Genomic DNA, 60,948 nt, shown 5'->3' with positions numbered 1-60,948 from the left:
GAACAAAATCAACTTGTTAATATTGAAGGATAGAGGATAAATAAAGCTACTAGTTCTCTGTTTGCCATTGAGATTGGAAATTGTTTTTCACCTCAAATCATGATTTCATGCCAAAAGCAATGATAAACAATATGTTTTTCAAACCAAACCAGTTATAACTTTTGGCTTTTGTAAAAGTACTTTTTAGTTGAAATTACTTTATTATCATTATTAAAGAAGTTCAACATACCTTTTACATTACAACATCATGATTAAAATAGACATTTTATTTTTTCAAAAAGTAATTTTTTTACAATAATGATAAACATTGTCAAACTTTCCAAAAATACTTTTTAAATGTAGTTTTCAACATCAATGATAAAACTGGCTCAAAGGCACTTACTTTTGGGGACGAGAAAATGCTTGAGGATTGGATATACTATTATGAAAAACTTGAACAAAGTGAATATCTAGGGGCATGGCTAGATTTGTTAATGGGGTAGGCTATTTGTCTAGGCTTGTCCAAAATTGGAAGGGTTTGGATAAAAATATTAGAACTCATTACAATATAAATTGGGCTCAAATATTCAAAGTCTGGGCCCAACCCATTTTTAAGTTTATAATATATTATATTATTTTATTTTATATATTATGTAATTTAAACATATGAAAAAATAAATCTATAGTAAATATATAATACTGCTCTAATATAAACATTAAAATAATGTTAAGATGATTATATAAAAAATTTAATAAATAAAAAGTATTAAAACATTAAATGTTAAATTAATATAATATAAATATTTTTAAAAAATTAAAAAATAATATGGGCGGGCTCAAAATGAGCTTGGGTTAGTCTTTTGCAAATATAGATGAGCTTGGACAAAATTTTAAGTCCTATATTTCGAGTCGGGCTTGGGCAAGCATAAAATATATTAATATCATGCTTAAGCACAGCCTGAACTTGACCCAACCCTACCCCTAAGCACCTCTAGGCACGACTAGAGAAAATTTACAAATACAAATAATAAAGTCTTTATAATAAAAAAGGGTAAATTACACCAACAGTCACTCCACTTTGGAGTAGCTGACAAAACAGTCACTTAGGTTTTATTTCAGTCACTCAACTTTAGAAAAATAGCAAAACAATCCTATTAATCATTTTTCGTTATAGACGTAACGGAAAAGTGACATGACATTTAACGGAGGGTTAGCTTCCATTTAAACAGCCCCATAGCCCAAAGAAAAAAAAAGGAGAGGAGAAGAAGAAGAAGAAGAAGAAGAAGAAGAAGAAGAAGAAATTGACATACCCTAGCTACGACCGTTTTATTCCTCCAATGTGGAGCCACCACTTAGTTCGTTGCTATCTATTGAATCTCTGTCCATTTTTTTTCTCTTCTTCTCCTCTCTTTTTTTTTTTCTCTTAATTCTAGTTGCCATCGTTCATGGCATTCTCTAGCCAACCGTCATCACCAAATGGCTCCTCTTTGCCTCTTCTCATATTTCATTTCAGATTTCCCAATAGGCCTTCAAAATCCCAAGATTAAAGCCTTAAAGCTTCGAACAAGGCTTTAACAGATCTTCTCCGTCCACCATCTAATCACTACTATATTCCGGCCACAGCTTTTCTTCGATCAACCATGACTCTTGACCACTCGGATTATTGAACTGGTGCCTTGAGTTCTCCAACCCACAAAACTCGAAATGGGTGTGAGTTTCTTCTCTTTTGAATTTTTTTTAGTTTTTTTTTTATTTCTCTCTTTTGATACAAGCTAATTTGGGACTCTTGTTCTTTTTTTGCTGATTTGATTTTGGATGCTTGCTATTTGGTATTTTTGTTTTTGTTGATTTTGTTGTTTTGTCGTCGATTTTGATTTGAAGCTTCATAACATCGCCACAAGCAGGAGCTCTGACCAAACTGGTGCTAATGAATGGGTTGCGATGGGATCTCCCTTGACGTTAGCCTAAGCAATCGTTTTGATGCCAACCTCAACTTTTCGTCGTCGATTTTCAATTTTCACTACCATGGAAAAAAATCAAGCTTCATGGTTGCTAAGAGCTTTTCCATGTTCCGTCTACCAAAATTTTTTTTCATTCTGAGCCCTAGTTTTAGGTAAATTTTGGGTTAATTCCATGTCAATCTACCACGTCAGCTAATTAGGTTAATTGGGTTTCCAACGTGGTAAGTTAACTAGGGCTGTGCATAATTCGGTTAACCCGATTTTTTTTGGTTAACCGACCGAGTTCAGTTAATCGGTCGGTTAACCGAAAAAATTCGGTCGGGAGTCGGTTAATTTTTTTTGATTTTTTCGGTTAACGGTTAAACCGGTTCGAAATCGGCCGGTTAACCGAAAAAAATCGGGTAAACCGAATTTTGCAGGGTAGGGCCTAAACTAGGTCAAATTAAACCCGGCCCAATTTTTTCTCAAGCTCAACACCGAATTTCTTGGGTAATTTTCGGGTAATTCGGTTAATTCAGTTAATTCGGTTAATCGGGTAATTCGGGTAATTCGGGTAATTTTTAACCAAAAATAAAAAACACATAATTTTCGGTTAATTCGGTTAACCGACCATATTTACCGAAAAAATTTCGATTCGGTTAATTTTTTTTTTAAATTCGGTTCGGTTAACGGTTAAAAATTTTGAAAGGTCGGTTGATTCGGTTATAGTAATTTCGGGTCGGTTAACCGGTCGGTTAACCGAATGAACACCCCTAAAGTTAACTGGCCACATCAGCGGTCCCGTTAAGACAGTAACGGAAAATGTTAATAAGTGATTGATTTGTCACTTTTTGATAATGTTAGTGACTATTTTATTATTTTTCTGAAGTTGAGTGACTGAAATGAAACTTAGGTAACTGTTTTGTCTGCTACCCCAAAGTTGAGTGGCTGTTAGTGTAATTTACCCTAAAAAAAATTAACAATCATACTATAAGATTAAACTGATTGAATTAACAAACCTAAATGATCAAATTGGTCTTTTAATTAACTCTTTATTGTAGTTCCAACAACCTTTTATTGTAGTAAGCGTTACCACTTACCAATGTAATTAATCACGCCACTTTTTGTGGATAAAATATATATATTTAAAATATTTTTATTATATAAAAAAACATATACAATTATGAGGTTTATTGAGCTTTAACTTGGTTGGTATCGATATTGTTATCAATAAAGGAGGACGTGGATTCAAACGCGCTTAAGCACGTTTTATCCTCAAGACTTTAATAATTATGAACCGTAAAACAGATTTATGAAAAAAATTAATTATGAACCATTAAACAAACATGAAGGATATAAAAAAAAAGGTACAAATAAAAAAGATAAAATTTATTTTAATGAACCGATTTATTTTCATTTAATATATGAATACATATAAATATATTAGAAAAAATTTCAAAACTTTTAGGACCAAGGCATTGACCTTTTAGAGAATTCACCTCTTTGATAATAATTTTTGGTAATCATAATATAAGTAATACTAGTTTTGTTATCCAGGCGATGTGCACGGTGCACGAATTTATTGTATGTATTAAGTTATATATATATTATGAGATTAAAACCTAATAATTTTTAATTTAAGAAAAATGATAGTTTGAATGTAATTTATTCAAATTTGTTAACTCAAACTTGGTGATATATAATATATTGACAAATGAGGTCCAACATCTGTAAATTGTGAGCTAACAAAATGAAATTAAAGAAGATAGTGGGGAAATAAATACCAGGAAAAAGGAAATGATAATTACCCAAGTAAGGAACAATAATTGCATCTTATAGCTCTATAATGCCATTGTTAATAGAAACCTAGATTGAATTGTTATTAAAAACCTGAACTACATTCATCCATCGAATGTTACATTGATGGACTCAATTGAAATTTAATAAATATATCATTAAGCAAAAAATCAATTTAATCGATAGAAAAACCTTAATAAAAAATCAAATTGATATATGATGCTTATAGCGAACATTTAGTTTCATGATTTTGCATGAAAATTTATGTATCAACTAAAATATTTTAAATTCGATAGATTTTATCTAACTTCACCAACAAAATAAAATTTAATAAATGCTATAAATCCTTGTAATCCTTAAACTTTATTAAATTTAAATTTATATTATCGTTATTGTTTTTAATTACTAAAACCAAAACAAAAACTATCCCATAAAATTTAACGAAAAAATATTAATGCTTTTAAAATCTAACGGATAGAGCAAGCCTACAAAGATTAAATTTCAACATGAAATAAAATTCTAGACATTTAAGATCTCATTTGAGGAATTTAACGGATCCAAACAACCGAAAAATCCTCATCCATTTGATCATCAATCCGATTCCTCAACCTTAATAGAATAGCAATTGGAATATTACCTGTATTATTCTAACAGAATGAACATCAGTTAAATTTCTTTTAAACTTTTTCTGCATATTCGGATGGTCATATCTATTTATGTATCTAATGACTAACAAATACAAATATCAACCTTAAATACTTCAAAAAGAAAGCCAGACTACATACTGCAATTTATACTTGGGAGGATCCTTTCCTTCCTATTCCCCACCCACCTAGCATAGGACAATGAGGACCATTCAAACACCTAACAAGTTACACCACGCTACGCGTTGCCTTCTCTCATCCGTACAAACTGGATGAAAAATAAAAATTTTAAAAAAATTGGAGCAAAACTTTTTGTATTAGAAACCAAAAGGTGACTTCCTTCTGCTACCACCTTCTCCATACTGCTCGTTCCATTTCCTCAGCTCATTCATGCTTGCAGCATCATAAGCAACGGATGGACCCACCTGTTTTTTTTTTACATAAACACAATATCATCACATTAACTCGATTGAGAATCATATTCAATGTTACTCTGATTGTGTGTGTGTTAAATACAGATATGTTAGCAGCATGAGGATATTCAAGGTTACTCTGATTGGTTTCATACTCTTAAAACAAGAGTAGTCTTACCTTGGCTTTTGATTGAATAAAGTCATCCAAATTAAGAGGCCTTAGTACACCAGCTGCATCATTTTTGCCACCCTAGATAGTCAAGTGGAAAACGTTAACACCATATTTAAACTGTATACTTGTCTTTCTACGCTGTTCGTTTTTCGAATGTGTGGAATGTCAGAATCTAAATGTTCCAACAGATTACTTAGGATCTCTCCTTAAACATAGTGCAGAATACTTCCTTGCAAAATGGTATAAAAGATGCAGGAAGAATATGCAGAAGGTGCATAAGAATTGAAGTGAAAGATCATACTATTAGCTAGAAATGCGATCATATCGATACATCATTTAAGTGTACAAGAAAGTACCTTGTTTTCTTCTTCTAGAAGTTCTTGCACAGGCCTGTACGCTGCAGCTATACAGAGGTTCTGCACAGAAAATTATGGAGAAATATAAGCTGTGGACAATTCAACACTTCAACTAGCGTGTACTGAAATCAGTACTTCACCTTCAAATCACTGCCAGAATACCCCTCAGTTGCATTTGCAAGTTCTTCAAATGAAAAATTACAGCCTATATTCTCTTGTGCAAGAAATATTTTCAGTATCTTCATGCGGTTTCCAGCATCTGGTAAGTCAACATATATCCTAAATGGCCACCCAGAAAATTCATAAGCAATACTGGTTACTACCATAACTGTTACCAAATACGTACAAGGAACTTGCTTGCAGAACCTCATGAGTGTCAGATTTACCTTCTTGGTAAGCGACGAATAACAGCATCATCAAGATCAAAGGGCCTATTTGTGGCACCAAGGATGAGGATTCTTTGGCTATCTTTTGACCTTAATCCATCCCAAGCTGCCATGAACTCGTTTCTCATTCTCCTAGTTGCCTCATGCTCAAAACCACCACCACGAGCACCCAGCAAACTATCAACCTATGATATAAAATTCAATTCCCGAAATTTAATCCCAAGCATCAAGAAAAATTACTCAAAATCCAATATATATGATATAATTGAAAACAACCCCCTTGGGAGCACTAACTGGTATTCATGAGTGTATTACATCCAGAAAGAGGTAATTTGTTCATGTGAACTTGCATAGTATTACATATTGCAAGAAATCAAATGAAACCAGTTTTCACCTAAAATTTTAGACGGGGCTCATGAAGCAAGCCTCTTTCACTTATGTCGTGTGTATTTCCTTCATTTCTTTTCTTTTTTTCTGAGGTTTACCTTATAGGATAGAGGACCTCATAGGAATTGTTGCATTTCTGAAAAGAGAGAACACTTTCCTCTCTTTAGAAAAGAGAACTTGCATATTATAGAAAGATAATCTTCACTTAAGATTTGGCTCATTCAATCCTCAAGTCTTTCCGGAAATGGTGTAATGATAAAAAAATGTTCAGCAGCTCAATGGAAAACAGTTTTCCCCCCACCCAAATAAGAACTCACCTCGTCAACAAAAATAATGACTGGCGCCAGCTTGCTAGCAAAAGAGAAAAGGGCCTTGGTGAGCTTTTCAGCGTCTCCAAACCACTGTGAAGCAGATAAAAGTAGTATCAGAATTGTAAGTGTTTTCAGGGTGAAAAGGAAACAAGAACTCAACAGTACATCAGCAAGAATTTTCTTCTTTTTCTATCTTTACAGTCCTCAATTTTCCATCCCTTTTATTCTTTTTGGCCATTATGCATAATATAGTTTGTCAATTCGCATGCCACCATAGGTAGTATCATTATTCCAAACACCAGCCCATCTTCAGTTGCTGCTAAACTTTCAATCTAACATAAACTTATTTCGACATCAAAAATGAAAGAAAGAAAATGATACCTAATAAGAAATACAGTACAAACAAAACAGAGACACCTAGACAAGACAGTGCTAATGCCTTTGCAAACAAAATTGCACCGCCCATGATGGAAAACAAGAAATCTGCCGAGATGGTAAGTAGATAAATACTCTAGTAATTACATCAGTTAGTTAATTCAGGCCGAGGTCGGATTTTCCTCGATCATAAAATTTTTATCGACGGAGAAATGGAAATACCATAAAAAGAGGTGAGTGCTAGGCAACAAATACAGGGTCTGCCAAATGAAACAAGTACTATAATCTCAGTGAATCCACATTAATTTTTGCATACCTTCGATGTAAGAGCTGAACCAGTTATGCTGATAAAGTTGGCTCCCGCTTCTGTTGCCAGTGCCTTAGCAAGAAGGGTTTTCCCGGTTCCAGGAGGACCAAAAAGTAATATTCCTTTGCAAGGCTGAAAAGAGGTTCACACAGTTACATACAGAAATCTTACCCAATTTCCATTAGCATCCACAGAAATATAAGGTCAAATACCCGCAATAGATTTCCATGAGAGAAAAGTTCAGGTCTTCGCATTGGAAGAATGACAAGTTCATTCAATGCTTTCTTCACATCTTCAAGAGCACCAATATCATCAAATTTGACACCAATTTCACCAGGTGCTACCACGGCTGAAACAAAGTTGCTTTCATACTCGTCCTTTGCAAGGTTCTGCAAGATTTACATCAAGTAAACTCAGTATTGATGTCACATTCAAGTTTCGATTCTTTTATAATAATGGGAACGCAATTCATGCCTTCAGGTTTTGTGCAGGTTTCCGAGATAATGTTTCTTCCTCTTTCAATCTCATAACTGCAATTTCAAGGCTTCACATGAAATGAAGAAAAAGTAAAAAACAAGTGGTGGAATCCTTGATATTGTTATGCATATATAGGGCATACATATGGTCATTAACATGCATGCAAATACTTATCACCTTAGGGAGGCATACCTTTCACGAGGCAGACATAATCTTTCGCCTTTTATGGAAGGAAGCGTGCAAGATGATAAGTAATGATTTTTAGCCCAACCAACAACCTTTTCAGCTTCTGCCAACACAATTAAGAGGTAGCTTAGTACCAAATTATTTTACGATACAAGAACAATTAATCAATCTCATTCCCTGTAGACAGCAAAAGTGGTATTCCCAGAGATCCAAGTTAATAGAACCAGCATATTGAAAAGTTTTCAGCTACTAAACTTAACATGGTCATAACTAGTATGGTTGATGGCACTTCTTATTGTAATCACAAGCGAAAGATTGGCAATACCACTGACATCACGTGATTCACCTCTAAAAAGAGTTAAAATGAAATTGATTTTGCTTTAGTGGTCAAATTAACTCATTCCTATTTCACCAAGATTATGTCAATTCTTGACAAGTAACTTTGACATACAGGAAGACTATTTTATTCAAGTAAAAATTGCTGAAATTACACGTATGTGAATCCTTACTCCGTTTAGTCAGTATCACACCATCAATATTTGTTTGTAATAGGTCCAAACATGACAGCTCATTCTCTTCAAGAACCTGCAAGACAATTGTTTCAGCAATAAAATTTCCATAACAAACAAATGTTACAATGATATTAACAGTAGGCCTCAGTTGCATTTGCACTCCACTACTTAAACCACATTCTATCCCTTTAAACATAAAAATTGAACACAAAAGCTGTGAAATAATCAAATCGAAATTTACTGCATACCTTATGTAATTCATTTAGATTGCTTCTTGATATCACGATTCTCCGATCCTCATCAAGTTGTTTATTAAATATTCTAAGGAGATCTTCCTCCTGGGAAGAGTAGAAAAAGATTAAAAGAGAGAGACAGAAACATTTGGACAATTAAGACTAGTCTTAAACCTCCTATTTTCCCTAGGAGTTACCTTAGGAGGATGAATACACAAAACATTAGTAAAGAGCTTATATATTTCATCATCAGTAGATCTCTTGGTTGCTTTAAGACCCTCAGTAAGACGCTTCAAAGGGAGAGGCTGCAAAATAGAACTCATATTAATATTGCACAGATAGAGTACGCTTGCATATAAACATATTGAAAAGCCATAACAACAAAAGCACTTTAGAAACCATGAACATTAAAAAAAACAAATAAAAGAACCTCATTTGTTATATTTAAGAAACAGGAAAAAAATGATAATACACCCATTCAAAGAACATATATTAGATGACGACCTAGAGATTCTCGGCTCTCTAATCCCAACTCCATCCCCACCTTGTATGCATTGAGCACTTAAATCACCAAGACAGATTGCTTCAAAGACTCAAAAGTCTGGAAGAATATATATACACACATATATGTGATAGTACTTGAATTACAAAGACATTAATGGTGTTGCAAGGCATCAAAGTTCATCAAGTTGCTGAATTAATTGATTGAGATTTGATTAGATAGATGGAGAACAATCATAACCAGGAACCAACAAGATGGAAAAGCATACCAGTTTTGCAAGGCGACCAAAATTTGGCAGTATCATCGTCTGTTGAGGATGGCAGTGATTGATAATAGACAGAAAAAGGGAAAATGTCAATGCTAAAAATTAACAAAAAGTTATAAATAAATACATGCTACAAATTATCATCTGGAGTGTGATTTTATGAGTGCAAGGATTTATTAATCGTTAAAATACATATTATTGAAAGCTTCAGATGTCAGCTATCAATGCTTACAAATTTCTCTTTCTCCTTTGACCCTGTTTCAACTCTGTTCTGCCCGCAAATCAAAACAACAGGACCTGATAATTTGTCAAACATTTCATGCACCTTGCTGACAAATTCTTTGTGTTTTGACTTGGGAACCGCCCTAGACAACCACTGTGAAGAATCTTGAAAATATACAATAAGAGGTTGCTTGGAATTCAAAACCTGAAAAGAAGGCAAAAGCAAGAATCAAGGACCAAAGAAGCCCAGGTTAAACTCAATTAACACGTCAAGAAACAGCTTTACATGTTGACTAACCAAAGGTAGAATTCATTAAATGCTTCTGGGACTTCAAATTGGACTTCGATTTTAAATTTTTATATTTCAAATGACTTAAAATTCATGAATTTTTCCTTTGTTTGGATGAATTCAGGATTAAAAATTCAAGACTTACCTTGAGAAGAGAGACAACATTGATTGATTTGTGATACTTTCAGAAGTAATATGAAATCCTAATTTCAACTTCTTACCGTAGTCAATAAAATATGAATAATACCAAGGGCCCCTAAGGAGACAACAAGGCATTGAACTACCACAAGCAGCCAGAAGGCAGTGGATTTTTCAGCTATCACACATCAGCTTTTACTTGCTGGAGGTATTGATACAACCTCTAAAAACTAAGATCAATGGAATTTAGAGAGAGAGTTTGAAGCACTGATGTTATGGTAATCTCTCATTTTTATTTGAATAACTCCCGTTATTAAATTCTATCGGATGCTATTGGAAGTTGGCAGAAGAACATAAAACTTCCATCTGAAAATTCTATCAGAAAATCTTACCTCACATAAAGCTTCCATGGCAATATAGCAGTCCTCTGCCTGAGTATCATGATCATGCTCAACATCCTTAACTGCAAACAAGTTGTCAGTTTGTTTAAATTTACCTCACTGACAAATAAATTCTCACATAATATAGTACAAGTGTGTGCACAAAAAAGCATAGATCAGTGCAAACCAAATAAATTTTCACATAATATAATATCTAACAAATGTAACAGAATATACTAACATCTAGAAGGCAAAAAAGATTACATGTAATGAAAACATAAGATGGTGTTCAGACAATCTAAAGCCTAGGAAGAAGAAAATAGTCCCATTCATCCAACTACCAAAAGAGAAGCTGAAGGCATCTCAATATTTTTTTAACAGAACATTTCCTAAAAAACCAAGGTTGATGAAAGAACTTTAGATATGATCCAATTGAATATTCTACGAAGTTGTGTATATTTTTTCAAGAATATCTAGCCTACTTAAAACAATTGAATAACTTTCAACGAAAATAGTCAAGCAATTAATAAACTCAGTTTTAATAACAGGAAATACTGAGGCAAGAACAGCATTAAGAATACTTTAAACATAATGAATAGAAAGGACAAAAAGTGGATTTGGAAACCAAAAAATATAATCCCTACTGACATGAAATATATACCATTTAACCAATAAACTGGCGGGCTAGCAGACTCCTCAGTGGATTTCTCATCCTTCTCTTCTTTTGCTCTGTTATCAGTACTAATATCCAAAATGACAGCAACTCTGTCTCCATTCACCTCATATACCTCACCACGTTGACCGCTACATAGGGGTCTGCAGACATCAAACATCAGTAAAAGTGCCACAATATCAAAATTAGGATGTTTAAAACTGGAAACATACAGATATAACTTCAAACACAGTTCCCTCAAAACAGTTCAAACTTTATTAGCATATTGACTATCGTAATTCATTCTTCACTGAAAGAAGGTAGAAAACAAAAGAGCAATGTACCAGACTAGAAGAAACAACATAAAACAGAAAAAGGAATTGCAGTTAGTATAATGATGGTCAAAAAGGAAAGATACATAAAGCAATTCCACAGAACTCCATGTTTTACGTAATTTGCTACAAGCACCTCTCCATCTGAACAGAACACTAATCATATAAACAACCAATACTGCCAGGATACTATCCAAATTGTTTTAAATAATTGAAACAAAGACCACTCATGATGTAATCGCATTAAGATATTAATACCAGATCAACCATATCTTATGTAGTCAAATTAGATGCTACAACTCAAAATAGCACCTTCCTAGAGAAATATTGTGTTCTAAATATATGATATGTCTAGTCATCCATTCCTCACTTGCACGATTAAGAAACCCTCAAACCTATTTATAATTTTTTTTTACCAATAAAAAAGCCTAAAACTTGGAACAGGAAACTAATTCAGCCACTTTCAATCCATCTGTATGATAACAATCTATCCTTTCCCTCCATACACTTATCTATTATAGAATATCTGAAGAATGTAACCAGATCAAATGTCCTTTTGAGAGGGTAAAACTCCTGAACCAGCAGGCTTATTTGGAACCACAAATAATAATAATAATAATAATAATAGTAATAACAACAACAATAACAATAACAAGAACAAGACCAGCTAACAAGCTCTCAACTAACAAAGATGTCCTCATACGTAGCCAATAATATCTATTAAACAATTGGCTTTAGCCCACGTTGAAGCACAAGACAGAGTTCAACAAAAGAATCTTCATATTAAATGATTTTCCACATACATGTGGCTAGCATCATATTTTCCTTTATATTTGGTCCTCTAGAACAGAGAAAACCGGTACGAGCCACACTCTCACGACAACAGTTTTTGGAGTTTCCTTCTTGTCACCCATGATTATAAAGCATGAAACAGCAGTCATTGGATTCAATTATATCTAGATGGGTTTCAACAGCCAGAACTACGAGCCAACCTATCCAGTGCCCACATTAATATTACCATCTCATAGATTGCTGAGCTCTTAAAGACATCATAATCTGAAGCAAATAGTTTTAAGTCATCCTAACTAAGAATGAATTCAGGAGAAAACGGATAAAGACAAAACAAGATTTGAGCAGTAGTCGGAAGCAGGTCTATGAATTTTAAGGAAATAATGTTCAGAAGATTGAAACAAGAACGGTAGGCAATTGCCATGACCGGGGAAAAAGATACCACTACTGAAAGGAGAAGAGCCAATTTGTGAAAACAAAATAATTGAACACAAAGTAACGTAAGAAAAGATCCAATGACATCTTTTTAAGTTTCTAATCCATTAAAGGAGATCTAGTTAGGTTAGTAAATATTATCTACCCACCAAGAAAATGACTCTGCATCATTTGCTCACAGGAAAATATTGTGGAAGATTTAAGGACCAAAAGGATCCTAAAATGAAAATGAACCATCACTAGAAAATGCAATTTCGGGAAAGCCCTAAGAATAATAGGTTTAAGAGCTCTTCTTCCAGACACCAGACTGACTTACCAACCTACCTGCCTCGAATACTCGTATAAACATTAGTTGGACCATCAGATGTTGGTATCTTCCCCAATATGATCCTGTGATGGATATATATGTCAAAATCATAGGAGGGTGAAATGGAAGTTCAAGGAAGGATGAATTTAGGGGTGTTTCTAGCAGGCAGAAATCAGCTATGACTCTCCTAGAAGCATGGTTATTAGCAATCATTATATACAACTAACTACTAGCTCAAACCATTTGATTTCAACAGACATAAACAACCTTGACACTCCAAAGAAGAGAGAGGGATTCCAAAATTACAGGGCGTATCTTGGGACTTGTCAATAAGGCATCTTATGAGCAATTGGACAACTGACTGCTCAGTAATCTTTCCATAAATTGGAACCCATAAAAAAAACATACAAAAGGAAAACACAACAGAAACAATAAAATAAACAGGAAACTGATAAGAGATCCATCAACAACATAGTAACCTCCAAAACTGCCTAAATAGAGTTGTAGCATTCTTCTTCTTCAACATTTTTCAGAAGTTCCAGAATTTCAAAAGTAAAATCACAGACTGCCATTTGACATTCTTCATTTTCAATTCTTTAATAAATTAAACATAGTTAAAATTTACTAAAGCAAAGAACAAAGCAGAATCTAAGAAATCTACCATGTAGATGAACATGGTAGATACATACAAAACCAAAACAATATATGGGCAAACTAATCCATTTCTTACCTTTTGCTAGCTTCACTCTGCACATTAGGTCCAATATATTTCACACGGTCCCCTAAAAAGGAAGAAAAATAGTTAGAAGAATGCAGAGTAAAAAATCAAAATGTTTACACAGCTAGAACTGTATGAAAAGTAGTTATCATACACAGCCTCCAGAGAGGTGGACATGTTGGGACCCAACACCAAACCAAACAAGAAAGACCAACCAACTTTGAAGCTTAATTACACTGTCACAACCAAAAAGTAGAACAGCAAAAGCCTTACAAAATAACTATACTAACAACTCAAATTTTATTTCCATAGCCAAACTCCAACACAGCAACTACTTTCAAATAATGCTGTTATCCATTAGACCATTCTAATTTTGAAGTGATGATACAACATTCGTTTTCTATGGTTCTCTTTGCTTCATACTTTTCTCTCTCTTCTGATAATGCCCTTGGTAGATGAACTCACATGCTCAAAGCATATTCAACTCATGCACTCCACCAACCTATGAACATGCATGTAAGCTCTAACAACCTAAACTCTTCTTGTCAGTTTAACTTTCACAAAGACCCGTGGTGGATAACCAAGGGAGGATGCACGACCAATTACCAAGAGCCTTACTTAATCTTAAGCACTCGGCCAAAAACTGGTTGGCAATAGGTGGAGGGGCCCAACTTTTTATATAAGACCACAGGAAACCCAATATTTCACAGATGTGAGATAACACTAGTTAACACTTAAAATATGCCAAAACGAAAAAAGGAAGACAAATAGTTTTTAGTACGAAGAGACTCCTTCCACATATCTAACCAATGAGCAAAGACAACTACTGGGAAAAAAACAGCATTTCAAAAGTCTGAGACATGACTTTTTCGCCTGATAACATTTGACATATCAGTGGTATGAATTTCATTTCACTTTTCACTTTCCATAGTGAAGGACTTCCTAAAAACCAAACCACAGGCATTCTAAAAGTACTTTCTATCTTTAGCAACAGGTTTCCTCAGTCAAAGGTTATAGAACATCTGCATAAACAAATTCAGAAGAAAACATAAACAAAGCAGACACAGAGAAAAGCTTATCTAATAGATAATTTCCCATGTTTTCATTCAAATCAAATACAACAAGAATACAGACAGCAAGCAATACCTTCTATTTTGAACACACATTTCAGAATGAATAGAACTTCCACATATATTTAAAAAACATGTTTGCATATATAGCCACCTGAAATTAGTTACCTTTCTTAAGAAGCTGCTTGGATTTATTAGCAGATTCATCGGCCTCAGTTTTTGAGGATTCTGAGGAACTCTCAGATTCTCCAGAGACTCTCTGCCACAGATGTAATAACATAATCAGACAGAACGCAAACCCACCATATAAAACAAGTTTTAAACATGCACAAGAAATAAAAAATTACATAAAAGAACAATAAAAAAAGAACTAAGATTTAAGCTAATTGTTGATAAGCCCTTTTGAACCCATTCAAAAACAGACTCAAGCTATCCTTCTTACTCCCCCTCCACTTTCTGAGCTTTTTCCTGCCATAGGAACATTGGTCACAGTTTTACCAAGTACTATAATCTTTCAATCACAGTAAATCTCAGAAAGTGATGTGTGTATTTTTCAGGTTTGCAGCCTCAAAGATTGCTAAGTCAGGTCCAGCCCAGCACCAAAAACACCAAAATCATTCCATTAAAGATACCTTAGTTTTATAGAGATAACCTAGATTCACTCAGTCATATATTAAGATATCCAGGTTAACACTAATCAATCATAAACATTAGTATAAGCATATCCAAAGCCTAAATTTCTGGTTTCTGAGTTCCCTAGAGTCTGAGAGTTATAGAGTGAACATAAAATGCAGGGTTAGACCAGAAGCCAATAAGAAAGGTTACCATTTAGAGATTAATAGATACACAAACCTAAATTAATAATGAGAAAAATCATTTATCCTCAAGGTATCATAAAACCAAAAAAAATGCCCTCGTACTTTTATACTGCATGAACTCATCCACTATTGACTTTTAAGCCCATTAGTCTGTAACATTTCATGCCTTCCCCTACCATGTGTTTTTGAAAAAGAACACCACCACCAAGAAAATATACCTTCTCAAACTCTTCCAGGTTGTAGGGAACAAGTTTCTTGAGGGCTGCTTCAGCAGTTGCCTGCACTTCATCCTCATCACTGCAGTCTGTTCTTGTCTCATTGCTGCTTGTCCAGTCTTCCTCATTACTGGCATCATTCTCATCCTCAATATCTGACTCTGAAGTACCATCTACTACAGATTCCAGATTATCTTCATCTGATTCAGACTCAGATGAGCAATCATCACCGAAATCCTAAAAGAAAAGTTAACAGATAAAAACCCAATTTTGGAGCATAATCAAAGGGAAAAACAAAGTTTGAATTTCCAAGTCATGTAAATCTCACATATGGAGCAAGAACGCTGCTGTCAAGAACCAAAAGTGGTACTTGTAACTCTCGTGCCAGCGCCCTAACCACTCTCTCGCGATAAAGTTCAGTTCCTACAGAAAACAAGACTTCGAAATTATAAAATGCAAAATATAATTTTTTATGTATAAATCAGAGATTAGAAAAACAAGGAAAGAAGATTTCATTGAAGAAAATAATTTATATCAGGTGCATACCTGGGACACTTTGAAGCAGTATTCTCCCACTCGAAGATGGCAATCGAGCACCATAAGAAGCACTGAGCTTCTTATGTTTCAAATTTGAAGCAACACATTCAACTAAAATATTTTTGGTATTCTCACTACAGAGAAAAAAATCATAGTAAATAAATAACATCAATAGAAGTTTAAAAATAAAAAAGAAGCCAAAAAATGCAATGATATTTACTGAATGTAATAAGGAAATGTTTCCCAAGAAACATGTATTTTCTGCCAAGGCACAACTCTACGCAAGAACTCGTTTTTAAACTTCTCACGTCTGGTCAAAAATGGTGATTCTTTCTTCTTACTCTCTATAGAAAGTTTTTCATTATTAAGCCATTCCTTTTGATCCTGTTCCCCAAGCTGAGCATGTACATCACACGGCTTTACGTCATTCCCAAACTTTTCCCGCCGAGTCTTTCCCTTATCAAAGTTAGCCCCATCATTCACAGGTCTATAGTTATCCTCACTAGCATTCCTTCCATCACCTTTAGAACTATACAAACGCAACTGATGGTTACTTAAACATGGAGCAGACCTTCCATAGAAACCTGCATTTATAAATACAGGAGCAACACCTCGAGTATAAGATGAATCTAAAACACTTCTTCTAATCATACCAACACCCGAAGAACCAGCCCGCACAGAATATGGGTGGATCAAAGATCGACAACAAGCATGATCCTGGCAATGTGGCTTAATTAAATGTTTCCACTGTTGAAACACCAGACCCCATCTCTGGCTTCTACCCCTTATCCTCCTTGCATACATTGTAACCACCAGCTATTCTAAAAACCTGTTTTCCAAAGTAAGCTTCCATCAGTTGACATGGACACCAAGTAACAAATTAGCTACAAAAGATAAATAACGAAAGAGCGGTCATCATTAAAAAAAATAGAAAAAAAAAGAAGAAGCTATCAAAGAAACATTTCCAATCTCCATTGCAAGCAACTAGATTTTAATAGTGTCGAAACCATTGGTTGCTATTTTATACCAACGATAAGCAACTTTATATCCGAGAGAAAATAGAAAAAAGTTTTTCAAAACCAAGTCCGCCAATAACAAACCAAAATTAAGAACCTTTTCAAGTTGTGGAGGAAAATTGGTAATTCCAGAAAAACACAACCCATCGAAGAAATAGTTTCCTAAAGAAACTCCAGTTTTTTTCCCAATCGAATCCTTGTAAAAACAAACAAGTTAGCTATCCGAATATTCAAACTTTCTAAGCTTTCCCCACAACTCCAATACCAATAGTCAAATACAATCAAACTGAAAAAGCTAGAATTAAAATTGAAAAATAAAATGTGTGGAGACATTAAAACAAGACAAGCAACAAACCTCTTGGTTATTAATGTTAGAAGCAAAGTTAAAGCGAGGTTTGTTGTCCAATGGACATGGTAAGGGGGAGGCTTTCTCAGAAACAGGGAGAAGAAAAAGGAAAGAATAGAGGTATGGGTGAAAGGAGAACGCGAAAGAAAGTGCGAGAAGAGCGCTGGTAATAAAAAGAAAGAGGGAGATAAGATCTGGTGAAGTGAGTGCAACAGCAGTCGTATAATAATGTCGTGTATTTTTTTTTTTTGTGTTTCTGCCGATGTTCGGCTTTTGTGTTTTGGGAGATCCGTAGGTTTGGTTTGATGGTGGTGAGTCAGATTTTTTAGGTTGGATTATTATTTTTATTTTAACGATAATTGGGCCAACCATTTAAACCGCCTTGTCTCAGTTTGGGTCAATCTTATGGCCCTATTAAACTTGGGCCAGTACATATTTTTGGTCAACCTATGGTTTTAGTCCCTTTACTTTGATTAAGGTTCTGTTTGATTAGTGTAAAATGTTTTCCGGAAAATATTTTCCGAAATTTCCAGTGTTTTGTTTTGTGTAAAATGAATTTCAATAGGAAAACATTTTACAAACACGGCTAAAATCCAAAGCTTTTTTTTTAGAAATTGTCTTACCCATTTCTCTACCGTAAGACATTTTCCTTTCTCCTTTTCTCTTCTAAGCAAATTTTCTTCCACATCTTCATCTCCGTTCATCACCTCCCCTCACCATCTCCGTCCGTCATCTCCGTCGACCGTCGGCCTTACTTCTATTTTGAAGAAACTGTCATCTCTGTCATCAACAGGTATTTTTTCTGTTAATTTTCACTGATTTGATTTCTAGATCGAGTCTAGTTCTTGCTTTTTTCTTGCTAGATGGTAGATCGGGTCTGGTTCTATTTTTTCTTGATTTTTATATCAGTTCATGTTTCTAAAAGAGAACTTGAAGACATGAGATGGGAAATACTGCTTGAAATTGGTATGGGAAATACTGCTTGAAAATTGCCCAAACAAACATTTAAGTGGCAAATATGGAGCCTAGGTGAGGAATCATGTCTGTAGGGATTTCTTATTGGTTGCTCCTTACAGTTAGTCCGAAAGCAAGAGAGAAATATCAATTCCATTGACATGGTTACTGCTCTATTTCTTGCCAACTGGAATAGCAACCCTTTTAGAAAGAAAGAAAAAACTGATGAAATGTTAATGCATATTGGATATTCATGAATAATGATTAACTACTGCAGATATAATGGTGCATAATGGTATTTGTTTCTGTAAATTACTGATTTGCTTCAATTTGTTTCGGTGTTAAATTGTGTACTTGTTATTCGTCTGAAGGTGTTTTGATTCTTTCTCTATTTATGAAGTTTACTTGTACAAGAGATGTCTGAAAATGCGTAGAACTAGAAGAAAAAAAAAATCAGAAACAACGTTGTTACTTCCTGTCATAATGAATCTTTTATCAGTTGAACTGGTTTACTTCCAGTCACTGAATCCCACCTTTTCTAACCGGTCCCAATTGATTTTTTTTCATCACTCACCAAAACAACCAAAGAGTAACGAGGAAAAGAAACCCAACCCCCAAGAATTTAGTCAATTACCAGCAATAAGAAAAATTACTAGAGCGCTACATCTAGGATGAGCTATGCAGATCCAGGGGCTAACAATTAAATACTCATTCATGTTTAAATCAAACACCTCACAATAATAATGTTCACGATTCATAGTCTCTTCATGTCAAAAAATTTAATCGAAACAAAAGTAAAATTCAAAGTAAAGCTTCCGTTATCTCATCTTTTAGTTTTTTGATGAAACCTTTTTCTTGGTTTAATATTATGTCAATTGGGTGAAAGGTTTATCATTTGGATAATCTTCTGTGTATATTGTGCTTTCAGCCTGCACTTTTGTATATTTTACCGACTGTTATTGGATTCTTGGCTGCTCACTGTGTATGGAATGGAGATGTCAAACCGGTTTGTTCTCCACCCTTGTTTGATTCTCTCTAGCATTATTTGCTTGGCATGGAATTTTTAATTCAATTTCTTTTGCGATTGTCTTTTTACATAAAATTCTATATAGGAGATGGATCCTTGTTAAAATTTGTTTGTTACATTGTCCCGTTTTCCAAGGACTAGCAACAAGTAGGATTTTGCATTTGAGAATCGGGTTTAATGTTTATGAAATGAACCATGTCCAAGTCTTGGTAAAAAGTAAGAAAATGGACTCAATTCCCATAGAGGTACATGAGGACCTTATGCTTGACACAAACAAAAACCTGGAGAATGTTGGATTAATTGTGTTCCTGAATAATGATTATAGTTTGGTTATGGTATATGATAAATTTCACTATTCAGCTTTGAATATAATCAATGAAATGATTATGGTCTGTATTTGTATTTGGATTACAATATGGTTAATAGGAGCTAACATGATGTGCAGCTATTGGAGTTTGACGAGTTGAAGACTGCGGTTACGTCTGAAGATGGTAGTGATGACAAATCCAGCAAGAAGGTTGAATGAGTTAGAAGCAGAAACCCTTACACTGAAACCATTTTATTTTAGCTTTGAGAAGGATATAGTGTTCACTTTTAGTACTACTAATTATGTATTTAGATAATATTATTAATTTCTAGTACTCATTGTGGTTTCAAAGCAATTTATAATTATTCAATACTTGTTTTTTTAACACATTACAAATAATTTATTTAATATTAGTTTTTTTCAATTTAACGATTAATATTGTAGCTTAATAATTGAGTATTATTATAAATAAATCATTGCAATATATGTAAAAACAATTTAAAATATAAAAATTTATTAATATATATTAATATATGTAAAAACAACTTTTCCGGAAAATATTTTCAGGAAATCTGTCAAACAGCAGAAAATATTTTACACAGATTCAATCAAACACCAAAAAATATTTTCCAGTAAATCATTTTACAGAAAAGTAAAACATTTTCTAGAAATTATTTTACGAAGAACATTTTACTGGCAATCAAACAGACCTTAAATTTGAGATTTAATTTTCATACTTTAATTTATGATATTTTAGCCCTCATATTTCTATAATGTTATTAACTAGCTCAAATTATCAGCACCATTGATAAATGTTCGTAAGATTAAGTAATATACTTATGCTTATTGATAAATGTACATAATTCATTTATTTTAGGTCCTTATTATGTTACTTTTTTTTATTAATCTTCAAGTAAAATATATCTTAGCTTCATTTGTGTACAGGGAATAGTTAGGGGGCTGTCAAGGGATCCGATCCCTTCTAAAAATGATAATTTTTTATTTAATCCTTTAAAATTTATAAAGATATAGGCTATTAAAATGGTGAAATTACATTTTTATTATCGTAAAAATTATAATTTAATTTCGGTCCCCTATAAAAAAAATTTGACTTCACCCCTATTTGCGTATATAGCATAACTTTTGCCTACATTAGCCTTTTTCTTTATTTTTGCTTTGATTTTATATTAGCTACTTATAAATAAATATTTTGGTGTTTTGTGATTTTAATTAGGCACATATGAGCTTGGGATGTGATGTCGAGAATTATCGAGAACAAAACCAAACAATTACGATGAGCGCCAATGAAAGACGAGTGATTTGTGGCCCAAAATACTCACACCTCAACGCGGATTGCACAGTTTAGCCCAAACGCTCACGTCCTAGAATGATTCTTTCACAAGCCCTAATAAAGAGATCCCGTGAGATTTAGCATTGTGTTGTTGCTGTGCTGAACCATGGTGCCAACACCTGTGTATCAAGAATTTCACTTCATTTTGACATAGGGCTTTGAGGCTATTTTTGTCCTTTTTCAAATATTAAAGTCCAAACAAATATTGTAGCCCTAATTTAGGTCAAATAGACCTTATAAATAGCATTTTTAAAGGGTTAAACAACTTTTATTGCATTTAACTTTTGGCTTATTGCAAATTTATTGTTTTTGTATTTTTCGTATTGTTAGACCCTCTTTTATAGTCAAATGAGTGAAAATTTGAAAGAGATTGAAAGGAATTATAAGAGGGGAAGAATGTTTTAGGGTTTTAGGTTTTTTTTATTTGGGATGATTTGTGGAAATTGTTTTTTTAAGGGTGTTTGGGGGCTTAAAAGCCTCTAAAACACGCGGATCGTGATATCCGAACTCGATATTGCCTGCCTCGACATGGATATCGCGATACCCAATGGCGGATATCGCGATATCCCTCATTTTTGTGCCCATTACATTCTATATTGTCTGAGGTATCGCGATACTAAGGGCTGGGTATCGCAATATCACTTTGTAAAACCAAAACTTTTTACTTTTGAAATTTAGAGGAATCGCAATACCAAAGACTCGATATTGCGATACCTAAAAAAAATTTTGGTCCCCAATCGAAATTGTTCGAAAAATCAAAATACCCCTATGAATAACACGATTTCACTGAACAAGACCCCAAAATACTTACAAAATCATCAAATTTCTTGTCAATCAACACAAATCCATCCTACTAAGTCTAAGAACTAAACAAGGCAAAACTCAAACCTATTCTAAATGCGAAAATTAATGGAGTCGACACCTAGTCGCATAAAGTTAGATACATCAATCTAATAATGTTCAAAACGTATTAGAGCGTGTTTATCGTATGCACAATAAAAAATAGTTAAGATGCAGGAACAAAAATAAATTATTGATACTTTAATCCTTAGAGGCTTAGACCTCCTTGAGGTGTAACAGTCCGTTTTTTAGTGGTGACGGGACCACAAATTTCCATCGTGTCGACTCGCAAATATTATTTATAGAATATTTATGGAGTCATTAGAGTCGTTTAGATTGTAACACACCCAACCCGTATCCCTCACCAGAACCGGGTTATGGAGCATTACCAGAGATTATAGATCAAACAGACAGAAATCTCAAACATTTTATATCATCAAAACAAGTCATCAAAGCATCATTTTAATCCAAATTATAAACTCTCCAAAATAGATCTTATAACTTCATTTACAATCAAACCATAAAATAACTAATATTTGGACACTCTAGGTACATGCTGACACAAGGAAATAAACATCACCATATTTGAGTTTGGGATAGTTGTTGGATGTTGAATCAGTGATTAAACTTAAGACTTAACCTGTGCACAGAAAACAAAACCGTACGCTGAGTAAAAACTCAGTGGTATTTCTATAATTCGAATTTTTAAAAAAAATAAAACAATAAAATATGTATAATAAAATGTTAAGCACAATTGAACATTTAAAACCACACAATACTCAACTGTCATCACTTGCTATATATAATACCTTTCCATAATTTATTCACGTATCATTTAAACAATGGCATTATCCATTCTACATTCAATTTATGAATATATAACTCGCGTCTTCCATGTATTTGTAACATATTTCACATTCTATTTTCAGTTTACTATCTCATATTCTTAGCCCAAAGTAGATTTTATAGAACACACCGGATATACGGAACAAATACAGAGGTGCATTATTATGCACTAATGAACAAAGAGCACTAAAGTGCTAAACGGAGAGCACTGTCGTGCTAGTAATCAGAGAGCACCAACGTGCTAATAATCAGAGAGCGCGCTAAAGTTCCTTAATGACATGCTACTAATATCCCAATAGTTCTAAATTCCGTCTACTTGGGCATTAAAACTGAATTTTATACATATAAAAAATAATTCAATTATCATATTTGCACAATTTCACATTTACACATATATATTTATAATATATATTCCAATTCAATTTAACCAATATAATTTCATCATATATCAAGACAATCCATTTCAATTGTAAAACACAATAATTCTCACATCAATCGCTTACTATAACATTTAATCAAAATACAACAATTAATAATTAGATTCAGATTATAGAAATACAAATCAGGAATTCTGAGCTATTCATCGTCAACTATATTTTTCCCCTTTTTAGTCGAGAATTCCGGTACGACGCTAGCTACAGAATTAAAACAATTAAAAATCATCAATACAACACCATTCAACCTCACATTAAATATTTCAATTTTTACTCAATATTTTCCTAAATTCCAATTTAGTCCCTAAACCGAGACTAACTTTTATTCTCAAAACTAATTTCATATTTTCATTCCATTCCCACTTTAAACTAATTTAACTCTCTAATTTCACCATAAATCTCTAATTTTGAAATTTTCTCAATTTAGTCCTTACTATTCAAAACTTATGTTTTATTTTACAAATCAACCATTTACTAACTCCTAACTTGAAATTCAATCAATTTAACCCCTAATTCATCAATTAATTCAACATGAACATCTAAAATTTTACTAACTTTCAAAATTTCAACTTAAATCAAGTAGTATTTTGTTCTAGGATTCCAAAAACATCAAAATTATAAGAAAATGGACTAATTTGACTTACCAAATTAAGCTTGGAACTTCAAAACCCCAAATTTCCCTTTTCTTTCTTTCCTTCTTTCATTCTCTGTTTCGTTTTAAGCTTTCTGTTTCTTTCTTATTTCTTTTCTTTCTTTTGTTTTATATATATAATAATATAATAATAATAATATTTTAATCTAAAACATCTTATACTTAAATATTAAGTAAATTATACATATTATTACAAATGTATGTATATATTTTATTACACATGTATTTTATTATTACCACACAAGTGTCACATTTTTGGTTTATTTACTAATTTAGTCCCTTGATTTTTTTCTATTTCATAATTAAACTTTCACAATCAATTCAATTTAGTCCTTTTATCTAATTAACCTTAATTAAGTCAAACCCACCTAATCAAAAGCTAATTAACTACACAACTAGCTTCGTAAATATTTATTAAAAATATTTACGAATTTAAGGAGTCCCGAGAATGTATTTTTTTAAAAAATCACATTTCACTCGTAAATATTAAATAATAATATTTATGAACTTACTCTTCAGATTTAGTGGCCTCGAACCACTATTTTCGACACCACTGAAAATCAGGCTGTTACATAGATAGCTAATTAAAGAAAAATTACTAAATTGTAAAAGGTGCAAAACATAGTAATTATTGCATTTAGGTTATCAAATAGCTTAATTAATAAATGAAGAAGGACTTAAGTAGCAATTATGCCCTAGTTATTATGGTGGGACGATAATTTGGTTGAAATTGATAAAATATTATATGAGCAATGGCAATTTTGTAATTTAATCAAAATTAAAGAATGAATAAAATAATTTCATCTTCATTTTCATATTTGTTTTCTTCTTCAAATTGCCGAAAGCCATAGCTAGGGAGAAGAAGCTTCGTTTTTCTTGTTTTCTTTGCATGTAAGTGAAATTGATACCTATTTCTTGTAATTTTTATGTTTTTGATATTGTTACAACTAGGTCTAACTAGCTCGTACCTTCGTTTTTGAATCTGTTAAAGAATTTTGGAAGTTACCATTGATGAATCTTAGTTTATTGTGATGATAATTATGTGATTGAAGTTGTAATTGTGATTATAGGTTGTTTTTTAAAGTGATTTTAGTAAGTTTTTTATTAAAGGATTAAATTGTTAAAATGTTAAAAGTACATGGGTTGTAGGTAAATAAAAGGTGTTTTGTGGACTATTTTAGGGCTTAGAATATTCAGCTATAATCTGATCTTGAAGAAAATGGTTAATTTGATTATTTTAGGATTAAGGGACTAAATTGCAAAAGTTATAAAAGTTAAGGGCAACTGTGTAATTTTGAAAAATAAAAGGGTATAAAATGTAAAGTAAATTGGGATATGAAATGTAAGCTAATAATTGGGAATTTTTCATTTTAGATCAATGCCCTGTTGATTTACGTGAAAAAGAGAAAATTACGGAATAGTCCTTAAACTACTGCAACTATTACAACTTAGTCAAGGTAAGTTCATACGGTTTATAAATTAATATCTATATGAAATGTTTGAGGATATAATAAGATGTAATAGATATAATTGTTTATTGATGATGTAAAGTTGTTTGCGAAATATTATTGAATTTCAATACTTGGATCGGATAAATGCAGGATACAGTACAATCGAATGACAGCGTGTTATGTGGGGGATTGGAGTGGAGATTGATGTGGTGTGATATATACATTTTTCCCGAGTAGGTCGAGGTTCAGCATTTGTTGCGAACTCTCATGTTATACTCCTTATTTTGGCGTGTTTTCGGTTGGACTACCTATTTAGAGCAATTGGCGTGTTATCAGGTGGTTGAGCTCTTATGAGCATTTGACTTGTTTTCTGATGGATTTACTGTACTCATATCTATAAGTCGTTCATCATATCGTAAATTATTGTATTATACTTATATAATGACTTTGATTGGCATGACATGTAATTGATTATATTGTGGATATGTATATTATTCTCGGAGAACTTTGGTTGAGTTTTGAATTGAGAGGTGCAACTCGTCGGTATGTAGTTGTGGATGACATAAAGCATATGTTATTGGATAATTTTTTATTGAATTGTTATATTTACTTTGTTAAGACTTATTATTTCTATACATCGAACTTACTAAGCTTCAATAAGCTTACTTGTGTTACTTTCTATTCTTGTAGATACTTTTGGAGGTTGGACAATCGGATCAACACTCAAGTCACACTATCCATCCGTTTTTGATGGTTTTTGGAATGTTATTTTGGATTATATGGAATGTAATAGACTTGTTTTTCATTACTATTTTTTTGATGTGTAAATCTATAAATAATGATCTTAAGTGCAAGTAGACAACTTATTATGATATATGTGAATGAAGGAAGATGTTTCTAGTACAAATTATTAGTATATTCCTTATTGAAATGTTGTGATTTGAGGTGTCTATGATAGGCATATTGGTTGAATGTTAAATTGTGTGAATTGACATGCTTTGGTTGATGATACATAGTATGGTATAATTGTGTATACTTGTGGTACCAATGAGGATACATTGGTTAGGCAATTAGGATGGCTGATTTAGCATGTTTTAAACTAGTTTAGTGTCATTTTGAATAGGTCCTATGGCTGGTAAATGGATTACTTAGGGTCTAAATAAGCTTGAAATGGTAAACTTGTCATTTAAGGTTCATTTAGGTACACATGGCCTGGGGCACGCCCGTGCCACTTAGCTATATGCCACACACGATTTGAGGTACGATCGTGTGTTTTAACTCAGTGTGTTACACGGCCTCGCACATAGCCTGGGACACAACCATGTGTCACAAGTCAGAGAGTTACATGGTCTGGAACATAGCCTGCGACATGGTCGTGTGGCCTAATTTAGTGAGTTACACGACCTGGGGCATTCCACATAGTTTGGCCATACGGCTTTGTGTCCCCTGCTTTGAAATTTTTCATATTTTTCTTAAAACTTCTGTTTTGTTTCAAATTGGTCTTGAATTACCTCAAAACTATTTTTAAGGCCTCAAAGCTATTTTTAGGGCTTCAAAGGCTCGATTTAGGGATAATATGCTTATGTTTGATATGTCTTTAATATGATTTATTTAATTATTTATTTATTGATAAATATTTTTTGAGTGTTCAGTAATGTCTCGTAACCCTAATCTGGCGACAAAGATGGGTTGAGGGTGTTACACGAGGAGATCATACACTCCCTTGAGTTCCTTTTTCCCATCCGACTTATGATCGCCACCTTTGGAACTATCGACTTCACACTGTATATATTGAACTTCCTTAAAGGTGTCTAAGGTTCTCCCGAAGTAAAATTTCACTCATTGCCCATTGCCTAAGAATCTCTGGCCGTCATCAGTTTCAAGTTCCAAGGTTCCATTGGTCAACACATAGGTGATGGTATATGGGTTGGTCCACCATGACCTCAGTTTCCCTTGAAACAAATTCAAACATGAATTGAATAGAAGAACTTGCTAACGCGATGCAAAATTTTTCCTTTTGATCATGGCATCATGACGAAGTTTGCTTTTTCCTTGTACAACTTGGAGTTTTCATATGCATAGAGTCAAAACTCTTCAAGTTCATGCAATTGGAATAGACGTGTTCCCCTTGCAAGGTTCATGTCTAAGTTTAGCTCTTAGACTGCCCAGTATGCTTTTTTCTCCAGCTTAGTAGGTAAGTGACAATTTTTTTTCTATAGATTGACTTATAAAGTGACATCTCGAGAGATGTTTTATAAGTTGTTTGATATGCCTAGAAGGCATCATCTAAGCAAAGGGACTAATCCTTGCGAGTTGATTCACCGTCTTTTCTAATAGCTACTTGATTTCCTAATTCAACATTTTAGCTTGACCACTAGATTGAGGGTGATAGGCAGTAACAATTTGGTGTTTCACTTTGTATTTAGAAAGTGTATTTTCAGTTGTTTATTGCATAAACGTGTCTTTTCATCACTGATTATAGCCTTAGGTGTCCCAAATATTGAAACTATGTTCTTGCGAAGAAACTTCAATATTGCCTTGGTATCGTTAGAAGACAAAGCCACCGCTTCAACCTATTTGGAAACATAGTCCACCGCTAACAACATGTACTAATTTCCTAAAAAGTTCAGAAAAGGGCCCCATGAAATCAATCCCCCATACATCAAATATTTTCACTTCAAGAATTCCCTTTTGAGACATCTCGTCTCGCTTGGAAATGTTCACAATCATTTGGCTCAGATTACATCTCTTGACAAATTCATATGCATCATGAGTCATCGTCGACCAATAAAAACCAGATTACAAGATTTTTTGTGCTGTCATTTTTCTACCAAAATGTCCCCCGCAAGAGGAGGTGTGACATCCCATGAGAATACCGTTTATCTCTTCTTCGGCCATGCATCTTTGGATAAGTCGATCTGCGCATTTCCAAAATGTATAAGATTCCTCCCAAATATAATCTCGAGCATCATGAGTAATTTTCTTCTTTTGTTGACTAGATGCCTCAGTCGGGAAGACTCATCGCACTAAATAATTGACAATGTCAACGTGCCATGGTGTTGATGGTGTTTTTTTCTTCACAAAAAATAATTAGCAATAAACAATCGTTCATCAATAAATGTTTCATCTATGGCTTTATCCCCCTCGCGATCACCTGCGTGTTCCAAATAAGACAAATGATCAACCACTTGGTTCCCTCTCCCTTTTCTATCTAGTATCCATAAATCAAATTCCTGAAGTAACAAAACTCATCTCATCAATCTACCTTTGGTCTACTTTTTCTTCACAACATACTTTAAAGCTGAGTGATCTGTGTATACATAAACTCAGTTAGCCATTAAATACGGGCGGAATTTCTCACATGCAAATAACACAACTAACATTTATTTTTCGGTTGTTGTGTAATAGTATTGGGTCGGTTTTAAGGTCTTGCTAGCATAATGAATAACATGAAAAACTTTGTCTTTCTTTTGGCCCAAAACGACTCCAACTGAAAAGTCGCTAGCATCACACATGATAACAGATGACTCATCCCAATTAGGGCTGCAAATAATAAGAGTCGTCACCAAAATTTCCTTTAAGGCTTTAAAAGCAATATTACACTTTTCATCAAAGATAAAAGATACATCTTTTTGTAGGAGACAGCTCAATGGTTTAGAGATGTGTAAAAAATCTTTGATAAATCGTCAATAAAGCCCAACATGCCCCAAAAATTCTGAATTCCACAAGGAGAATATGGAGTGAAAGTTTTTCAATAACTTCAATTTTCATACAGTCAAATCTTAATACCTTCTTAGAATTCTAATGTCCAAGGATGATACCCTCCATTACCATGAAATGACATTTTTCCTAATTTAGTACAAAGTTAGTCTCTTCGCATATTTTGAGCACCCTTTCAAGATTTTCCAAGCTTTCAGTGAAAGAATCTTCGTAGACCAAAAAGTTATCCATAAATATGTCTAAGACTTCCTCGAGCATGCCAGTGAAAATAGATGTCATACAATGCATAAACGTAGCTAAAGCGTTCGACAAACCGAAAGGCATCCTCGAAAAGGCGTAAGTACCAAACAAGCAAGTGAAGGTAGTCTTTTATTGAACATCTAGATGGATAAGTACCAAACAAGCAAGTGAAGGTAGTCTTTTATTGAACATCTAGATGGATCGAGATTTGATGATATCCTGAACACCCGTCTAAGAAACAATAAAACTCATTTCCAGCCAATCTATCGAGAATCTGATCAATGAATGGTAATGGAAAATGATCATTCCTAGTAGTGTCCTTAAACTTTTGATAGTCAATACATACACGCCACCCAATCACAATCCTAGTTGGGATCAGTTGTTCCCTGTCCTTCGAGACTATAACCATTCCCCCTATTTCAGAACACAATGTATTGGGCTCACCCAATCGCTATCAGAAATGGCATAAACGATGCTGACATCTAACCACTTAGTTAGCTTATTCTTCACAACTTCTTTCATCGCAAGATTTAGTCATCGCTGAGTGTTTACCACTGGTTTTTTTTCCATCTTCTAAAAATATTTTATGTTGGCAAATAGACGAGCTTATACCCTTGATATTTGCAATCGTCCATCCAATAGCCTTTTTATGAACATTCAATACAAGAAAAAGTGCAGTTTCTCTTTCCGTACCTAGTCGAGCAAAAATAATAAACCAAAGAGTGTTGTTCCTACCCAAATAAACATACTTCAAACCTTCCAAAAAAGGCTTTTATTCTAGTTCCAAAGGTTTAACCATTAAAGGTGTCATATTTTCAGATGCATCTTCGAGAGGCCCCAACGACTCTTTACTATGTCTCTACCAATCTAATTGATGCACACACTCTTTCTTGAGTTGAATTTCCATGTCTTCATACAATTCACCATCCTCTTCATTAAGGATTAACTTACCTCTTTCTTGAGTAGGAAGCTTTTTATATTCCCCCACCTTATCGGTTTAATTTATTCTATACTCTTCACATCTGAGACTAGCTCCAATTCATAATTCTCCTACTCTGTCGATTCCACTTTTTGACCCTCCAATTCCTCAAAAGTCTTACTAAAAATCTCACAATCTGGTGAATGACTATTCTCCCAAGCAGAATCGTTAACGCTGATGTTTGGAAGTAGAACCATTATTTTCCTCACTATTATAGTCTAGATACTTTTTCCTAATATGATGTCAAATTGAGTCTTACTGCTTACATCTAATCGAACATAAAAATATTGTAATTGCATGACACTCTCTACTCCATTTCCAATTAAGCCTCTTAATATTGTAATTGCTTGAAGTCGAACAGTTCTTTATAAACAGTGAACATGTTATCATGGGTATGCTCTACTTTAAGAATAACCGATGAAATTCCTCTGATGTAGTTATGGTGTTAGGAGGCAACATATCTAACCATTCATTGGCTTTCACTCCAAGAGAAAACGGGATCAATAACAATCGAATAGTGTCAGGTAGAACTCCTTTGTAACTCATGGTACTACATATGTGTTCAAACTTGCGAAGGAATCCTACCGGATCCTCATATTCGTTTCCACCAAACTGAAGATTAACTAGAACCCACTAAATAAGAGATGGATTAACCTCGATGTATGAAATCTCGATATAGGGTGTCGTTATCCCCGATCGTAGCCAACTTCGATCATGCGACATAGTGTCTAGTAATGATGTCATGATCAATAAATGTGAAGGTAACTTCCTTCATAAGAAAACCCAATTTCCTACATCAATGAGATAAGTAAACCAATTAATCGACTCACATAATCCATTTACATAACAAATAAATGAGTAAAATAAAATTCGTATATATAAATCCTACTTTTACTACTTATCTTTACGTAAAGGTGCACAACTAAAAATCACTCAATCTGGCACCATGTCCCTAGCAACGGTGCCAACAACTTGATCGTCCGCTCGCGTGCACGTTAAATAAACGATTTTGGAAAACTAATTTTTTGAAGAATGGTTTTAACTACAAGCATACAAGTTAGTAGTAATATTTATAGTGTCCAATGGAACACCGAAGTATTCCAAGGGGTTAAACAAAAAAGAAGTTGGTGATTGAATAATAAATAGCGTACACTCTAAAGTCTAAGCAGCTACTGGTACAATTTTATAGTACAATAAACCATAACAATAAAATGTTGCAAGGAAATTAAATATGCTACTCTATAAACCAGATTGTAAAGAGTATAAGTCTACGGAATTAACTAATAAATAACTAACGGTGGTTGGTTGACTTCGATGTGGTTCACCAATTTTCTAATGAGGGACTTAAATCTCTTAAATTACTAAAGTAGCTCTATTTTATCTCTAGATCTCAATTTTACCAATTTAGACAAATTAGTCTAGTTTATCTCTTGATCTCATCGAGTAATCCGGGACTAATCAATTAGTGCATAACAACATTACACATCGGTCTCACTTGTCTAAATGTTCCCTTAGGGGTTTCAATTCTAAGTTTTTAGGTTCATTCAAATTAATTCAATTTATTACGATTTGGTCATTCATCCAAAATTCAATTCACCACATCTTCATCAACCAACCCCTTTAAAAGTTTAGCTACTCATGTTGGAAATACAACTAACAACCATGGAAATGAAAAGTAAAGAATCATGAAATGAAAAGCATTCAACAAGAAAATCTAAGGCAATAAAAAGCATTCAACAAGAAAATCTAAGGCAATAAACATAGAATGAACAAACTTTAATAGATTTAAAGTAAATGAAACTGAAATACATCAAACTAAAGCTAGAAATGTCCTTACAACCCAAGTACATGAGTTGAAAGTGCAAATAACGAGTGGGAATTGATAAGAGAAGTTTACTCGATGATGTAAAAATGGTAGGCGGTACCCCCGTAATTGAAGGAGTATGCAACCACCGATTTTAATTTTTTGTGCTTCCCTTGCCCGACACATCTCTCGGTACAATGTCGTCAACACAGCTTGATAGGTGCTAAAAGTAATATGTTTTAGTCTCATTCTTAATACGTTTTTGGGTGATCATTCGATGTTAATGGTGAAATGTATACTCCTAATCCTTTAAATTCATATTTTTATACTTAGAGAGCATTTGGGAGCAAAAAGAGTGAAAACTGAAAAATCAGAGCAAGTTAAAGGATCCACACGACCGTGTAAGCCACATAATTTATCACACGGCAATGTGGCAGGCCGCGTCAATTTCGTGATTCGCACTTTAAACTTATGAAAAAATACGATTTTTAGGTTTTTCAAGCATTCTAAGATATATATATGAAAAAAAATAAGAAGATAGGAGAGAGTCATCATAGAATAATCAAGAAAACAACTCGAAAAACAACATTGAAGCCGAATTTGAAGTAGATTTACATTAAGATTGAAGATTCCCTATTGATTTCTTAGGAGATTATCATGAGTTTCTTTATTTGTTTTGGTTATACTGTCTCTGAAATGTTTTTATTTACAAGCATGTACTAATTTTCTAAATACCTAGGGAGATAAACCCTATGATGAATGTTGTCGTTTAATTTTTATTTTACGCAATAAATATTTAGATGTCATTCTCAATTATGTGTGCTTAATTATTGGTTTGATATTTCTAGATTATTGATCCATGTTTGATGTGCTTAAATCAGAGGAGGAATAGACCATGTTTAAGAGTAGATCTAGCGTAATTGAATGAAGTTGCATGCAATCCTACAAATAGGACGACATAAATCTACTGTATTAGAGTCAAATTTAATAGGGGAATCTATAAATCGAGTTAATTCGATAATAAAAGTTTTAATTAGAAAGAAATTTCAATTAATCAACCTAGAGTCAGTTGCTCTACTCTCGAAAGAGATATTAGCACGATTTAGGGATTTCTACGGATCAAGATACTAAGTGAAGAAATTGCGTAATTTAGATCGATAAGGACAGATGAAATCTAGGTGAATTCTTTCCTGAGTATTGTTTCACTTCTTGGTTGTTTACTTGATTATTTTTCTTATTTTTTTCTTTGTCGCATTCGTAGTTAATTAATTTAGTTAATTTTAGTTATCAATCAATCGCTCCAATTATTCGGTTAAATAATAAAATGACGATAATTGCTAGTACTTTTAGTCCTCGTGGGAATTATATATTTGCTCACCGTAGCTATACTATTAATTAATAAATACACTTACCTTAGTCAAATTTTTAGTTGATTTCGTGAACATCACAGCTGGTCCCCAACTAAGTCGTTCGACTTCTTTTAAGTCGACTAGTTGTAAGAGCCACCTTAAATGTACCTAATTTTTAGATTTATTTGTCATTAGAAGACCTTCGATTAACCTCAATACGAATGGTTGCACGAATTGTTTCTTGCAACCGCACTAGATGAGTTGTCGAGATATGAGATGTTGTCTTTTAACCATTTCATTTCTATACGGCTACCACTAAACTTATCTAGCACATTGCCTAATAGTTTGTAGCAAATTGTTATATTCTCGAGTGTAATTGTGCGCTCACTGCACGGAAGATGGAATGTGTGTCTCGGGTCTCCATCTTTCCAGCAACACACTAATAAGTGTGGGCTCCAATTTAATCCCCTCAAGCATACGGGACACGTGTAAGAATCCCGCCTCTTGCAAGTGTTTTTCAATGACACGTGGTACCCTCGCACTTAAATTGTGTATATATGTCTCAACAATCCGATCTTCGATCGGATTATATAAACATAATTTTTTTAATAATTAATAATATTAACAACTTAATAATTATTTTAATTAAAATAAAAAAATGTAACAATATTTTCTTATCATTTATAATTGGATGTGGGAAATGTGTTTGTGACTCAAACGAATAAGAGGCATTGACATTTTAAATATATGAAAATCAAATAAAATCAAAGAAATTATAAAATATAATATTGAGACAAGAAAATTTGAGATTTAATGAAAAAATAGAGAATATAAGAATAGGATTTGAATGAAAAGAAAGAAGAAGAAAAAATTATAACCTATTGAAAAAAAAACCATTGGGAAAAAGTTTAAACTAGTTGTTGGATGTTTTATTTTTATATATTATATAAAACAGCTTGCTATTTATTAAAAGCAAAAATGAAGAAACACAACCCATGGTTTCAGTAAACCATCCATAGGAAACACAAGGAGCGAAGAAAAACAATTAATAAACCGAAGAAAAAGTAACAGCAAACAGTTGAAGGGACATTACAATGCTCCCCTTCACTTTTCAATCATCATCCATAGGAACCAGTTGAAACAGCTTAACCACAGTGCTCTTTCACTACATAATCCAACTCTCCACAAAACAAGGTATTAACGAATAAGAGGAAATGAATCTGACCTCACCTTTTTCAGCAACTTCGCCTGAATCAACGTCGGACCATCCTCAATCCAGCAGACATCGCGTTTCCGGAGAAATCCTTCCCGTGCTAAAAGGTGAGCAACCCTGTTACCACCGCGCTTAATATGTTGAAATTTGAAATGTTCAAAGCCCAAGACTAACTGTTTAGCGTCCCAAATGTAACTGCTCACCCCCGATCAGTCAATCCCCGAACTATTTAATTTTGCAATCACTACGGCGGAGTCGCCCTCAATCTCCACAGAACGAAATCCTAGATCCCGAGCAAATTGGATAGCCTACGAGCCAGACAAAGCCTCCACAGCCACTATCGAAGGTATGTGCTCTCTCCAGAAATAAACTGCGCCCAACAGTAAACCCATATGATTTCTAACAGCGATCCCTATGCTCGATGCTTATAGATCACCATAGAAACCCGCATCAAAGTTCTCCCGAACCCATGGTTCCACTGGCGGTCTCCAAACTTCCAAAATAGGCGCCCTACAACCCCCACCTTCCGTCGATAAGGATTGCAGTTCCCAGGCATATCCCAATATAAAGGTAAGTAGTGATTGAATTGGCCGATCATATCTTTCATGTATTATTCCGTTTCTAGAATTCCAGATGACCCATCTTGATAAAATGACAATCTGTACACGTTGCTCTCCTTTGTCAAACAGCTCACTGATCTAGCTCATGAACGTCTTGTCATTTGGAGGGTTTTTTTTTATAAATAATACAAAAAAAATTAAAATAATATTAAAATAATAGAACCATTTTATTATGTACTAAAATGGTACAAACAATAGAAAAAAGCTGACGGAAGTGACGGGATTTTAGTCGAGGGTCTGCCACAGGTGGCACCAAAGGTGCCAGTGGGCACCAAAGGTGCCACTGTCACAGGCGACACTTGTGACATGTTTTCCCGCCTTTTGGGGAACTTATAATGGTCCCTAAATTCACTTTCACTTCAGCTGCACGAAAGAGAAGAAAGGAAAGGAGAAGAAGAAGAAGAAGGAGAGGGTTGTGCCGAAAAAAGAAAAGAAAAAGAGAGAAAAGAATAGAGAAAGGAGAAAGAAAGAGAAGAAAAAAAATAGAAAAAATAAGGTATTTTTTAAAAAATAATAGATTATCTTGTTATTATATTTTTTTGTATATTTTTTATTTTTTGTTGTTGTTAGTTTAGTTATTATTATTAGTTATTAGGATTAATAGCAACCCTAATTATTATTTTAGTTAGTATTATTATGGTTAGTTTTTAGGGTTTAGTTATTAATAATTATTGTTACTTAGTATTATTGTTAGTAAAAAATTAATATTATTATTATGGTTAGTTATTAGAATTAGTAAAAACCCTAATTATTATTTTAGTTAGTATGATTGTTAGTTTTTACACTATATTATTGTTAGTTATTATTTTTAGTAAAACCTTAATTATTATTGTTAGTTAGTATTATTTTTAGTAAAAAACTATTATTATTATTATTGTGTTAGTTATTAAGATTAGTGGTTAAATGTTGTTCATGTACAAAATGATAACTGAAATAGTATGAGCTTATGAATGAAAAAAATTGCATATTGAAACATTAATTTTTTTATTTAAGTAATTTATTTACTGTTCGAAATTGTTTTTTGAAATTTTGTTTATTTTTTAATAGATTAAATATTTAAGATGGATGATAAGTTTTTCGTATGCGTTTATTTCGATGGAATCATCTTGACAATAACTGTTGGATGTATATTTGAATGTCGGCAATAAATAGAACTTGTAGACGACAAAGATGTGGAGTCAATGATCGCTCTTTACTGTGGGAATGAGAGTGACAAAAATGCACCGATTCACATATTTGCTGAGTTAACCGGTATGGAGCAAAATGAAGATGTCAATGCATATGGTGAAGAACATGGAGCTCAAGAATCGTGTATGGTAGCTTCAATATCGTACGTTGATAGTGAATTGACTATATGTGGGATCGGTATCGATCTCAATATTACACCCGATATTGATGTGGTTGGTGATGATGGATATGATGGTAGCAATCATTATGATCAAGAGGTCAATAGTGACAGTGATCCCGATGTAGACGATGTACCTGATGATATTGACAATGAAGATGTGAATAACGATGGAAACATTAACGCGTTTTCGGTCGGGAACCAGATGCGACGTATTGTGATACAAAATAATTCTGGGCCACACATGTCGCTCATAGACCCTGACGAAGCGCATGTAGTTGAGTTCCCGGAGTACCCTGAAATACTTCCTGCTCACCGACTGGCCGTAAATTTTGATCATGATGAGTTATTCGTAGGCCAGAGATTTGAAAGTAAATAAAAGTGCGTATTTGCTATTAAACGGTATAACATGAACATATCAGTAGACTATAAAGTCGTAGTTTCTAAACCGACAGTATATATTGGGGAGCGTTGGAAGGCAGCGGAAGGCTGCAATTGGCGGGTATAAGTTGCATTCAATCAAAATTCGCAGATGTGAGAGATACGAAAATTTGTGGGGCCTCATACATGCACATCAACACGTATGACAGAAGATCATCGAAAACTTAATTCCAAAACTATCTGCACTGTATCATGCCAATAGTGAATGACATGCCGACCATTAAAGTTTCAGTACTGATTGCCGAAATGCAAGCACAATTCCAATATCGAGTATCATATCGAAAGGCGTGGATAGCTAAACAGATAGCAATAGAGCAATTGTATGGGATTATGATTCGTCGTATAACGAGCTACTAGGATGGATAACTACTATGCGGGAGTACGTACCGGGGACTATGATTGAGTTACAGACAAGACCATATTACGACCCGGACGACCAATTACAGCCAAGGAAAAGAATTTTTCATCAGATGTTCTGGACGTTTGATCCATATGTGCGGGCATTTTCCTACTGCAAACTGTTTGTGCAGGTGGATAGGACCTCGCTATATGAATAATATACACAGATCCTACTTCTTGTGGTTGCTCAAGACAGCAATAGAAACATGCTTCCGATAGCAGTTGCCATCGTAGATAAAGAGAACTTGAAATCTTGAGAATTTTTCCTTACCAATCTGTGGAGGTATATTATTAGCAACGATAATATTTGCATCATCTCTGATAGAGGGAAAGGTTTAATTGCAGCAATTAGGCGTTCTGGTATGCCATGGAGATCCGTTTACTGTATCCGTCTTGCGGCTAACTTCCATCGAAATTATAATAATGCAGACTGAAATAGACAAATAGTGGCAATGGGTAAATGATAACCTTATCTTTTCAATATAAATTGTAATGTTATATGTTATCGAGTTACTGGAACTTATCTTTTCTTAATACGTATACAGCGTACGAGTTAGAACCACATATTTTCTGCCAAAGAATGATTCGATTTGAGAGTGACATGGAGGGTCAAACGAACACATCTTTCCAACAGTGGTTGGGTACAATAAAGTCGTGGTAATGGGCTCAGAGTTTTGACGAGGGCTTTCGTTATGGTCAAATGACCACAAACTTAGTGGAGGGGTCAACGTTGTGTTGTTGAAAACACGATATCTTTCGATTGCATCTGTCTTCTCGGCTACATTCTACAGGTTGACTACCTTGATGTCAAGAATGGGTCAGCAACAGGTCGACTAGATGGAGGCGGGACACGTGTTTATCGAAGATGTCAGGGATACAATTGTTGTAAACCGTCAGATGGCGAGGTCGATGAATGTAGAAATATATTCACAACGCCTGAAAACGTTTCGAGTTACGGAAACCATCGGTCATCGACCCGGTATACCACCAGGTCCTATGGAGTTGATCTCTGGAACAGACGGTGCAAATGTAGAAGGTTCGAAACACTTCATTATCCATATGCGCACGTCGTGGCAGCGTGTGCTAAAGTGAACCTTAATGTTGAACAATTTATCAATGATATGTGCACGCTCGAGCGCACATTATGTGTTTGGGAAAATGAGTTCCCCGTCCTACCTGACCTGTCTACGTGGAAGGTGCCTCCGACAACTTTCGAATTTGTCCCAGACAGAGGGCTACACAGGAATCTAAGAGGTCCGTAATCATCCAAAATCCATAATGAAATGGAAATTAGGGAGAAATCCAGTGGTAAGCGGATAATTGATTATAATATTCAATTCTTGATTAGGTTTGTAATCTAAAAAAAATCATCTGAAAATCCATTCAATATTTAAAAGAATATTAAGAAGTTAAAATTTTATTCTATATTATTATTTATATGGTTTCCAAATTAAGTTATAAAAAATATAATTGATTTGAAATAATTAAAATTATATCCAAAATGGAGCCATTTAACATTAAATTCAGTTTAATATAATGCAAAAAGAGAAGAAAAGTTTCGTACTAAAAATACCTAAAATTAATCTAATTAAATTTATATAAAAAGTACAAACTTTGTAATATAAAAAAAATGCAAACTAGAGTAATATCAAAACCGCAAGAAACCCCTAAAATTGATGGTTTGATGGTGTGGTCCTAGGGGTATACCTCTGTGGAGGTCGATGTTCACGTTGTGGGTGATCGCGATGACCAACATCCTTTTTAGGCGTAGGTGGGGATGTGCTAAACATGGAAGAAAAATCATGTGGCTCGAATGGCATCGATGAACTTGAACCGGAAGGAGTGCCATGATGCTGTGGATACGACTTACGGGGACTGATGTATTGCAGTGGATATGGGCCGGGAATGCTGTACTACGGTGTGTACGATCTAAAGATATCAAACCCGTAATGGTATCTGCCCCCTGACAAGCTCAGAAAATAGTCATTACTCGCCAAATCTGGATAATAAAAATGTGAATCCGAATGTGAATATGATTGCTCGGGATTTGGCTCGAGTTTCGACTCGAGCCCTAGTAAGGGATCAGGCTCAGGATCAGAATCTGCTTTTGGTTCCGTCTTCATATCAACCATTGGCTCGTGTGCCCCAAGTCGTTGCATGTACAGGGGGACTACAATCGACTGCCCTCTAAGTAGATATGGCTTTGCCAAACTAGAGTACCATTATATGTACTCTACTGATGGTTGCAAATCGGAAGCCATAACCATCTGAGGTATTCGAGCCATCTGATTATTCCACAGCGCAATAAATCTCCGGTGCTTAACCCCCAAATTCAACTACGGTTTCCCTCTCTTGTTGATGCCGTAAGCCACCCTAACCTCGCATAGCGGATCCGGGATATATTGGACGCAACCAAACTGTCGTAGCACTCGATCCCTATGGTTCCACTCGATTACATTGAAATTTATAATTGCTGCGTCAGTGCACCACATATGAGAATGAACGTAGGCAGATGAGAGTATAATAGCTGCAATTTTCGGTCTACGATATGGCATCCGTATAAACTGCATGATTAATAACATGGTTATAATTTAATACGGTGTGAGAAAGATATAAAAAGTAACATGTCATGAATATTTGAATAGTTTACCCATTCCCCGGCATGCTGCTCGATCATTAGACGGTATATCGGGACAATGTACGACCTCCCGATACTTGGATAAATATTATATCTACGAACATAAATTTCAAGTCAATATAGTATCGTTATAATAGTATCATAAAGAAATTATCAATTAATGATAAGTTATATTTTATCACTTGTTAATTAGTGGATATACATATGGTTGGTGACTAACTGATGCCAAGAATAGCATCCGATAAAGTGCCTAGGACTACAACAATATAAGGCATCCGCTCATGTCTATGACAGTAGGCTTTGTCGTCCGACAAAGCTCCCGATACAACACTATCAGAACGGCGGAGCCCCAGCTATACGAGCGAACATTACTCAAATAAGCTAATAGAGGTAAGTGCATGATATGAACCTTGTTGTTGTTTGAATCGAGCATCAGTACTCCCTCTATAATATGCATAATGTACGCTCGAACAACGCACATCAACTCTCCTTCAGTGGCATTAACTGATAAGTGTCCAAAATTGCCTTTCAACCATGTAAATTTCAAGCCCAAAAATTTTGACTCATCATCGTCGGGCGAGTCTCCTAGTTGGCTATAACATAGTGCAGCCGGCTCAGCAAATGCACTTACTCCCGTTACGGGACTCCCGTCGATTGAGAGCCCAAGCTGCAGTGCAACATCCTCTAAAGTCACTGTGCACTCCCCACACGGAAAATGAAAAGTGTGGGTCTCCGGGCACCACCGCTCCATTAGTGCAGATATTAAATCGTATCGCAAGTCAAATGTTCGGATCAATACTGCTGACCCGAATCCTGGTTGCTCTAAGTAGGGCATCAATCATTTATCCGGGGGATATCCTATACCATTCACCCGGCCCCTTAATACACGGTACGAGCCCTGATAGTGTTAAATTACGGAAAATAAATATTAGGATAACATGATTTATTTTTATATATTACGTATATCCTTTTTAATAGAACTCGTGATTAAAAAATAATAATATATTACCATATTATTAGCCGCATCAGATATTGAGGATCGTCGTTAATCAATCGAGCCATTGCGATGCCTGCAACTTCAAAATAAATTTCTGTTTTTAATTTCAATGTATTTTTCTTATTTTCAGATTTTATTACTTTCAAAAAATATATTATTTTCGTATTTTATTATTTTATATTATTTTAGTACAGAAAGTTTGAAATGTATTAATTTAGTGTGTTTTTTTATATAAATTTAGTAAAAAACCCTTATTTTGGCCCTTTGTTTGTAATTTTCTTATTTTCGAATTTTTTTACTTTCAAAAAATATACTATTTTCGTATTTTATTATTTTATATTATTTTAGTACATAATATTTGAAATTTATTATTTTAGTGTGTTTTTATACAAATTTAGTAAAAAGCCCTTATTTTGACTGTTTGTTCGTATTTTTCTTATTTTCGGATTTTATTACTTTTAAAAAATATACTATTTTGATATTTTATTACTTTATATTATTTTAGTATATAATGTTTGAAATGTATTATTTTAGTGTGTTTTTATATAAATTTAGTAAAAAAACCCTTATTTTGGCTATTTGTTCGTATTTTTATTTTTTTCGGATTTTATTACTTTCAGTAAATATACTATTTTCGTTTTTTATTTCTTTTCGTATTTTATTTTTTCATAAACATATTTTTTCGGTATTTTATTTTTAATACTATTTTTTGTAAAAAAAATCTCATTATAACATGCTAAATAAATTTCATAAAAAATATATCTATTCAACATAAAACACACTTAACAAATTAATTAAATAAAATAATAAAACATAGAATGTACATAACATAAATAATAACATAAATAATAAAATAATAAGACATAGTATGTACAAAACATAAATAGTAAACCATAACATAAAAATTAAAATTAAATTATGAATGAATGAAAATATAGATAAATATAAATGTACCTTAATATCTCTTTTTAATCAAATAATGTCTTGCAAAAAAAATAAATTTAAAATTAAATCTCAATTAAATCAAAACCAATCACATTATAATAATAACAACAAAAATAAACAAATTTCTTTTATACCATTACTTACTCTATTAAAAAAAATACCTTTCTTTATTTTTTTCCTTTCTTTTTCCTTCCCTCCCTCTTCTTCTTCTCCTTCTCTTTTTCTTTTTCCTTTTTCTTCCTTCTGCGCCTCTTTCCCCTTCTTCTTCTTCTTCTTATTCTCTTCTTTTCTTCTCTTATTCTTTTTTCCTGCAGCTTCATTTTGCCACTGTGGGGATCATTATAACGGTCCCAAAGACAAAGAAAGACAAAAAAATACGGGTTGGGGTGCCTCCTGTGGCAGTGGCACCTTTGGTGCCGCTTGTGGCAGACCCTCGACCAGGGTCCTGTCACTTCCGTCAGCTTTTTTTTTACTGTTTGTACCATTTTGGTACATAATAAAATGGTTGTACTATTTTAGTATTATTTTAATTTTTTTGTATTATTTGTGTAAAAAGCTCTCATTTGGAGGTATAACATCCCAAGTGACCCCCAGTTTGTCCCATAGCTCCAATAGCCTAGGGCAATCACGACAAGCATGTAAGAGAGTTTCTGAACCCCCACCACACTGAGGGCACATTCTGTTTGAACCAAGACAACGTTGAAATAGGTTTACTTTCATAGGAATATCATTATGTAAAAATGTCCAACATGTAAATTTCTTTTTTTTTGGGCACCTTAGCAGCCCAATGGTTTTTTACACAAATAATACAAAAAAATTAAAATAATACTAAAACAGTACAACCATTTTATTATGTACCAAAATGGTACAAACAGTAAAAAAAAATTGACGGAAGTGACAGGATCCTGGTCGAGGGTCTGCCACAGGCGGCACCTTAGCTCGTATTTTGTCTTTCTTTGTCTTTGGGACCATTATAATGGTCCCCAAAGTGGCAAAATGAAACAGCAGGAAAGAAGAATGAGAGAAGAAGAAAAGAGAAAAAGAGAAGAGAAGAGAAGAAGAAGAAGGGGAAGGAGGCGCAGAAGGAAGAAAAAGGAAAAAGAAAAAGAGAAGGAGAAGAAGAAGAGGGAGGGAAGGAAAAAGAAAGGAAAAAAAATAAAGGTAATTTTTTTAATAGAGTAAGTAATGGTATAAAAGAAATTTGTTTATTTTTGTTGTTATTATTATAATGTGATTGGTTTTGATTTAATTTTAAATTTATTTTTTTGCAAGATATTATTTGATTAAAAAGAGATATTAAGGTATGTTTATATTTATCTATATTTTCATTCATTCATAATTTAATTTTAATTTTTATGTTATGTACATTCTATGTTTTATTATTTATGTTATGTACATACTATGTCTTATTATTTTATTATTTATGTTTTATTATTTATGTTAGTACATTCTATGTTTTATTATTTTATTTTATTTAATTAATTTGTTAAGTGTATTTTATGTTGATTAGTTATATTTTTTATGAAATTTATTTAGCATGTTGTAATGAGATTTTTTTTTACAAAAATAGTATTAAAAATAAAATACCAAAAAAATATGTTTATTAAAAAAATAAAATACGAAAAGAAATAAAAAACAAAAATAGTATATTTACTGAAAGTAATAAAATCCGAAAATAAGAAAAATACGAACAAAGGGCCAAAATAATGGTTTTTTACTAAATTTTTATAAAAATACACTAAAATAATACATTTCAAACATTATGTACTAAAATAATATAAAATAATAAAATACGAAAATAGTATATTTTTTAAAAGTAATAAAATTCGAAAATAAGAAAAATACGAACAAAGGGCCAAAATAGGGGTTTTTACTAAATTTATATAAAAACACACTAAAATAATACATTTCAAATATTATGTACTAAAATAATATAAAATAATAAAATACGAAAATAGTATATTTTTTGAAAGTAATAAAATTCGAAAATAAGAAAAATATGAACAAATGGCCAAAATAAGAGTTTTTTTACTAAATTTATATAAAAAACACACACACTAAATTAATACATTTCAAACTTTATGTACTAAAATAATATAAAATAATAAAATACGAAAATAATATATTTTTTGAAAGTAATAAAATCCGAAAATAAGAAAAATATGAACAAAGGACCAAAATAAGAGTTTTTTACTAAATTTATATAAAAAAACACTAAAATAATACATTTCAAATATTATGTACTAAAATAATATAAAATAATAAAATACGAAAATAATATATTTTTTGAAAGTAGTAAAATCTGAAAATAAGAAAAATACGAACAAATGGTCAAAATAAGGGTTTTTTACTAAATTTATATAAAAAAATACACTAAATTAATACATTTCAAACTTTATGTACTAAAATAATATAAAATAATAAAATACAAAAATAATATATTTTTTGAAAGCAATAAAATTCAAAAATAAGATAAATCCGAAAATAAAAAAATATATTGAAATTAAAATCAGAAATTTGTTTTGAAATTGCAGGCATCGCAATGGCTCGATTGATTAACGACGATCCTCACATATCTGATGCAGCTAATAATATGGTAATATATTATTATTTGTTAATCACGGGTTCTATTAGAAAAGGATATACGTAATATATATAAATAAATCTTGTTATCTTAATATTAATTTTCTGTAATTTAACACTATCAGGGCTCGTACCGCGTATTAAGGGGCCGGGTAAATGGTATAGGATATCTCCCGGATGAACGATTGATGCCCTACTTGGAGCAAGCTGGATTTTGGTCAGCAGCATTGATCTGGACGTTCGACTTGCGATACGATTTAATATCTGCACTAGTGGAGCGGTCGCCCCCAGAGACCTACACTTTTCATTTTTCATGTGGGGAGTGTACAGTGACTTTAGAGGATGTTGCACTGCAGCTTGGGCTCCCAATCGACGAGAGTCCCATAACAGGAATAATTACTTTTGCTGAGCCGACTGTACTATGTTATAGCTTACTAGGAGACTCGCCCGACGATGATGAGTCAAATTTTTCGGGCTTGAAATTTACATGGCTGAAAGGAAATTTTGGACACTTATCAGCTAATGCCACTGAAGGAGAGTTGATGTGCGCTGCTCGAGCGTACATCATACATATTATCAGGGGAGTACTGATGCCTGATTCAAACAATAACAAGGTTCATATCATGCACTTACCTCTATTAGCTGATTTGAGTAATGTTCGCTCGTATAGCTGGGGCTTCGCAGTTCTGACAGTGTTGTATCGGGAGCTTTGTCGGACGACAAAGCCTGCTGTGGTAGACATGGGCGGATGCCTTACATTGTTGCAGTCCTGGGCACTTTATCGAATGCTATTCTTGGCATCAATTAGTCACTAACCATATGTATATCTCCTAGTTAACAGGTGATAAAATATAACTTGTCATTAATTGACAATTTCTTTATGATACTATTGCAGCAATACTATATTGACTTGAAATTTGTTTTCGTAGATGTAGTATTTATCCGGGTATCGGGAGGTCGTACATTGTCCCGATATACCGTTTGATGATCGAATAGCATGCCGGGGAAGGGGTAAGCTATTCTAATATTCATGACATGTTATTTTCTATATCTTACTCACACCATGTTAAATTATAACCATGTTATTAATCATGCAGTTTATATGGATGCCATATCGTAGACCGGAAATTGCAGCTATTATACCCTCGTCTGCCCACGTCCATTCTCATATGTGGTGTACTAACGCACCAATTATAAATTTCAATGTAGTCGAGTGGTACCATGGGGATCGAGTGCTATGACAGTTTGGTTGCGTCCAATAAATCCCCGATCCGCCATGTGAGGTGGGAGTGGTTCACGGCATCAACAAGAGAGGGAAACCGTAGTTGAATTGGGGGGTTAAGCACCAGAGATTTGTTGCGCTGTGGAATAATCGGATGGCTCGAATACCTCAAATGGTTATGGCTTCCTATTTGCAACCATCAGTAGAGTACATACAATGGTACTCTAGTTTGGCAAAGCCATATTTACTTGGAGGGCAGTCCACTGTAGTCCCCCCGCACATGCAGCGACCTAGGGCAAACGAGCCAGTGGTTGATATAGAGGCGGAGCCAGTGACAGATCTTAGTCTCCAGCCTAATCCCGTACCGGAGCCCGAGTCGGAGCTCGAGCCAGATCCCAAGCAATCACATTTACATTCGGATTCACAGTCTTATCATCCAGATTTGGCGGACAATGACTATTTCCCGCGCTTGTCAGGGGGTAGATACCATTACGGGTTTGATATCTTTGGATCGTACCCACTGCAGTGCAACACTCCCGGCCCATATCCACTGCAGTACATCAGTCCCCCTAGGTCGTATCCACAGCATCATGGCACTCATTCCGGTTCAAGTTCATCGATGCCATTCGAGCCACATGATTTTTCTTCCATGTTTATCACACCCTCACCTGCGCCTAAAGAGGATGTTGGTCGTCGCGATCACCCACAACGTGAACGTTGACCTCCGCAAAGGTATACCCCTAGGACCACCCCATTGAACCATCAATTTAAGGTTAAATGGCTCCATTTTGGATATAATTTTAATTATTTCAAATCAATTATATTTTTTATAACTTAATTTGGAAACCATATAAATAATAATATAGAATAAAATTTTAACTTCTTAATATTCTTTTAAATATTGAATGGATTTTCAATTGTTCAACATTAAGGTTCACTTTAGTACACGCTGCCACGGCGTGTGCACATGGATAATAAAGTGTTTTGAACCTCCTACATTTGCACCGTCTGTTCCGGAGATCAACTCCATAGGACCTAGGTGGTATACTGGGTCGACGACCGACGGTCTTTGTAACTCGAAACGTTTTCAGGTGTCGTGAACATATTTCTACATTTATCGACCTCGTCATCCAACGGTTTACAACCATTGCATCCCTGATATCTTCGACAGACACGTGTCCCGCCTCCATCTGGTTGACCTGTTGCTGACTCATTCTTGGCATCAAAGTAGCCAACCTGTAGAATGTAGCCGAGAAGACAGATGCAATCAAAAGATGTCGTGTTTTCAACAACACAACGTTGACCCCTTCCACTAAGTTTGTGGTCATTTGACCATAATGAAAGCCTTCGTCAAAACTTTAAGCCCATTGCCATGGCTCCATTGTACCCAACCACTATAAAAAAGATATGTTCGTTTGACCCTTCATGTCACTCTCAAGTCGAATCATTCTTTGGCGGAAAATATGTGGCTCTAACTCGTACGCTGTATACGTATTAAGAAGAGATAAGTTCCAGTAGCTCGATAACATAAAACATTACAACTTATATTGAAAAGATAAGGTTATCATTTACCTATTGCCACTATTTGTCTCTTCCAGTCTGCATTCTTATAATTTCGATAGAAGTTAGTTGCAATTTAACGGATGCATTAAACGGATCTCCATGGCACACCGGAACACCTAATTGTTGCAATTAAACTTTTCCCTCTATCGAAGATGATACAAATATTATCGTTGCTAATAACATACCTCCGCAGGTTGGTAAGGAAGAATTCCCAAGATTTTAAGTTCTCCTTATCTAATATGGAAAATGCTATCGGGAGCACGTTTCTATTGCTGCCTTGAGCAACAGCAAGAAGTATGATCTGTGTATATTTTCCATATAGCCAGGTCCATCCACCTGCACAAACAGCTTACAGTAGGGAAATGCCCGCACATATGGATCAAACGTCCAGAACATTCGATGGAAAATTCTTTTTCCCGGCTGTAATTGTTTGTCCGGGCCGTAATAAGGTCTTGTTTGTAACTCAATCACAGTCCCCGGTACGTACTCCCGCATAGTAGCTATCCATCCTTGTAACTCGCTATACGACGAATCATAATCCCTATACAATTACTCCACTGCCATCTATTTAGCTATCCACGCCTTTCGATATGATACTCGATACTAGAATCGTGCTTGCATTTCGGCAATCAGTACCGAAACTTTAATGGTCGACATGTCCTTCACCATTGGCATGATACACGTACAGATAGTTTTGGAATCAAGTTTTTGATGATCTTCTGTCATACGTGTTGATGTGCATGTATGAGGCCCAACAAATTTTCGTATCTCTCACATCTGCGAATTTTGAATGAATGCAGCTCATACCCGCCAATTGCAGCCTTTCGCTGCCTTCCAACACTCCCTAATATATACTGTCGGTTTAGACACTATGACTTTATAATCTACTGTTATGTTCATGCTATACCGTTTAATAGCAAATACACACTCTTCTTTACTTTCGAATCTCTGGCCTACGAATAACTCCTCATAATCAGAATTTATGGCCAGCCGGTGAGCAGGAAGTATTTCAGGGTACTCCGGGAACTCAGCTACATGCACTGCGTCGGGGTCTATAACCAATATGTGTGGCCCAAGATTATTGTGTATCATAATACGTCGCATCTGGTTCCCGACCGAAGACGCGTTAATGTTTCTATCGTTATTCACATCTTCATCGTCAATATCATTAGGTATATCGTCAACATCGAGATCATTGTTACTATCGACCTCTTGATCACAATGGTCGCTACCATCGTATCCATCATCACCAACCACATCAATATCGTATGTAATATTGAGATTGATACTAATCCCACCTATAGTCGATTCACTATCAACGTACGATATTGGAGTTACCATGCACGGTTCTTGAGCTCCATGTTCTTCACCATATGCATTGGCATCTTCATTTTGCTCCATATTGGCTAACTCAGCAAATAAGTGAATTGGTGCATTTTTGTTACTCTCATTCCCACAGTAAAGAGCGATCATTGTCTCCACGTCTTTGTCGTCTACAAGTTCCATTTTGGTGAATTTGATCGAATTTGTCGAAACTGGAAACTTATAGAAATTTTTTTTTCATTCCATCCAACGAGACATTTCTATTAAATCTCATTTCTATTTGTTGCCGACATTCAAATATACATCCAATAGTTGTTGTCAAGATAATTCCATCAAAATAAACGCATATGAAAAACTTATCATCCATCTTCAATATTCAATCTGTTAAAAAATAAACAAAATTTCAAAAAAAAATTTCGAACAGTAAATAAATTACTTAAATAAAAAAAAATTAATGTTTCAATATGCACTTTTTTTCATTCATAAGCTCATACTATTTCAGTTATCATTTTGTACATGAACAACATTTAACCACTAATCCTAATAACTAACAAAATAATAATAATAGTTTTTTACTAAAAATAATACTAACTAACAATAATAATTAGGGTTTTACTAAAAATAATAACTAACAATAATATAGTGTAAAAACTAACAATCATACTAACTAAAATTATAATTAGGGTTTTTACTAATCCTAATAACTAACCAGAATAATAATATTAGTTTTTTACTAACAATAATACTAAGTAACAATAATTATTAATAACTAAACCCTAAAAACTAACAATAATAATACTAACTAAAATCATAATTAGAATTTTTATTAATCCTAATAACTAACAATAATAACTAAACTAACAACAAAAAATAATAAAAAATATACAAAAAAACATAATAATAAGATAATCCATTATTATTTTTTAAAAATACCTTATTTTTCTATTTTTTTTCTTCTCTTTCTTTCTCCTTTCTCTATTCTCTATTCTCTTTCTCTCTTTTTCTTTTCTTTTTTTGGCACCGCCCTCTCCTTCTCCTCTTCATCCTTTTTCTTCTTCTCATTTCCTTTTCTTTCTTCTCCTTTGTGCAGCTAAAGTGAAAGTGAAATTGGGGACCATTATAAGGTCCCCAAAAGGCGAGAAAACATGGCACAGGTGTCGCCTGTGGTAGAGGCACCTTTGGTGTCGCCTCTGCCACTGGCACCTTTGGTGCCGCCTATGGCAGACCCTTGACTAGGGTCCTGTCACTTCCGTCAGCTTTTTTTTATTGTTTGTACTATTTTGGTACATAATAAAATGGTTGTATTGTTTTAGTATTATTTTAATTTTTTTGTATTATTTATGTATGTAAAAAACCCGCAGCCCAAAGTTGTCTGTAACATCGCCTAATAGTTTGCCCCATATGATTGTACCTGTCATCATCCGAGTTGGGGAAGCCTCGGAGTAGAAGTTGATACCCATTCCAAACTGTGTAATTTCCATCATCTACAAGGCACCATCTCCACTAATCTTCCAATGAGTGAAAGGCCAAAGGAATAGACAACACATTCCGCACATCCTAGTCAAAGAATAACCCTCTTAGCAATTCCTGATTCCAACTGCCACTGTTAACATCAATTAAATCAGCAACCTTCTCAAATCCATTAATCCTCATAGATTGAATTTTGTAGGGTTTCTCACCGGGGAGCCATGCATTATCCCAAATGGAAACGGAAGAGCCATTCCCCACTTGCCATCCACAGCCCATTTGCAGTAGTCCCTTAGCTGCCCAAATAATGTGCCACATGAAGGAAGGTTGATTCCCTAACTCTGACCCCATAAAATTAGTAGTTAAGTAGTATTTAGCTTTAAGCACGCGAGTAACTAAAGAATCTGAGCTATTCATCAAACGCCAACCTTTTTTAGCAAGCAAAGCAATATTAAGTTTTGACAAACTTCGAAATCCCAATCCACCAACTTCCTTAAGATCGCACGAACCCTCTAAGGAACACCAATGAATCCCTTCCGTAAGTTAGCCTCACCCCACCAATAGCGACAAAGCAAGGCCTCAAGCTCTTTACAAAAAGAAGTCTGAAATAAAAAAAAACAAGACATAGGGTAAATTGGGATAGCTTGTAGGATAGATTTAATAAAGATAGCCTTACCACCCTGCGAAAGACACCTATTAAGCCAACTCCCAATACGATCTAAAACCCAGTCCTTAATAGATCGAAAAGCCTGCTTTTTGTTTCTTCCAACAATCACCGGAAGTCCCAGATATTTCCCAGGGTTTGCAGTACCGCGCACGCCCAAAGTGTCTTCCATAGCAGCTCGCAACTCAGGGTGCACATAAACACTAACACGGATTAGGGATTTCGCAAAATTAATCTGTTGCCCAGAACAATGTTCATATTCTTTTAATAGTTGGATTTTTTAACTGTTGGGAAAATGATTGTTGACTTACTGTTGGACGAAAACGCTTCTAGTTGGAAGTGTGTTTTTATTCTCTCTACAAAAGCAGTCTGTTTTCCTAAATTTTAGGAAACACATCTAAAACTCTTAATACGTTTCAAAATCGTCATATTTGCTTAATTAACTCAAATAATCCAACCCAAAATATAAAATTTTAAATATTATATTTAATACAATAAAATATTTATTTTATTTTATTTTATTTTTTAATATAATAAAACATTTATTATATTTATGATTATTTTTTTAATATAAATATTTTTTAACGTGTTAGAAAACTTTTATTTTAGAGATTTTAATGCATTTGGTTTGTTATTTTTTAAATTTCTTAATTTTAAATAAAAATTAATCTAAAATAATAAAATATGGACTAGCCGAGTCAAGCCTGGACTTATCTTTCTTAAATTGAACCAAGCTTGAGCAAAAAAAAATAAGGTCATTTTTATGGCCAGGCCGATTCTAAACTTAAAAAATTGATCTAGATAGCTTAACTCGACCTATGAACACTTTTAGTTGCACTTAAAGAATTTGGGTAACGAGATATGGTAAAGTCAACCCGGCCTACCCATCTCATCATTGCGCGTTATACCGTGAGTTCTGCGCGCGGGGCTGTGGCGTCTGTTAAGTAGTCAGGTCAGTCAAGCAGATTTAAAAGGAAAAAAAAAAGTTTAACTAACCAAACCAGGATTTCAAATCTGGGCGATTGGAGCTTAAACCTGGAGTTCCTCCATATTGCCATTTCCTTTCCTTTCCTTTCCTTTTAATTGTTTCACATGCATTTTGACCCTTGTTATTTAAACACATTCAATTTCCTTTCCTCGTGATCTCAGTTTTAAGGTGACATAAACTTAATTTATTATCGAATCTTTATGTGTATCAATCCTATTTTTCTTTTAATATTTTGGATCATTTAACTCTGAAGGAGCATCTTGATTTCCATTTGGTTCCTAAGGAAAAATGGATTGGAAAGCCAACCCATTTGTCTTTCTTAAAATTTGTACGACAACCAAACAAGTAGCTTATTTTAGGTCTCCAATTATTCCTTCTATTTGGAATGCAGTTCATGTGCTCCATAAAGCAATCTTTAATTTTACATTTGCTATACATTTTGCAGGTTGATTTCATTGTTGATGAATTTCATGAAATTTGTTTAGAGGCAATGTTGCCATATAGGTTTTCTTTCTTTGGAGATGGGGGATATAGTAAGGTTGGTACCGAGGATGGAGATATAAGTCAATTGAACCCAAAACTAAAACTGCAAACTGATCGAGATGTTTATAGACCTGGAGATTCTATCTATGTCACAATTGAGATCTGCAATCCCCTAATTGGTGACAAGACTAGTAGTACTGTGCCTTCACTTTGGGTTGAAAGGCTTGGCTTCGAAATTAAAGGGATTGAGAAATTGGATACCCAATGGTTTGCCATCCAAAAACCATTGACCGGAATGAAACATGGGAGAGGTTGGATTAAAATTGTATTCATTGCTCACTTATTTAGAGTTTATATTAATAGATTGAATTCGAAATTCTTTTGCTTTATACTTTTTTCTCTAGGAGAATGAAGTCAGATCAATGTAAAGGAGTGTGTCTAAACTGCTATTTGCCAACATTTTCAGTTTCTTCTCACATTTTAGTATCAAGTAATCTTTTAATTTTTGGCCATTAGTCTTCAACGTCATTTCAAATTTAGATAAATTGCATTAGCAATCGGCCTTGTTTTTAACCTTGGGAGATGAATAGAACTGAAACTGATACCAAAAGGAAAGAAAAAGATCATGTACTCTTTCTTTCTTTCTTTCCTTTTATTATTATTATAATTATTATTATTATTATTATTTGTGCATTTTATGTTTATATTATTGTTCTCAATCCTTTTTTTTTCAGGTGAACATGTTTTTTTGGATTCTTCAACACCATCAATGGTTTCAAATCAGATTGTGAATTCTGGCTCTTCAAAAAATTGTTAGTCTATATACTGTTAATGTTTTATGGTACATATATATAAGTGCAAGTGTGTAAAACTTGTTCTTTTTTTTTCTTTCGAAATCTATTTATCCATCATAAAATGTAATCAATGCTATTGGTGAGTATTTCTTTCTCAAGCAAAATGAATATACTGACGTTGTAGTGATGAGCAAATGCAATCCTGTTTTTGTCAAACTCCTAGTTCTTTTCTTGATGAAAACTGCATGATACTAAGTTGCTTAAAAATTAGTATAGAATTATAATTCATTCAGTTCATTTACTTTTTAGAAAGAAAAATTGTAGCTAGAAAGATGGATTTTGTCATAAGAAAAACAATAGAAGGAAGAAAGAACAAATGTTGAGTCTCTTATCTGCAAAAAGGGCTAAATATGCAAAAAGGTGATTTCAAAGATGAAAGCTATATTGCATTATTTGTAAATGTCTCCATTTCTAGTTGAATTACTATAGGCACCTAGTCATGCAGTTTTTTTAAATGAATTTTTAATGGTTTTTAGTATACAGTATCTTGTTACTTCTTGCTATGGTTATTTGTCACAATTATTTACCTTGTTATTATTTCATTATATTTTTCATTCAACAGGTTTTCTTTTTGTATCTTACTTTTTACTCTTATTTGTAGATGTGGTACGAGCTATGCTTCCTAGCGTTATACCACCATCTTACAAGGGTACTACCATTCGTTATTTATATTATATAAAGAGTACCATGTCTGTTCCATGGCTGCTAATGGAAAATGGTCACTCCAGCAAGGAGTCCGTAAAAGATCTTACCAAAGTGGTTGGTTTTACTTATATTCATAATTTTTTTGATCGATCCCAAAATTTTCTTCTGTTATCTTTTACAATTAGACATGCTTGACTTGATGATAGTGCTCTTGAAATAGGAATCTTGTTGAACTTTCTGGTAACAAAGCTACTTCTGACCTAGGGTTCAGACAGTCTGCTAAAGACTTGCCCCGCTGTAATAGGGAAAAGTCAAAAGAACAAAAGAGTCTGATAATCATAAGTTTATTTGTTGTTTCATATGTGAGGAGCAATGGAAGTTTATAGCTATTTTTCACTTTCATAAATTTGTATTTTGATACTGGTGCAAGGTTTCTGTTTATGAATATAAGGCTGAAGTTTTGAAAATCCTTAAATGTCAAAGATTTTGTCATTTGCATTTGAGTGCCCGTTAACCATTTTGTTTACTTCATTTGTGCAATTGTATTTAATATTGGCGATAATTCACTTTGTCCTCTCTTATTGGCTCCTTTTTTAGTACATAAATTTTTGTTTTTTGAAAGCTAGAGTACGTAAATTTATAGTTAAACACATTGGGGAATTTTGGCATATCCATGCATGTGTTTCTTTTTTTGCATTTGTCCTCGTGCGCAACTGTATCTTGGTGAGGACTAGTCATCATCCTAGTCTGATTCTTTGAACTATGTATTATGTGGAAGAGTTATGATATATCATTGATTTTTATGAACTTTGCCTTCCAACAGGAGGCTCGTGTTCCTTTTCAAGTATGGGTAACTGAGAAGGGAAATGGTTTGGTAATGGAAGATGGCCAAAGTGATGGTAAGTTGTTAACATTTCAAGTTTCAACTTTACGATCTCTCTTCCTCTATTTTAATTTATTAAATTTGGTGAAATTATTGATAAGCAGTAATTTTCAGTTTTGACGTGATGAGTATGTGCTTCTAGTCAAGAATTTTAATGAAGTTTTAGGATGCAAATGTAATTACTCAACAATAAAGCAGGAAGGATGTAAGAATTTAAATCTTAAGCAAAGGTAGATATGTTCCAATCATTGCTAGATTTTGTTTCCAGTGACGTTTTCTCTTTTCTCTCTCATAGAGCTAACTCTAGTATTGTAAACATTAGTCATTGCTTGTCATATAAAGAAATTCAATAAGTTCAATCTGATTTGACAATAACTTAAGTTTGATAACTATGTTTCCTTTTGATGTTTTAGATATTGTTCCTTCCACTACCATCCAAACAGATATGTATTGGAAAGAGATAGATGGAGACTCGGAATGGGTAAGGCTGTTATTAATGTTGATAATGCTTTTGGCTTATTGTTTGAGTTGAATGATTTCTCAGTAAATTGATATTAGTTACAGGCTAGGGTGAGTGACACGAATGATGGTGTCGAGGAAGGGTATGAGAGCTCAAGAGATGAAATATCATCTGTTTCATCATATAACCCTTTGAAGGAAAATTTGTTTAAAAGCTTTAGAAGTTCCTTATCCTTTGAATCAACAACAGCCAGGTCTTCAAATAGAGATGGTCCATATCATGATATTGACTATTCGAGTTTGCCTTCAAATGTCGGACTTCATCGATTATCAGTGGCTGAGGTCATGCATGATTCTAACACTGGTAATTAAATTATACTTGATTATGCAATTTGCAAGAAGTTATACTTGTTTATGTACAGACACTATTTGCACTTTACACTAAACTTGTCTTTTCTTCCTGTCATCATATAGACATACTTATGTGTTCGGTTCAATTGTTGTGATTACTTGTAAGATTTTCAGCACACATGCTGAGGCAATACCATTGGTTTGATTCGAGATAATAGGTTTTCTTTCTGATCCTTATCATGCCCTCCGAAATATTTTCCAACAGACAAATCATTGGCTGTTTTATCTCAAAGTCAGCAGCAGGCTCCTGCAAGAACTCTATATCCGGATGTAACAGGAGTATCTTCTGCACCTACTGAATCTGTAGCCTGTAAAGTATCAGACTTTCTGACATTTTTTATGTTTTGTTTGTTTCTCATGCATCATAAATCTTGTCTTCATCTGTTTAATATGTGAATCTTGGTAAACTTAATTTTTAGCATTTTCTGCAGCAGAGGGCTTTATTCGAGGAAGGTCTTATAATATCAGGATGGATGAACATGTTTTGCTAAGATTTTCCCCCAAAAATTCTGAGTCCACATATTACTTTAGTGATATGGTAAAATCAGTTAAACTGGTAGCTTCTGTCTCCTTGCTTAAATCATGTTTGTTGTTTCTTCTCTTATTGTATTCCTTTTACCTATTCGATTAACAGATAGGTGGTACTCTTACTTTCTTTCATGAAGAAGGAGCTAGAAGATGCCTTGAGGTAATGATCAAATTGAGAAACTACTAGATAACTGAAGAAACTATGAACTATTGAATGATGCATCTTGAGGTTAACTAGAAGAACTGCTATTTTTAGGTTTCAGTGACACTGGAAACTTCTGAAACCATAAATCGGCGTTTTGTTCATCCTTCTAGAAGGAATTCCCCAACAATTACAAAGGTTTTCCTATCCAAAATTTTCTAATCTACAGTTCATTAATGAATTACAGTGTTATTTATTTATATGTCTGTTTTGAGCTTTCACTTTATCTAGCTACATGCACGTGTTAATGACCTACATTATATGCTTGGAAAGTGACACCTTGAAAAATTGCTGCTTGTTTTTTAAGAAGTTTTGGGTTGCTAGAATCCAGTTCCTTTATAGTTTTTTTACAGATAGTGTTCATTATCCCAATTCCAAAGAGCTTTCTCTTTCCTTCTAGTGCTTACTACTGTGTACTCCAAAAGTCCTAAACCTATTTCTATGATTTTAATGAAAACGTTCCTTTATAGAAGAAAGGAACTAAAATGAATTTAGGCATGAAAAAGTAATTGAATCTTGAAGTGGTTTAGTTATCTCCCCCCCCCAAAAAAAAAAAAAAACGAAAAGAAAAAGAATCTTAAACTCAATTTATTCTTCAAAATATGTTATATTCCTTATAATGTTGGCCATCATTCCATTCCTGAGAATGAGCATTGCTTTACCGTCTGACCACATTTGCCTAGGTACTAGCATAATACGCCATCAATGTTTAGCTTAGAAGGTTTTACTTTTTGGAACCATTTTATCCTTTGGAAGTCAAGATAAGAAACTCATTTTCTTTAGATGCTATTGTAATATTTTTTATTGATTTCTCTTGTAGGTTCAGAGTGATCATCATGAGGTTGTTGCTGATTTAGTACAGACAAGTTTTCTTTTCTCTATTCCAATGGATGGCCCCATGTCCTTTTCCACTCCTCACATCTCGGTTGAATGGGCTCTAAGATTTGAATTTTTCACTACTCCAAAGAACTTAGACTGGACAAGGTATGACCATGCGACACTGATTGCAATCAAATCATTCGAGCTTTTAAAAAGAGAATCTTAGTAATGGTTTACTTGGCATTGAAGATTGTCAATCAATTGTATGCTTGTCGGCTATATGCATATACCATCAATACATATTTTCTATGGTAGAACATTTTTCATATCTTTTTAGAATACTTTGACATGGTATTAGCAGAAAAGAAGCAATAATCGAAGATTTAAAAATAAAAATAAAAAAACTTCTGGAAATGCATTTAGTATGACCTGTAAGTTGGCTTCCATTGCTGCTGTAGCTTTGACAAAAATTGTTACCTAAAATTGTAATGTCGTACAAGAGAGGTTAGACTTGGACTTCAAAATTAAAATGGGTTAAAATAGGTAAAACTCTGTTCATAGTTCTATTGAAATTAATAGAAAATTCCTGCTTTAGGTGTTACCAGGTATAATATTAAGCTGTGCAACCACTTCTTGATTTTGAATTCAGATACGAGCATCCTCTTTTAGTAGAAGGTAGAGACAAAAGTGAGTGGGTTCTTCCTATAACTGTGCATGCGCCTCCATCTGGAACTTCATCCACCCTCACACGTACTGAGAAGCCTTTCTCTTTAGAGCCCTTATGGGTTCATAGTTGAAGGTAAGTTGTTTCGACTTTTCCAATAAACTGAATTACTTTATCAATAATCTTTGTTGAAACCACAAAATAATGAGGGCATGGCTCAATTACGTATTTTACTAGCATTATCGGATTCAAAGACAGATACAGCTTAACTGAGTTGTGTTCAACTCCATTACCATTTAATGCCAAGCAGAGTCAGTTTGATTTAATAGACCGTTTTTTCCAGGAGTCCCAAATTCAGTTTCTCATTTTTCTTTTTGTTTAATGTCTCGGCATTTGTAACATAAAATTTTTTATATTCAATTTTTGTCAGCTGAAAATACATTATTTTGGAGTTGCTTCTGTCAATTGTCAAACATATTTTCAATTTGCCACTGGCCAACGTTATTGTCAGCTCGCATATATTAACACACTCTTCATTCGAACGTTCCCGGAGAAGAGCAGTTCTAAACATGATATGTTGAAACACAATTAACATGTTTTGTGTTTGCTTTTAGGATTTTGATGTCTTAAATAGTTTTTGTTATATTTATGTTTATATGATTGATAAAAGATTATGAAACATAATACATATATGTGAATTGCGTAGGCTGCTGAGAGTCAAGAATGAAGTCTTTTTTTTCTTTTAAATGAAGTTTTATTGTTGGAAAAAAGAAGAATGGAGTGAAGCAATCTTAAAATTAAATTCTCATATTAAATGCATGTTAGCCAAAATCCAGTACTGAAATCTAAGGGATTAATGCATTTATGCAGTGCCTTTTTCAAATAATAGTGTGTTTTGTCAGGCTCCTCGATTTGATTTCTTCGAGTTTGAAAATTGATTTTAGTGTTAGAATCGCATTGATGGATTCAATTGGTATAATCATAAATTTATGGTCCTATTGCTTCAATCAAATAACATATAATTAAAAAAAGTCAAGCATTTTCAACCAATAAAAAAATTAGAAATTGAAAAATTAGAAAAAGAAACAGAAACAAACTAATTTGATTTTTTATTATATTTTCTAACAAAAAATTGGATATTTTTGTTATTTTGTGATTTATTTATAGGGATAAATCTTAAAATTATACATAAATTCTGGTTTGATGTGTAATTTTATATATAAACTTTGATTTTGTGCAAATTTATACATGAAATTTTGATTTAATCTAAATTTTACAAAATATTGACACAATTATTAATATAGCATTATTTTATATTTATATATTACATACCCGTATAATTATATTTATCTAATATAAAAATAAATAGATGTATTTATTTCTTTAAATGTGTATAATTGAATTAAAATTAAAGTTTCATGTATACATTTGAACCACAAATCAAAGTTTCATGTGTATAATTATACCAAATTAAAATTTATATATCAAATCACACATTAAATCAAAATTCATGTATAATTTTGAGATTTATCCCTTTATTTTTATTCTTAACTTATTGTAAATATCATTTTTTATTTTTTTTATAATTTTAATATTTTAAATTTTTCTAAAAAATAATTGTTATTGGTTTATTCTTTTTAATTTTAAAAATGGTTGAACCGTCCAATATATTCAATTTGACCTTTGATTCGGAGAACTTTAGATTTTATTTTTAGATATATTTGTACTAATATTATTTTTAAAATATATTTAAAAGATAAAATTATTTGTACACATGTATTTTATAAAACCAAATTTTTATGCACATGTGAGTGAAATAAAATATTATTATTAAGATAAAAATTAAAATAATAACCCACGATTTTCTATTTCAAGATTGGAAATTGGTTGATCACCCAAGCTCAATGACTAAAGTATTTTTTTTCTAAAAATACTTTTGAAAAGTAATACTAAACTCGATTTTGAAGAGCAGAATGCTGGAAGCTTGATCAGTAATCAATGTCATCATACTCTTGTGAATCAAGTCTACGGAGATTCCGACGACTCCAGTAGTGTCAAAAGTAAAAGAGAGTAAGAATTAAGGAACCAAGAGGCGGACTCTCGAGCTACGTTGCGTAGGCATATTAATATTAATACTGATGAAAATGTTGGGGCTATACATCAAAATGTCCTCACTAACCGGGGAGTTCCCTTAACAGTTGGAATGTGTGTTGAAGATGATAATTACAACTATCAACAATAGACACCATCTTCAGTCAAAGTGGATAACATTTAATTGACATTGCCTACCAAAGAACCATGATTAGGTTCACATGGAATGTAAGAGGTCTGGGTCAGCCTCTTACTTTCTAACATGTTACAAATTGAGCCATCAATATAAGATTAATTTGTGCTTCTTAATGGAAACTCGTGCTTTTGTTGAAAAGTCAATCAACTTAGCTCATGGGTTGGGTTTCCATGCTTTTGAGGGGTTATATTGTAAAGGGAAAGGTGAAGTCTCTTCGTCATGTAGAAGACTCCTCTAAAAGTTAATGTTGTAATAAAAAAAAGCACTTGGTTTGTTGTTTGTTGTTGATGGTTGTGATTTTTTCCAGTTATCTTGTATTCGTGGACATCCAATAGTTCACAAAAGGAGCACGGATAGGAAAAATATATATGAATCCCTTCTTTAATGTCATATCATAATAATTGGATTGTGTTAGGTAATTTTAATTAGGTATTAAATTTTGAAGATAAATTATCATTCAAATCATTAGAATTACCAATGGTTGAGAAATTATATGAAGGTATCCACAAGTGTGGTATGATTTGTTGGAAAAAAATAGATTTCTTGGAAGTTTTGAGGTATATTCTCGATTAGTAAAGGTGGAGATTTGAATCATAAAATTATGGTTTTATATTCTACTCCACGAGACATTCACAACGGTATATTATATGCTCAAAATGGTTGAGTGAAGAATGAGAAATTGATACTAAAAGTAAGCCACTTGTGAATTATGTTGAGGAAAATGAAAAGCTTAGTCCCACATTGGTTAGAAATCAAGTGTGGAGTATATTTATATATGTGAAGCGACTTGATAGTTATTGAATAATTGAACTAATGCTTTCCCTCATACGCAGGAGGTGCAACCA

General features: G+C 33.6%; 4 protein-coding genes and 1 long non-coding RNA gene across 15 annotated transcripts; 3 read left to right on the top strand and 2 right to left on the bottom strand.

Annotated features, from left to right (window-relative positions):
- Window positions 1-4,326: 4,326 nt before the first annotated feature.
- Window positions 4,327-17,819, bottom strand: LOC107946112 (uncharacterized). Of its 3 annotated transcripts, none has more exons than XM_016880323.2 (25): window positions 17,516-17,819; window positions 16,365-16,973; window positions 16,154-16,278; window positions 15,936-16,030; window positions 15,611-15,844; window positions 14,743-14,833; window positions 13,517-13,568; window positions 12,804-12,869; window positions 10,933-11,087; window positions 10,284-10,354; window positions 9,475-9,669; window positions 9,246-9,284; window positions 8,673-8,780; window positions 8,491-8,580; window positions 8,240-8,315; window positions 7,737-7,833; window positions 7,542-7,611; window positions 7,280-7,456; window positions 7,077-7,199; window positions 6,392-6,475; window positions 5,688-5,872; window positions 5,442-5,580; window positions 5,302-5,361; window positions 4,952-5,023; window positions 4,327-4,785 (listed from the first exon to the last, which is right to left on the bottom strand). In XM_016880323.2, exons 2-25 carry the CDS (start codon window positions 16,946-16,948, stop codon window positions 4,678-4,680), a joined length of 3,096 nt encoding a protein of 1,031 aa, XP_016735812.1. In that variant the 5' UTR covers window positions 16,949-16,973; window positions 17,516-17,819; the 3' UTR covers window positions 4,327-4,677. The 3 variants fall into 3 exon arrangements, with proteins under 3 accessions (XP_016735812.1, XP_016735813.1, XP_016735814.1); XM_016880324.2 differs by having other exon boundaries at window positions 16,365-17,028; window positions 17,516-17,818; XM_016880325.2 differs by lacking the exon at window positions 12,804-12,869.
- A 158-nt stretch (window positions 17,820-17,977) lies between these two features.
- LOC107946111 (uncharacterized) lies at window positions 17,978-20,164 on the top strand. Its single transcript, XR_001696834.2, has 3 exons — window positions 17,978-18,299; window positions 19,389-19,466; window positions 19,933-20,164. It is a non-coding gene; the product is annotated as an uncharacterized lncRNA (long non-coding RNA).
- Window positions 20,165-34,464: 14,300 nt separating this feature from the next.
- Window positions 34,465-58,169, top strand: LOC107946109 (uncharacterized). Of its 8 annotated transcripts, XM_041106854.1 has the most exons (15): window positions 34,465-34,780; window positions 34,887-35,019; window positions 35,105-35,243; window positions 52,314-52,662; window positions 53,086-53,163; window positions 53,807-53,964; window positions 54,674-54,749; window positions 55,147-55,214; window positions 55,292-55,556; window positions 55,809-55,913; window positions 56,035-56,141; window positions 56,238-56,291; window positions 56,388-56,471; window positions 57,154-57,317; window positions 57,802-58,169. In XM_041106854.1, the coding sequence occupies exons 4-15, from the start codon at window positions 52,359-52,361 to the stop codon at window positions 57,947-57,949; spliced, it is 1,611 nt and encodes a 536-aa protein (XP_040962788.1). In that variant the 5' UTR covers window positions 34,465-34,780; window positions 34,887-35,019; window positions 35,105-35,243; window positions 52,314-52,358; the 3' UTR covers window positions 57,950-58,169. The 8 variants fall into 8 exon arrangements, with proteins under 8 accessions (XP_040962788.1, XP_040962790.1, XP_040962792.1 ...); XM_041106856.1 differs by lacking the exon at window positions 56,388-56,471; XM_041106855.1 differs by lacking the exons at window positions 34,465-34,780; window positions 34,887-35,019; window positions 35,105-35,243 and adding an exon at window positions 50,429-50,542.
- LOC121224141 (protein MAIN-LIKE 2-like) lies at window positions 44,526-45,732 on the top strand. Its single transcript, XM_041106859.1, has 3 exons — window positions 44,526-44,654; window positions 44,767-45,482; window positions 45,571-45,732. Exons 1-2 carry the CDS (start codon window positions 44,601-44,603, stop codon window positions 45,454-45,456), a joined length of 744 nt encoding a protein of 247 aa, XP_040962793.1. The 5' UTR covers window positions 44,526-44,600; the 3' UTR covers window positions 45,457-45,482; window positions 45,571-45,732.
- LOC107946110 (uncharacterized) lies at window positions 46,447-51,306 on the bottom strand. Of its 2 annotated transcripts, XR_001696833.2 has the most exons (6): window positions 50,893-51,306; window positions 50,645-50,818; window positions 50,429-50,557; window positions 50,161-50,352; window positions 47,436-49,130; window positions 46,447-47,346 (listed from the first exon to the last, which is right to left on the bottom strand). XR_001696833.2 is itself a non-coding variant. In XM_041106860.1 (2 exons), the coding sequence occupies exon 2, from the start codon at window positions 48,930-48,932 to the stop codon at window positions 48,228-48,230; it is 705 nt and encodes a 234-aa protein (XP_040962794.1). In that variant the 5' UTR covers window positions 48,933-50,352; window positions 50,429-50,561; the 3' UTR covers window positions 46,447-48,227. The 2 variants fall into 2 exon arrangements, 1 of the variants encoding a protein (XP_040962794.1); XM_041106860.1 differs by lacking the exons at window positions 50,645-50,818; window positions 50,893-51,306 and having other exon boundaries at window positions 46,447-50,352; window positions 50,429-50,561.
- Window positions 58,170-60,948: the final 2,779 nt, after the last annotated feature.

This window comes from Gossypium hirsutum, chromosome D12 (assembly GCF_007990345.1).
Source record: "Gossypium hirsutum isolate 1008001.06 chromosome D12, Gossypium_hirsutum_v2.1, whole genome shotgun sequence".
NCBI lineage: Eukaryota > Viridiplantae > Streptophyta > Magnoliopsida > Malvales > Malvaceae > Gossypium > Gossypium hirsutum.
The sequence above is the reverse complement of the archived record's forward strand: the minus strand, read 5'-3'. Positions and strand labels throughout refer to the sequence as shown.

Bases quoted from the DNA above. Each gene is read 5' to 3' on its own strand.
- LOC107946112 (XM_016880323.2), bottom strand. From the start codon at position 16,948: ATGTATGCAAGGAGGATAAGGGGTAGAAGCCAGAGATGGGGTCTGGTG. The intron at 9,670-10,283 runs GTAAGATTTTCT...CCTTCTTTTCAG, and splicing joins CCATGGAAGCTTTATGTGAG to GTTTTGAATTCCAAGCAACC. The intron at 7,612-7,736 runs GTATGCCTCCCT...TTTCATGTGAAG, and splicing joins TTATGTCTGCCTCGTGAAAG to CCTTGAAATTGCAGTTATGA.
- LOC121224141 (XM_041106859.1), top strand. From the start codon at position 44,601: ATGGCTCGATTGATTAACGACGATCCTCACATATCTGATGCAGCTAAT. The intron at 44,655-44,766 runs GTAATATATTAT...TAACACTATCAG, and splicing joins CTGATGCAGCTAATAATATG to GGCTCGTACCGCGTATTAAG.
- LOC107946110 (XM_041106860.1), bottom strand. From the start codon at position 48,932: ATGGAACTTGTAGACGACAAAGACGTGGAGACAATGATCGCTCTTTAC.
- LOC107946109 (XM_041106854.1), top strand. From the start codon at position 52,359: ATGTTGCCATATAGGTTTTCTTTCTTTGGAGATGGGGGATATAGTAAG. The intron at 52,663-53,085 runs GTTGGATTAAAA...TTTTTTTTTCAG, and splicing joins CGGAATGAAACATGGGAGAG to GTGAACATGTTTTTTTGGAT. The intron at 56,142-56,237 runs GTAAAATCAGTT...TTCGATTAACAG, and splicing joins CATATTACTTTAGTGATATG to ATAGGTGGTACTCTTACTTT.